The following is a 72,089-nucleotide window of genomic DNA, read 5'->3' as shown; positions in this document are numbered from 1 at the left end:
TATGCAATAGTATGGAGGGACCTTGAGGACATTATTCTAAATGAATTAAGCTTCTCTCGGACAGAAAAATATTACATGATTCCACTTACATAAGGTATCTAAAATAGTCAAATTCGTAGAAGCAAGAGTGGAATATTAATTGTTTGGGGCTTGGGGATAGGGAAATGGGAGTTACTAATCAATAGGCATAAAGTTTATGTAATACAAGATGAGTAGGTTCTAGAGATCTACTGCATGACATCACACCTGTGACTTCAGTACTGCATTCTGCATTTACAAATCTGTTAAAAGGATTGATCTCATGTTTATTCTTACCATAAAATTTTAAAAATTAAAAATTAAAAAAATAGAATGAAAGCATATATGAATGAAGCATTCAAAGTTTAATATGTATCCACTGAGATTTAAAAGGCTAAAAGGCAAAGTAGTGGACGATAGCTTAGACTAAGACTTATAGTTGTATGGAGAGTTGTATTGTATATGTCGGTGGTCTTAAAACTTGGGATGAAAACATTCTCACATAAGTGTAGACACACATACTTTTAAAGGAACCGATATTTAGACCTTTTCATTCACATGTACTTTTATAATATTGATTTGTATGTGAAATCATGACTCCCAGAAGAAAATAACCAGTGCTTTACCAGAGTGCAAATAACTGATGTCAGTAAGACTTATTTTAATAGAAGTACAAAGTCCCCACATCCATTATACTAAGATTTACAGTAATATAGTTTCACATTTACTAATTATTTGCCAATATTTATAATGTTAATTTTTTTTTAATTTATTTATTTTGAAAGAGAGAGAGGAGGGGCAGAGAAAGAGGGAGAGAGAAAAATCCCAAGTGGCTCTGCGCTGTTGTGCAAAGCCCAACACAGGGCTCAAACTCATAAACTGTGAGGCCAGACCTGAGCCGAAAACAAGAGTATAGACACTTAACCGACTGACCCACCCAGACGTCCCTATAATGTTAAACATTTTTTTAATTAATTATGTACTATTCATAATAGTAATGAAAATTTAATGAATAAACATTTTAAATACTTAAATATTTCTAGAAATAAAAATACGAAACTCGAAACTAAGATCTCAGTGGAATAAATAGAGATAAGAGAGGATTAGTGAACTGGAAAGAAATGAGAAGGAAATAATGGACAGGAACTATATAAGAGAGGACAAAAACCATAGGGGATATAATGAAAAATTTAAGATTTCTAATGAAAACTGAAGGATGAAAGATAATGAGGGAGAATCAATGTTTAAGAATTTTCTAAAATTGACAAAAGATATCATAATACAGATACAAGACCTATCATGAACCCCAGACAGGGTTAAATGAAAGAAACCACAGCAGTTCAAAACCAGAATCCAGAAGGCAGAAGATTACAATAAAACAACAACAACAACAACAACAACAACAACAACAAAAAACATACTTAATCCTATTTTAAGAACTTTAGTTTTATTTCACTAATTCTAGCCTCGTATCTCTTTATTTTTATTTATGTAAGAGGTAATCTGAATCAGAGAAAGCACAATCTGGAGATTGTCTAAAGTCCACAGAAAAACACTTACAGTTCAAGAATTAGGGAACAAGATATAGTTCTTAGATGCATGTTATCGACTTAATATCTCAAACATTTTTTCTTTCATGTGATAGATTTTTTAAAAAAATATTTCTTGATGGGCGCCTGGGTGGCTTGGTCGGTTGAGCGATGGACTTTGGCTCAGGTCATGATCTCGCGGTTTGTGGGTTCGAGCCCCGTGTCCGGCCGTGTGCTGACAGCTCAGAGCCTGGAGCCTGCTTCAGATTCTGTTCCCCTCTCTCTCCACCCCACCCCTGCTTGTGCTCTCTCTGTCTTTCAAAAATGAATAAACATAAAAAAAAATTTTAAATATTTCTTGAAAAGAGTTTCAATTATTGATTTTGAGGTAAAATTAGAATGTTTAAATTTATTTTTTAACACTGCAGTTATAATAGTCTCAATCCTCTTCAATGTAGTAGAAGTCTGAAAAAAGGAAAAGTTCTGTGAAAGTGGGAAGAAAAATATTAATATAGTACCAAATAAATCTTATTGTATTCAAAATTCAATGGTATGAAATTTCATTTCATTTTGTATACAGTTTCTTTGACTTCAAATGTCTAATTTTTATCTACATAGAAGCAATCTGTTTTATATGCACAGACACAACACCACTCATTTTCTGAAGAAATATGGCAATTCACTATTTTAAATTTCTATCTTTCTACCTATTTTTCTCCTTTGTGATCTATATCTTTCTTTTTATATTACTAATGATAGGTTTAGTGACAGTAGAAGTCACACACATATCTAAGATCCCTATCCCCTACTATAAGAAAAATAACTAGGAGGATCCCAGGTTCCTATATGGTTTTCAGCTGGTACCAAAGACTGAAGAAGTCAATTAGAAGTGAACTTCTACAGGGACACCGGGGTGACTCAGTCGGTTAAGTGTCAGACTCTTGATCTTGGCTCAGGTCATGGTGTCATGGATGTGAGATGGAGCCCCGTATCTGGCTCTGCACTGGGAGAGTCTGCTTGGGATTCTCTCTCTCCTTCTCTCTCTGTCCCTTCTCCCCCTCCCCCTTTCTCTCTCAGAATAAATAAGTTATGTATATATATATATAAAACATCTACAGTTATGTGTATAAACATTATATGACTACCATGTAAGTGTTATACTTTATTTATATATTACCTATTATGAATATCAAAAAGTGAAGCACATTTATAACCTGGTATTATAATACCTAGGGTGGAGTGAATATTAATGCCATCACATATAAAATTGACAGCAATCTCCTTGGCACTCTATAAGTCTTCAAGATGTCAGCTACAATTCCATGTTTGTGTCAATTTAATGGAACTGACCGGGCTTTGGAGTGTTGGAAGTATGGAGCTGATGACCTGGAAAGAATTCTTGAGACATCTTTGGTGCAAAAAGGTGATTTTATTAAAGCAGGGAGACAGGACCTGTGGGCAGAAAGAGCTGTACTGGGATTGTGAAGAGTGACTGGTTATATACTATGGAGTTGGGGGAGTTAAGGGAAAAGGGAAGCCTCCAGAAGGACTTTCATATGCTAAAGAGGACTCAAAAGATATAGGAGTCCTTGCTATTGTTAAGCTAAGGTTGGTTTCCCTCTAGTAAGGCACTACAATTAAGACAGTAGGGAGTTCTAGGAGAAATGTTATACTCTGCCTATCGCAAGTATTTGTCAATGGGCTACAGGTTATAAGGAAATTTAATTTTACCTACCATTTCCTTCTTGCCTTTGTTCCCCATATCACTATGGAGGGAAGGGTGATGTTGGGGCTCCAGGGAATTCAGTCTATAGGTTTTTGGAGTTCAGTCTATTGATATGATTGCCTTTTTCTTATAGTTTACTGAGACATTTGTGAACTGACAGGGACTCATGTCCTGAGGGGCTGTGATCTTATCAGTTAACCAGGTGTTTTATCCTTCTCTTGTCTTTAGGGCAGGCAAGAGTGCCTGAGGATTGTCACACATACCCCACCTGGGCAGGGGAGGTGTCTGCTAACTTGTGCTTTGCCTTCATTGTGCCTTAGGCTCCCTCATTAGAACTATAATGGAGAAGATCCTCTTACTGTTTTTGAACATTTTATTCTTTCTATTTTGGACAGGAAACAAGAAAATTTGATATCAGAGGGACAACAGGTAAATTTCAATCATACTTATTCAGAAAAATGGAATTTTTAAATATAATAAGATGTTGATCATCAGCTGACACCAAAACAATGCCACATTGTTTTAATATAGAGACTGTCTGTTGGAGTAGTGAATAACTCAAAGACCATTCATCCTACGGGAGAAAATGATTGCAAAGTAAGAAAGGATAGAATTTGTCTGGAATCCTATGGACCAATAACCAGGGTTGAGTTTTGTGGCTGTTTGTAGCTCAATCTGTCTGTCCATAGTGTCTAGATTCAAATATCATCTGTTATGAACTCAATTGTGTCCCTCCATAAATTCACATATTAAAACCCTATCTCCCAATCTGACTGACTATATTTGGAGATAGGGCTTTTATGAAGAAGGTAATTAAGGTTAAGTGAGGTCGTAAGGGTCGGGGCCTAATCCCATAATATTGAGTCCTTATTGGAAGAACAGAAAGCATCTCTTAGACATTCACAAAGAAAAGGTCAGGTGAGAACACAGAGAGAAAGCAGCTCTATTTTTCAGGAGGGGTCTCCCTAGACATCAACCCCAACTATACCTTGATCTTGTATTTCTAGCTTCCAAAACTATAAGAAAATAAAATTTTATTGCTTAAACCATCCAAGTTGTGATATTTTGTTACAGTTGTGGTGATGTTTTGATATAATAAATACATATTCAAATATATGTTAATACATATCAATATATATGTCTTTAACCCCAGGTCCTGGCACAGAGCTCCTGCAACCATTGTGATACAGGTGGTAGGAGCATCTTATATTATTATATTTAAATTTTTATCATTTCGTGACAAAGGATTTCTAAAACCTTGGAACTTCCCAGGTGATAGAGGTGATGGGAGTGTTTTATTATTCATAATGTGCCTTTTTTGATCCTACCTAAATGTATGGTAATGAGGCAACTTGAGGGTGAGGCCCCTAAATAGCCTCAGATATATTTAAGCTTTTAAAACTATTGTCATTTGAAATATTTATGCCTTTCTTGGATGCATGTTGTATACTCTCTTGCATAGTGCATATGACACTTGACAAAATTAAAATTTGTGTATGAAGCACACTGATTTAACTTTTGAGAAATGGTTTCATATTTACTGCCTCATTTTTCTTACCAGCTTTCCTCTGTAAGAAACCACCACCCCAAATTTCTTAGGCCATTGAAATTGTAGTCCCAGAGTAATACACATCAGAATTCCCATGGGTATATCTTAAAACAAATCCAATTTCTGGCTTGTTATCCTCCTCAGATATATTGAATCAATTTTTCAGAAGGATGGTATAATTTATCACATTTTAAATAAGCATGGCCCTAAAACAATAATCAATCAATCAAATCAATCAATCAACATTGCCTGTGATACTTTTGCTCAATGAAATTTGAGAACCACTTATATAGACGTCTCCCTGGAGCAGGAGGAATAATTTTTTTAATAGCTCAAAAGTGTCTTATTGAAAGGAACAATCCAAATGACAGCACTGCCTTAGTTTAAAGCTAGGTTCTCTTTTCTGCTTATTATGGATCTTTGATAAGAAATACAATTGCTGAGAAGTCTGTTTTGCTTGCTGTTTGCTACGAGCATTGTGAGGCCTTTCCTGAATGTAACCCGCTGTGTAGTAGAATGGGTTGTAAACCTTCCTAAATGTAGTCTGATATGTAATGGAATGAGTGATTGTACATAAACTAACCGGCATTTCTCGCTTCTGTAAACCTGCTTGCTTAGCACATTCCCCACCTACCCTGCCCTCTTCCCCCTTCCCCTTTTTCCTCCCGCCACAAGTAACGGACAAAGCCTTCCCGCCAAAGGACAAAGGACGCCCAATCAGAGAACAACAAATGTCCTTACTTTAAAATCAACTAATCAGGCCCCTCATAATTTGAAACCTCCCCTGTGCTATTTGTCTCTGTCTATAAAAACGCTGTACCAACCCTGATCAAGGCCTCTTGCGTCACCGGCGACGAGTGCGCAGAGGACCAGGTTCGAACCTGCAATAAACGACCCTTGCTGCTTGGCTTTGACTTACGACTCTGGTGGACTTTTGTGGGAGGTTTCGGAACTTCGGGCATTACATTATTCCATTCAGGCTCCTGTGACAACAGACATGCATTCCTCAGTTCTAACAGCTGTAAGTATAAGATCCATGTACCAACATGGTTGCATCTGCCAAGGGCCCTCTTCCTGGTTCATAGCTGGCACTTTCCTCACATGGTGAAAGGGGCAATGGATCTCTCTGGAGCTTCTTCATGAGGGCATTAATCCCATTCATGAGGCATTTATGACCTAGTCACCTCCCAAAAGGCCCCACTTCCTAAAACCATCAACTCTGGAGGTTAGGATTTCAACATATGCATTTGGGGAGGACAGAAACATTCAGACTATATAGCAAAATTAAACCTTTGCAATATAGTATTGAACTCATAATTTTTGTCCTACTTACTGCTTTTCCGGAACATTTAAAAACTGTATAATCACTGGCATTAAGGTTGCAATTAATGACACATTTAAACTTTTTTTTAATATGGGAGATTTCAAATACAGTGAGTTGAGTTAACAAAAATATTAAATTGAAAATAAACTTAGTAGCTTTTTTTATATAATATTCACATACTGAGCTTATTCACATTTCCCTCAGAGTTCACCTGACATCAAGCGTCCCAGCACTTTTAATCAGGGTTCGATTGTGCTTGGGAAAGGTATGTGGCTGAGATACTTCTGCCTTTACCAAAGAAGGCTTAATATTTTAAACAAAAGAGTATCATAAGAGTTAGGGTCAAGAGCAGGAAGCACAGAAGCCAAGCAGAAAGCAGAAACATAAGCAGTATTTTTCACAGTTCTCTGTTTGTGTTGCTGGGGAAGCAAACATATGGTCCAATTCTATAAAAGAGAAGTGGTCCTGGTAGATAAACTAAATAGACTCTGAAAGAAATGATTCAAGTTTGATTATATATCCTAATGGGAGAACAAATAAATAATTAATAACTAAATACTGATCTCTCCTTAAAGCCAAAAAAAAAAAAAAAAGGCAGATTTTAGACCTAAGTGCAAAAGCTAAACCAATAAAGCTTCTATCATATAACATAGACTATTTTTATAAACTTGGAGCAGAGTAGACAAAGACTTATTATAAAATGGCACATAATATGCATAGAGGAATAAAGAATAGATTAATAAATTAGACTTATTATATACAGAATGTACATAGATCTCCTTCAAACATGTAAGAAAAAGGTAGATGATGCCATTGGAAATAAGCCAAAGAATTGAACATACCTTTCATCAAATAAGAGATGCAAATATCCAGGGCCTTTCAGTGGCTCAGTTGATTGAGGAAAGTACATGACTTTGCCTCAGGTCATGATCCCAGGGTCATGGGATTGAGCCCTGAGTTGGGCTCTGTGCCTCTGAGCATGGAGCCTGCTTAAGATTCTTTCTCTTCCTCTCTCCCTCTATACCTCTTCCCCACTCACACACGCTCTCTCTCCAAAATAAAAATAAATAAATAATATTTTTAAAAAGAAAAGTCCAAATAGCCAATGTGAATTGCTCAAAAGCATTAGGCATCAGGGAAATGCAAATTCAAACTCAAACAAAATATGACTGCACAACCACTAGAATGATAAAAATTGAAAAAAATAGCAAGTGAGGAGAAATCTGAACTCTCATAGATTGCTGGTGGAAGTAAATATTGTTACAATTTTGTAAAATATGTTGGCAGTATTTTGTGCACTTCTTAGTATCCATTTCATGTTTTGATGATAAACAAATACTTTGAGAAAAAGGAATAAGTAATATTTCCTAACTTTTAAAGCAATCTTGTCTCAACTAACCAGTTCTTAAACCACTGAGGAATTTCATTTTCCTCCTAATGATACTTGTTCCCAGATTTTTCAGGTTGGAATTATGTGATATCACTCCCCCAGTTCTGCTTGACTTTTCTAAGATCTTTTTATTTCTAACTCTCATCACAGATATCTAGTAAGTGTGCTCCTCTAACTAGATAAAATTAGACTCTGAACATTCTTGATCTTTGAATTACATCTTATTACTTTACCTCATGTATCGAGTGTACTATGATCTGGACTTTTCCACACTGTCTACATTCAAACCTCAAACCAGTCAAGAACAGTCTTCTCTCTTTGTCATGGTGAAGGGACTCTGAGTTTTTCCGTTTAAACTTCCCCCAAAGTGATAGCATGGTATATTAGAAGGAATATCAGCAGACCAGCATATAGTGATATGAAATTCCTCTGATAAATTTAATAGAATATAATCCTAAAGTCAAGTGTAACCAGTCTAATGAAAAGGGCCAGGCAAAAATATTTCATGTCTGTGAACAAATTATAAAGTATGTAGATCCAAAGATCTCTTGGATATGAGCAGGTATGTTAACATTTAAAGCTTCAAGACAACCAACTAGCTTAATCTCTTCTTCATTCAAATGGAAAGATAACTTGCTCTTTCTGCCTTGAGTATGTTTATGGAGGGTAAATTCTTTTTCAATTACATCATTATCAAGACAGGTTTCTATTGGAGAAAGAGGGGTGGGGAGAGAGTATCATTGTGTCATGGTAGAAACTGAGAAAGTGAAGGGCCTTTATCAAAAAGGGTGGGAAATTGGGTGTATCTCGCATCCATGAAATAGAGCCAGACCAACACTAAACCTTCCTACACACCTAGAAAACCGATTGGAAGATTAACACCACAATCTGCACAACCTGAACCACAGAATTCAGCAGGTACGCGACGGAAAGAGCTGAACATGGGGAGCAAGAAGCTCCTAAAGGTAGGGAACCCCTTTTGTGGGTGGAGAGAGGACAGAAACTGGGGGGGGGGGGAGCATACAGGAAAAGCACCTCTCTCCAAAAGCAGCTGGAGAGAGTGGAAAATTGGAAACAGCCACAGAGACTAAACTAAAAAGGGAGAAAGGAGAATGGAGAGGGTTTAAATTCCATTAAGACTGTAAACAAGGGGAGCACAAAGGCTGCATCTCCGCAGCTCCATACCTGGCGGTGCTCTGGTGGGAAGGGCGAATCCCCAGGAACAGAGTGGGGTCCGGGAGGTTCTTGGGCCACACGGGGAAAAGCAGTTCCACTGCTGGAAGGACATGTGGTAGAGACTGTTGAAGCCACCTGGTCCCAGCAGACCCCAGAAAACGGCCACATTCACTGGAGCTGCAACAAGGTCCTTAAGGTTGAAGGCTGGTGCCAGATTTGTGTTGTGATTTTCCATACTCACTGAAAAGCTGCTTCTACGAACTGCTGCTATCTCGCAAACTTTTTCTGGGGCAGGCTGGCACCTGGCCGCAGTCTCGGGGCACCGGCAACAGCAGGGTCCAGCTGCTGTTGGGGGGCACTTCTGGGTGCAGCTGACATTCGGCCACTGCTCATTCGGTCTTTGCTCAGTGAGACCCTCCCGCAGAGGGGTGGAACGGGTCAAAGCCGCAGTCCTTCGGAAGTAAGGGGCCGGGGAAAACAGCGCATCTGAGACAAAACTTGGGAGAGAGGTACTGCCTGGGGCCTGCTCACGGAGAGAGGAAAGGCGGGCAGTGGATGAGAGCTGAAGACAGAGGACCAGTGTGCGATTGCCAATCCAGGAGAACAGATTGAGTGGCTGGATGGCGCCATTTTTCACTGCTCCCGCGCATGCGCACCCGAACACCACAACAATCCACCTCAGTAGGCTAGCAGCGCCATCTAGTGGAGAGAGGAGCTGTTACACCGAGGCCTGCCCAACTGGGCCAACTATCCTCTTCAAGAGCACAAACCTCACTGACGGCTTAATTTATGGACTATAAAGCAAGTGCTACATGGACTGACCTCTAGGGGAAAACGAAGCAATTTCAGTCCTACTTCAATCTGTTAGCAGGTTCATCTATTCAATTTTTTTTCTCTCTCTTTTTCTTTTTTCCCTTTTATAATTCTTTTCTTTTTCTTGAAAACAGAAAGAGAAAAAACTCATTTTTATTTTCAATTTCTATTAAAAATATGTCTTTAATTTTATTACTATATTTTTTACTTTTGTGTAATTTTTTTCAAATTCTACTTTACTTCCATCATTTTATTTTAGTCTGCTTCAGTGTACTCACCTTGTCAAATTTGCAAACAATTATCTTTTTTTTCTTTCTTTTTCTTTTTTTCTCTTTTTCATTTCTTTTCTTTTTCTTGAATTCAGAAAGAGAAAAACTTCATTTTTACTTTCAATTTCTTTAAAAAATATTTTTATTTAATTTTTATTACTATATTTTTTGCTTTTATGTAATTTTTTTATAAATTCTTTCTCCCATCATTTTATTTCAGTCTACTATAGTGTATTCACTTTTTCAAATTTTCAAATGATTTCTTTTTTTGTCTTTTCTTTTTTCTTTTTTAATCTTTTTTCTCTTTTTCATTTTTCTTTTTTTTAAGTACAGAAAATGAAAATCCATATTTCTTTTTAATTTTTATTAAAAATATTTTTCTATAATTTTTTCTACTATATTCTCTAATTTTGTGTATTTTAGTCTACTTTAGTGTATTCATTTTTTCAGATTCTAAAAAATGATTTGCTTTTTTTTCTCTCCCCCCCTTTTTTTTGTTTTTTTTGGGGGGCCTTTTTTGTTTGTTTCCCTAATCTGTCAAACCACTTTCTACACCCAGACCAAAACACACCTAGGATCTAGCATCATCTATTTGATTTGTGTGTGTGTGTGTGTGTGTGTTTAATTTTTAATATTTTTTTAATTTTAATGTTTTTAATTTCAAATTTTCTACCTCATTAATTCCTTTTCTCCCTTCAAAACGACAAAACAAAGGAATTCACCCCAAAAGAAAGAGCACGACGAAACAACAGCCAGCGATTTAACCAACCCAGACACAAGCAAGATGTCTGAACCAGAATTTAGAATCACGATAATAAGAATACTAGCTGGAGTCGAAAATAGATTAGAATTCCTTTCTGCAGAGATAAAAGTGTTAAAAAATAGTCAAAATGAAATTAAAAATGCTATAACTGAGCTGCAATCATGGATGGATGCAGCGGCGGCAAGGATGGATGAGGCAGAACAGAGATTCCATGATATAGAAGACAAACTTAGAATAAGGAAGCAGAAAAGAAGAGGGAGATTAAGGCAAAAGAGCACAATTTAACAATTAGAGAAATCAGTGACTCATTAAAAAGGAACAACATCAGAATCATAGGGTCCCTGAGAAGAAAGAGAGAGAAATAGGGGTAGAAGTGTTATGTGAGCAAATCATAGTGGAAAACTTTCCTAACCTGGGGAAAGACACAGACATCAAAATCCAGGAAGCACAGAGGACCCCCCACCAGATTCAACAAAAACCGACCATCAACAAGGCATATCCTAGTCAAATTCACAAAATACTCAGGCAAGGAGGGAATCATGAAAGCAGCAAGGGAAAAAAAGTCCCTAACCTACAAGGGAAGACAGATCAGGTTTGCAGCAGACCTATCCACAGAAACTTGGCAGGCCATAAAAGAGTGGTGGGATATATTCAGTGTGCTGAATCAGAAAAATATGCAGCCAAGAATTCTTTAACCAGCAAGGCTGTCATTCAAAATAGTGATGCACTTCCATACATCACTCTCTGTAGCTTCTAAGATTCCCTAAAATCACCTTTTAATTCTTGAATTATCTTTGCATGATGCACATGAACTCTTAGAAATTATTAAAATGGATTCACATGAACTCATAAATTACTGAAATGATTTTCTAACAATTTTCTTTAATTCCACTTCCATCCCTATAGTTTATTATTCATAAAGCAACTAAAGTGAACTTTGAAAAAATATAGCATAGATGATGATGCTTTCTAGTCTAAGTCCTATAATGACCTCCATTATACATCAAATAAAGTGCAAGTCCTTGGTCTTGGCCTACAAATCCCTTCTTTTCTTTTTTTTTTTTTTTTTTTTTTATTCAAAGGGTTATATGTACCCTTGTGTTTCTAGCAGCATTATTTACAATAGTCAAGATATGGAAGCAGCCCAAGTGTCCATCAATAGATGAATGGATAAAGGAGATGTGTTATATATACATATATATGTATATATAAATAATGGAATATTACTCAACCATAAAAAGAATGAAATCTTGCCATTTGTAATGACATGGATGTAACTAGAGAGTATAATCCTAAGTGAAATAGGTCAGCCAGAAACAGACAAACACCATATGATTTCACTTATATGTAGCATTTAAGAAACAAAACAAACAAGCAAAGAGGAAAAAATAGCGAGGAGAGCGAGAGAGAGAGAGGGAGAGAGGGAAGTCAAGAAACAGACTCTAAGCTATAGAGAACAAACTGATGGTTACCAGAGGGGAGATGCGTGAAGGGGGATGGGTGAAACAGGTGATGGGATTAAGGAGGGCACTTGTGATGAACACAGAGTGATGTATGGAAGTGTTGTTGTATATATCTGAAACTAAGATAACACTATATGTTACTAAGTGGAATTCAAATTCAAACTTAAAAAAAAAAATCCCTTCTTGATGTTACCCGTGCCCACAGCACAACATCATCAGCACTACACTCAGTCCCTATTTCAAAACCTGTGGTTCCATCCCTCCTCCTCCAAAAGCTGTCAGCTCAGTCTCCCCCTGGTCTTTGTGTTTACAGCTTCTCCATGTGGAATACTCTTCCTCTGGCATCTTCATCTATCTCACTTCATTCAAACTTTCCTTCAAATATGCCCTCATCATAGAGGGTTTTTATTATGACTCTACATAAGATGTTTGCCCTCACATTTTGTCCACCCCATTCCATGCTTTATTTTGTTTCATCAAAACTAATATTATTGTTACAAATTGTGTTTCCCCCAAATTTGTATGTTGAAGCCCTAATGTAACTATATTGGGTAATAGGGTCTTTAAGGGGTACTAAAGGTTAAATGAGGTTGTAAGGCTGGGACTCCAATCCAAGAGGACCGGTGCTCTCACAAGAGGAAAAGGAGACACTAGGGTTGTGCACGCAGAGGCAGGCCATGAGAGGACACAATGAGAAGGCAGCCATCTGCAAGCCAAGAAAAAGGCACTGGAAAACAACTGTGCCAGCAACTTGATCTTCATATTCTAGCCTTCGGAGCTCTGAGATCATAAATTTCTGTTGTTTAAGCTCCACTGTATTCTGTTATGGCAGCCTTAGCAGATTAATACAATTATACTTTTTTTACAGCATTTTCCTATTCATATAATCATTAATATGCAGTTACTTTCCCCTTTGATTCACTACTTTATAGCCAATGTATGCTATAATGATGGAGGAACAAATTAATCAATAAGTGAATGAAATAAAAAAAAAAAGCTTAGGATACTTTTATAATTCAGAAATTTGCCAAGCTTTCTCAAGATGCAGTATTTTGTCTCCCTTTCTATATCATTTTCTGGTATCTCCTGTTAGGCAGTAGGTGAGCGCTTACAATTTCCAGTCATGTGTCTCACCTCTGGGAAACGTGCTTTTATCATTTTGTTGATAAGTTTCTCCTTTCCATTTCCTCCATTGTCCTTTTCAGCAATTCTTTTTAGATGAATGCTAAGCCTTTTAAATTAATGATTCATGTCTCTCAACGTTCCCTTCATATTGCTTATCTCTGTTTCTTTTTTTGCTCTACATCTGGGAGCTTTCCCCAATTTTTTTCTTCTAGCCTTTCTATTAAATATTTTATTTAAGCAATCATATTTTTAATATCTAAGAACTCACTCACCAGCTGTCATTTCTCCTTTTTATAAGCCTATTCCAATTTTATGTATCCAATATCTTCCTGAGCCTCTCTGAAGCTACTAATTAGAATTCCTTTAAATTATTTTCTATTTGCTAATTTTGTTCTGCATCATGGAAGTTATTTTGTGTGTTTCATTGGAGTTGTTTTGTTTCTGAATTTGTGCTTTTATTATCCTGAAATGTCTTATAATTATTGCTTGCCCATCCGTATTTATGAATTAAGATTTAAAGCGTTTAACATCAAGTGGAACTTGGGTGGCTTAGTTGGCTGGGATGAGCTTCTGACTCTAGATTTCAGCTCAGGTCATGGTCTCAGGGTCGTGGGATCAAGCCCTGTGTCAGGCTCTGTGCTGAGCATAGAGCCTGCTTAAGATTCTCTCTCTCTTTCTCTCTCTCTCTGTCTCTCACTCTCTCTCTCCCCAATGCCTCTCTCCCTCGCTTGCGCCCTCTCTCTCTAAAATAAATAAATAAATAAATTGATAAATAAATAATAAAGTGTTTAACATCAGGCACCATGTGGATTTCTTCACCGGTTGTGCTAATATATTTAGCAGAAGGTCTCTGCCCAGTGGGGAGTTTTTTTGTTTTGTTTAATGTTTTTACTTAGTTTTGTGAGAGAGAGACAGAGAGAGGCAGAAAGAGAGACAGAGAGAGAGATAATATGGGCGGGGGAGGGGCAGAGAGAGATGAGACAGAGAATCCAAAGCAGGCTGTCAGCACAGAACCTGATGCAGGGCTGGAACACAAAAACCATGAGATCGTGACCTGAGCCAAAGTTGGATGCTTAACTGACTGAACAACCCAGGCTCCCTAGTCGGGGAATTTGACAAAGGTTTATGTGTTTGCAAGCAAGGTGTGGAGATTGGCAGGGTTTATGTATGGCATAGGGACAAAGCAAAAAGGCTGGGAACCTCAGTTCAAGTTTTTTCTTTCCCTATTCCTATATGTTTTACAAACATCTCCTATGAATGTTCTGGGCTGAAGCATCTTTGACTGCCTCTGCTTTGAGTGCCAGTTACTTCATCTCCTCAAATTCCTAAAACATATCAAAATATCTGGTCTGATAATGTTCCTCCTGTTTTTGATATTTAACTTATCTTCAGGAAAGATTGAAGCTTATTTTGATTGCAATGTGACCAAATGTGTTCCTCTTGAAAAAAAAAAAAAAGGTGCTAATTTCTGAGGTGAAATTCATGTACAAACCTACCTTCAAGAAAATGATGCATGATGGCTTTCTCTCTGGCTTCACCTCTCCTAACTAAGCAACTTCACTGAAATCAGAAACATGGATGCTCTTTACATTTGGGAACCCAAACACCTTTCTCTATTCCTTTGAGAAATAAAAGAGCATCAGTAAAGGGGCAGAAATTAGGGAAGGCAGAAGAATGAACATCATTTGTGCTACGTGATTCGTTGTTTATCCTTTTCTTTCTCTAGCCTACATATTATTTGAGAGCAGTGCCTGAACAGTGTGAAATTCACCAACAACACAGTCTTGGGTAAAAGCAAACCCAGTGTGTCCTTTTCTTGCTCTGTCATTTATGGGTGAATCAACTTGGGTGAATGTTACATGTCTCTTGTAGAAAAAATAAATAATATCAACTCCAAAAGTGGGATATGATGATTAAATACTTATGAGTAAATTGCCTTACTTAGTGCCATCTACAAATAAGTGGTAAATAAATACTAATATTGCAAGTCATCAGATATAGTGCTGTGCTATAAGCAGACCAGTTAGTTCATAAATGTCTACTGAATGGGGAAAGAAACCACACTCTACATTCTACATAACTAATCGGGAAGTGGCTCAAAATCCCTGATGAATGAGCAAAAAAATATAATGCCATGTTAAATTGATGACAATGCCAATATGGCAGTTGTACTAAACAATTAAATCCTTAAGCTGTAACAGGTTCTGTAATACATTGAAAATTAAGAGATTGCATTGACTTCCATTTCTGTACAGCGAATATCCATGATGCTTTTATTTTCTCTTCCTTCTAAGAACTTATTTAAATGAACTTATTTAAATGAAAAAAATAACTAACTGGATTAATATCACAGAAATAAAAGAAAACAAGAGCAGGCAAAAGATAACATCAAACTTATGGAAGATATCCTGAGAATGGAGGGTGATAACCACTGAGTCAGAGGGAATGAATTCAGGGTCTAAAGTAAACGAAGCCAAGGAAGAAAACTCATTGGCCATATAGAATGCTGGGGAAACTTTGAACACAACGTAAGTAGCGAGGGCAGGAAGAAAAAGGAAGACTAGAAATAGTGGGTTTGCTAAATGCTGGTTATGCAAAAACTGGGCCAACTCTACCCCTAAACATGTATTTACAGCTTGAGCATTTTTCATGGATCATAGTAGCCCCAGGTAAACCCTGTCCATAAGTTTCTCTCTCCCTTTTACCAACCCTGTAGTGCAAAATACTAACTGGCATTACCAATATACAATAAAGAGTTTTCAATTATTTTATTTTCCTACTTGAGGGTAACAATTAGTGGGTAATAATATATATAAAGAATATATAAAGAAAATATAATAGCAAATACATAACAAAGAAAATTCAATCATCTATTCAGGAACAATTAAGCAAGTCATTTTAAAGATACATGGACAATCAAAATCACAATACTCTGGGGAAAGAAAACAAAAACTTAGTATAAAATATCAAGAAATATTTAACAAAATATTTTATAGGATAAGTCAGAGAGCAAAACATAATAATTTCCTTAAAATGCATTATAGCATCCTCAAATTCAATAATACTTTATCTACAAAGCAAAGCAAGATCCTAGGGAAAAATGAACATTTAGAAAAATTGAACAATAGAAAAAGCTCATAAAAAATTAGGAAAAATATGGTAATACAGCAGCTTTTGGAAAAATATCAAGACTATTGCTCTGGGCGTCCGACAAAAAGCCAAGTAAATAAAAATATTGAGGAACAAATGAATATATAGAACAAAATTGAAGAGGTAAACATTAGATGAAGGGGGATCATTATAGCATAATACAATTGTTTCTGAAAAGAAAAATATAAATATCAATGTAAGTGTTAAAACAAATGAACAAACAGATTTTTAAAAAGACAAGATAAGGAGAAGAAAACTTGCACCGAATGCATCTTGGTAATATTTGAAAACTACAAGTTTCCGAAAATGGCCTAAGGACTTCAAGAGAATCAATCAGTTCATCTACACAAGGAAAAGAATAATAACATTAGACTTTTCATCAGAAACTTGGAAGTTGAAAGATCTTTCATCTTTGAAAGATCACTTTGAATTCAAAGGAAAAAAATATACAAAGCAATATCATATATGAATCCAAATTATCACATAAGAATGAAAACAAAATAAAAATGCATTTATATTTTTAAGGACTACCCTGAGTTTATCTAAAAAATGATGGTACAGGGGCGCCTGGGTGGCTCAGTCGGTTGAGCATCTGACTTTGGCTCAGGTCATGATCTCAGGGTCTGTGAGTTCGAGCCCCGCGTCAGGCTCTGTGCTGATGGCTCGGAGCCTGGAGCCTGCTTCAGATTCTATGTCTCCTTCTCTCTCTCTGCCCCTCCCCCGCTCATGCTCTGTCTCTCTCTGTCTCTCAAAAATAAATAAATGTTAAAACCCTTCTTTAAAAAAAATTAAAATAAAGTAGAAAAATTAAAAAATGACGGTGCAAAACAAGAGAAACGGACATGGAGGATACAAGATAGTGTGAAACTGGTCCATGAGTTCTTTCATGACAGCACACCTAGAAAATAATAAGTCCAAATTACATGAAATATCAGCAGACTCTAAAGTCAGTGTTATCAAGAAGAATAGAGTGGATTAGGTGATAGATTGCAATCATGACATCATTTCCTTACCCTTTCCTGGATTCATTGTCTTTATAATACAACATTGCTGTGCCCTTCCTCCCTGGGAAGGCTATCCTGCCCAGCATTAGACTCTGGGCTCAGCCATGAACATCGTTTTGACAAATGGGATGTAAGTAAATGTGACACAAACAGAGACTTGAAAAACAACTTCACATAGAGACTTGATCTCTCCAAGAATTATAGGTCAATTTCAAAACCTTTACATCAGCGTAATTGGTGTTCCAGAAGGGGAAGAGACAACAGAGGAAGAATTTAGAAGTAATATTTGAAGTATAATGGCCAAAAATGTCTCAAAATTAATGATTTTGATTCAGTGGAATGAAATATTTGAAGTTCTGGGGAGAAAAGCTTAGCATTCCACATCCAGAAAAAGATAGCCTTCAAAACAGGAGAACTGGTAAGTTCCTAGAGAAACAGAAACAGAGAAAATGATTGCTTATGGATCACACCTGCCCCACAAGAAATATTAAAAAATCAAAACAAAACAAAACAAAACACCATTTCTTTAGGAGAAGGAAAATGATATAGATGAGAAATTCGCATCTGTATAAAGAAAGGTAGAGCATTAGAGAAGGAATAAATGAAGGTAAAATAAAATCTTCTATTTTTCTTATTTTTAAATGAGTAAAGGATAACTTTTGCTTAAAATAACAGTAACAATATGTTGGATGATTATATCATACGGAGTAATGGAAAGAATGACAACAATGTCGTAAAGGGTAGGAAGGAAGAATTAAGACTAATCTGGTGTCAGTTACCTGCACTACACATGAAGCACATAGTATTATTTGGAAAGGCTTAGATTAGTTAAGAATATGTATTAGGAGGGCGCCTGGGTGGCTCAGTCAGTTAAGTGTCCGACTCTTGATTTCAGCCCAGGTCATGATCTGTTGGTTGTGAGATTGAGCCCCACATTAGGCTCTGCTCTGGGTGTGGAGTCAGCTTGGGAGTCTCTCTCTCTCTCCCTCTGCCTCTTCCTGTCTCTAAAAAAAAAACCCCAAAAACAAAAAAAAAAACAAAACAAAAACAAAAAAACATAAAACCAAGGAAAAAAAACAAAACAAAAATGCATTGAGAACTGAATGGCAACCACTAAAAGCAATTTAAAAGAGGTATTACTGACATGCTAAGAGAGAGGATAAAATGGAATCAAATCACTGCATGAAAAAGTAAAAGCAACATTTCTTTGTCTTGAACATTGCTGTTACCCTACAATCTGTATAAATCCTATCTTATAGAATACAGTAATATATATGCATGTAGTGAATAAATCTGTGAGTAACAGACAAGGGTTATGTAAAATTTTGTCAGCTTGAACTTACGAATACAGTTGTCAGATTTATAGAAAGTTTAAAATGACTAAAAATTATTTAAAAGAAATATTACTTACGGGTGTTTCAGAAGAAGAAACTTATTTTTTTTTAATAAAGAAATTACTCCAATGCCCTGTACACACGCACACACACATACACTAACCAAAGTGATTTGCTTAAAGCAAGAAACACAAGAATTTTTTTCAGCTATTTTTTTCTCATTTTATGAGGTCAATATTTGTAGAGAAAACAACTGTCTCTGTTTCATAAATATTCATCAAATTAAATTTCTCAAAATAACATTGTAGTTTTAATCATAAAACTACAGCCAGGACGCCTGGGTGGCTTAGTTGGTTGAGCGACTGACTTCGGCTCAGGTCATGATCACACGGCTTGTGAGTTCGAGCCCCATGTCTGGCTCTGTGCTGACAGCTCAGAGCCTGAAGCCTGCTTCTGATTCTGTGTCTTCCCTCTCTCTCTGCCCCTCCCCACTCGCATTCTGTCTCCCTCTGTCTCACAAATAAACATTAAACAAAAAACTTTTTTAAATAATAAAACCGCAGTCATATTTCACACTTTATCTTGAATTTTATCAAAACACTTAACAGCAGGAAACTGTTTTCCTTTGACAGCATCTTTTAAATCTTCTCATTTACATGTCTACTATTGTTATTCTTAAATGATGAAATCAGTTTTCAAAGCTGGAATGAGATAGTTATATTGTTTGTGCTGGACTCCTTTTGTAAAATGTAAATCTCTAAAATTATCCTAATAAAAATTTGAAAATAATAGGAGATTAGTTCATTACAAATATTTTCTATGACATGCTAAATAGTTTCACTTTGATTTAATTTTAGTAAAATATGTATCCCTCTTTAAAACAATACAGTTATGGTTCTATATACAAAGTAAATTGTTAAAGAGTTTCTTTTGTCTTCTGATCCTAAATTTTTTTTCTGTACCCCATTGTCTATTAAAAGCACCTTACATGTCCAATTTTTCCAAGACAGAAACAAGGCTTATTTCCTTTCCTTAAACTCTAGCCACTTTGCCTCAGTGGCCAAAATCCATAACAAGTTCCACCATTCCACCATCGAGTTCCATAAGACCCAGCTTCCTCAGCACATAGAGACTCCTGTAATTTGACATCTGCTTTCTCTCTAGACTTATCTTGTGCATTGTATCAACTCATGCCCTGCTTTCCAAACATATATTGTATTTGTCCTCTACTGTTAGGTCTGTCCTGCCATCATTTGAAATAGCAACTTTGTGTTCTGAAAGTTCCTTCTTCCCACTCCAAGTGTTTGGTTGTAATACAGCAGCAAAACTCTTTGTCCTGCCTGGTAACTTTTGGGGTAAGCCAGATTCAAACTAGGCTGATTAAATTTCTTCCCTTGGGGGAACATATAGATATTTAAATATTTAAAAACTGATTATACAAGCATGTATAAACACATTTTATATACAATTACACACACACACACCAACATAGAATAGAGAGAAAAAAGGAAATTCCTCTTTAGTAGAGAGAAATGCATATGAGTGTCAGAAGTTTAAAGCTTATTTGATATGGGGGGCTCGATTTAAGAAAATCACACAATTTTAATAACAAGATTCTATAAGGGTCCAATGTCCATGTGGATTACTGAAGACGAAGCTTTTTAGCTGGACTTCAGAGATTCTAAGTTAAGTCATTCCTATTTTAAAATTCTAAAAGTCCACGATGTTATATCTGAAATGGATATGTAATGAAAGAATTGGCCTCAATTTACAAAATTAATACCAAATTGTGAAGATCTTTCCATCATATACATAAAAAGTTAAATTTAATCAGTTGACAATAAGTTATGTTCATGACTAAACAGTTTCAAATACATCTGATAGTATTTGGTTACAAATTTTAACTTATTTTATAGAAGTATTTTGTGAATTAATGTACAAATGATTAGAAGACATCCTTTACAATTAATAGCATTTAATATTAAATTTAAATATATAATATTTATTAATAGTGCACAGCTTAAGAACCAACTTAGTTATCATATTTAAATTTTCAATATTAACCCATTTAATATTTGATTTATTCCAGGTCAAATCACTAATAATTTGGTAAGAATGTGCAGAAGAAATGGTTTCTGATTCATTGCCTAGTATTATTCTTTTACTGTACTTCACAGAGAATCTTAAATGTATTTGTCAGCACTGCAATGCAATTGTTTTTTAACGCCTTTCTTAAAAGATCTAAACTTATTAATATTTTAAAAACATATAACATTATAAGCAAGATATGCATTGGTAAAGATCAATTTTGGAATAACATGATTGCCATTAACACATGTTTATTACTGGTGGCTGTCTAAATTCTAAATATCATCATATTTATTGATTAAGAAGTTAAAACTCTCCAAGAAACAACCAAGTTTTAATAATATGTTAATAAAAGATATTTCCATATTTGAACCATTTCACTCTATTGGGTTGATAGGCTTTTCTCAAGAGTCTTCCGTTTTTTCAATATGCATCAAGCTTCCCAATTTCAAAATTTAGGAGGGCTTTTTTTTCATTGTTGTTGTCGTTGTTTAATTTTTTAATGTTTATTTATTTTGAGAGAGAGACAAAGCCTAAGCAGAGAAGGGGCAGAGAAAGAGGGAGACACAAAATCTGAAGTGGGCCGCAGGCTCTGAGCTGTCAGCACAGAGCCTAACGCGGGGCTCAAACCTGCAAACTGTTACATCATGACCTGAGCCAAAGTCGGATGCTCAACTGGGTGTTATTACACCCTGGGTGTTATTAAATCAGAAAATTTTGATAGTGGAAACGTGATAAATGAATACTTCCATAAATACATTCAAGAATTGGATGTTTCAAAAGTTACTTGACTTATACCATGAAAAAATGCAAATATCAAGCCTTTTATTATATAATAATTTTGGTAATAAAGTCATATTTCTTCATGGTACTCTTAGTCCCATGATACTGCTAAAAATTAACTCATATCATATCATTTTGCAAAATACATTGAAATGTTCAGAGCTTTGTTCTGTATAAGGGAAAAAAGAGGATAGATGAGCTAGTAAGAAAACAATATGTACTTTAACCACATTTTTTTTTAATTTTATTTTTTATTTTTTAAAAGTTGCATTCCCTCTCTCTCTCTGCACCTCCCCCGCTCATGCTCTGTCTCTCTCTGTGTCAAAAATTAATAAACATTAAAAAAAATTAAAAAAAAAATAAAAAAGGGGAACGCCTGGGTGGCTCAGTCGGTTGAGCGTCCGACTTCGGCTCAGGTCATGATCTCACGGTCTGTGACCTCGAGCCCTGTGTCGGGCTCTGTGCTGACAGCTCAGAGCCTGGAGCCTGCTTTGGATTCTGTGTCTCCCTCTCTCTCTGCCCCTCCCCCGCTCATGCTCTGTCTCTCTCTCTCTGTGTCAAAAATAAATAAACATTTAAAAAATTTTTTAAAAATTACATCCTAATTAGTAAGCATATAGTGCAACACTGACTTCAGGAGTAGATTCCTTAGATTCCTTAGTGCCCCTTACCCATGTAGCCCATCCCCCCTCTCACAACCCCTCCAGTAACCCTCAGTTTGTTCTCCATATTTATGAATGTCTTCTGTTTTGTCCCCCTCCCAGTTTTTATATTATTTTTGTTTCCTTTCCCTTATGTTCATCTGTTTTGTCTCTTAACATCCTCATATGAGTGAAATCATATGATTTTTGTCTTTCTCCGACTAATTTCACTTAGCATAATACCCTCCAGTTCCATCCACGTAGTTGCAAATGGCAAGATTTCATTATTTTTGATTGCTGAGTAATACTCCATTGAATATATATACCATATTTTCTTTATCCATTCACCATCGATGGACATTTGGGCTCTTTCCACACTTTGGCTATTGTTGATAGTGCTGCTATAAACATGGGGGTGCATGTGTCCCTTCAAAACAGCACACCTGTATCCTATGGATAAATGTTTAGTAGTGCAATTGCTGGGTTGGAGGGTAGTTCTATTTTTAGTTTTTTGAGGAACATCCATACTGTTTTCCAGAGTGCCTGCACCAGCTTGCATTCCCACCAAAATGCAAAAAAAGATCCTCTTTCTCCACATCCTCGCCTTGCCAACATCTGTTGTTGCCTGAGTTGTTAATGTTAGCCATTCTGACAGATGTAAGGTGGTATCTCATTGTGGTTTTGATTTGTATTTCCCTGATGATGAATGATGTTGAGCAGTTTTTCATGTGTCGGTTGGCCATCTGGATGTCTTCTTTGGAGAAGTGTCTATTCATGTCTTTTGCCCATTTCTTCACTGGACTATTTGTTTTTTGGGTGTTGAGTTTGATAAGTTCTTTATTGATTTTGGATACTAAGCCTTTATCTGATATGTCATTTGCAAATATCTTCTCCCATTCTGTCGGGTGCCTTTTAGTTTTGCTGATTGTTTCCTTCGCTGTGAGGAAGATTTTTATTTTGATGAGGTGCCAGAAGTTCATTTTTGCTTTTGTTTCCCTTGCCTCTGGAGATGTGTTGAGTAAGAAGTTGCTGCGGCTAAGATCAAAGAGATTTTTGCCTGCTTTATCTTCAAAGATTTTGATGGCTTTCTGTGTTACATTTAGGTCTTCCATCCATTTTGAGTTTATTTTTGTGTATGGTATAAGGAAGTGGTCCAGGTTCATTCTTCTGTATGTCGCTGTCCAGTTTTCCCAATACCACTTGCTGAAGAGACTGTCTTTATTCCATTGGATATTCTTTCCTGCTTTGTCAAAGATTAGTTGGCCATACGTTTGTGGGTCCATTTCTGCATTCTTCATTCTGTTCCATTGATCTGAGTGTCTCTTCTTGTGCCAGTACCATACTGTCTTGATGATTACAGCTTTGTAGTATAGCTTGAAGTATGGGATTTTGATGCCTCCTGCTTTGGTTTTCTTTTTCAAGATTGCTTTGGCTATTCGGGGTCTTTTCTGGTTCCATAAAAATTTTAGGATTATTTGTTCTAGCTCTGTGAAGAATGCTGGTGTTAATTTGATAGAGATTGCATTGAATATGTAGATTACTTTGGGTAGTATCGACATTTTAACAATATTTGTTCTTCCTATCAGGAGCATGGAATCTTTTTCCATTTCTTTATGTCTTCTTCAATTTATTTCATAAGCTTTGTATAGTTTTCAGTTCATAGATTTTTCACCTCTTTGGTTAGATTTGTTCCTAGGTATTTTATGGGTTTTGGTGCAGTTGTAAATGGGATCGATTCCTTGATTTCTTTTTCTGTTACTTCATTTTTGTTGTATAGAAATGCAACTGATTTCTGTACATTGATTTTATATCCTGAAACTTTGCTGAATTCATGAATCAATTCTGGCAGTTTTTTGGTTGAATCTTTTGGGTTTTCCATGTAGAGTATCATGTCGTCTGTAAAGAGTGAAAGTTTGACCTCCTCCTGGCCAATTTGGATGCCTTTTATTTCTTTGTGTTGTCTGATTGCAGAGGCTAAGACTTCCAATACTATGTTGAATAACAGTGGTGAGAATGGACATCCCTGTCTTGTTCCTGACCTTAGGGGGAAGCTCTCAGTTTTTCCCCATTGAGGATGATATTAACATTGGGTCGTTCATATATGGCTTTTATGATCTTGTGGTATTATCCTTCTATCCCTACTTTCTTGAGGGTTTTTATCAAGAAAGGATACTGTATTTTGTCAAATGCTTTCTCTGCATCTATTTAGAGGATCATATGGTTCTTGTCCTTTCTTTTATTGATGTGATGAATCACATTAATTGTTTTGTGGATATTGGACCAGCCCTGCATCCCATGTATAAATCCCACTTGGTCCTGGCAAATAATTTTTTTAATGTATTGTTGGATCTGGTTGGTTAATATCTTGTTGAGGATTTTTGCATCCATGTTCATCAGGGAAATTGGTTTATAGTTCTCCTTTTTAGTGGGGTCTCTGTCTGGTTTTGGAATCAGCATAATGTTGACTTCATAGAAAGAGTTTGGAAGTTTTCTTTCCATTTCTATTTTTTGGAACAGTTTCAAGAGAATAGGTGTTAACTCTTCCTTAAATGTTTGGTAGAATTCCCCTGGAAAGCCATCTGGCCCTGGACTCTTGTTGTTTTGGTAGATTTTTGATTACTAATTCAATTTCTTTACTGGTTATGGATCTGTTCAAATTTTCTATTTTCTTCCTGTTTCAGTTTTGGTACTGTAGATGTTTCTAGGAATTTGTCCATTTCTTCCGGACTGCCCATTTTGTTGGCATATAATTGCTCATAATATTCTTTTATTATTGTTTCTATTTCTGTTGTGTTGGTTGTGATCTCTCCTCTTTCATTCTTGATTTTATTTATTTGGAACCTTTCCTTTTTCTTTTTGATCAAACTGGCTACTGGTTTATCAATTTGTTAATTCTGTCAAAGAACCAGCTTCTGGTTTCATTGATCTGTTCTACTGTTTTTTTTTTGGTTTCAATAGCATTAATTTCTGCTCTAATCTTATTATTTCCTGTCTTCCTCTGGTTTGGGGTTTTATTTGCTGTTCTTTTTCCAGCTCCTTAAGGGGTAAGGTTAGGTTGTGTACCTGAGATCTTTCTTCCTTCTTTTTTTTTTTTAATGTTTTATTTATTTTTGAGACAGAGAGAGATAGAGCATGAGCAGGGAAGGGGAAGAGAGAGAGGGAGACACAGAATACGAAGCAGGCTCCAGGCTATAAGCTGTCAGCACAGAGCCCAACGCAGGGCTCGAACTCACAAACCGCAAGATCATGACCTGAGCCGAAGTCAGATGCTCAACCAACTGAGCCACCCAGGTGCCCCTAAGATCTTTCCTCCTTCTTTAGGAAGGTCTGGATTGCTATATACTTTCCTCTTATGACCTCCTTGCTGTGCCCCAGAAGTTTGGGGTTGTGGTGTTATCATTTTCATTGACTTCTGTATACTTTTTAATTTCCTCTTTAACTTCTTCGTTAGCCCATTCATTCTTTAGTAGGATGTTCTTCAGTCTCCAAGTGTTTGCTACCTTTCCAAATATTTTCTTGTGGTTGATTTCGAGTTTCATAGCATTGTGGTCTGAAAATATGCATGGTATGATCTCAATCTTTTTGTACTTACTTAGGGTTGATTTGTGTCCCAGTATGTGATCTATTCTTGATAACGTTCCATGTGCACTGGAGAAGAATGTATATTCTGCTGCTTTAGGATGAAATGTTCTGAATATATCTGTTAAGTCCATTTGGTCCAGTGTGTCATTCAAAGCCATTGTTTCCTTGTTGATTTTTTGATTAGATGATCTGTCCATTGCTGTGAGTAGGGTGTTGAAGTCTCCTACTATTATGGTATTACTATTGATGAATTTCTTTATGTTTGTGATTAGTTGATTGATATATTTGGTTGCCTCCACATTTGGCACACAAGTGTTTACAATTGTTAGGTCTTCTTGGTGGATGGACCCCTTGATTACGATATAATGCCTTCTGCATCTCTTGATATTGTCTTTATTTTAAAGTCCAGATTGTCTGATATAAGTATGGCTACTCTGGTTTTCTTTTGTTGACCATTAGCATGATAGATGGTTCTCCATTCCCTTATTTTCAATCTGAAGGTGCCTTTAGGTCTAAAGTTGGTCTCTTGTAAACAGCATATAGATGGATCTTGTTTTCTTATGCATTCTGTTACCCTATGTCTTTTGATTGGAGCATTGAGTCCATTGACATTTAGAGTGAGTACTGAAAGACATGAATTTATTGCCATTATGATTCTTGTACAGTTGGAGTTTCTGGTGGTGTTCTCTGGTCCTTTTTATGTTGCTTTTGGTATATATATATATATATATATATATATATATATATATATATTCATCTTTTCTCCCCTCAGAGAGTCCCCCTTAAAATTTCTTGCAGGGCTGGTTTAATGGCCACAAATTCCTTTAATTTTTGTTTTTCTGGGAAACTTTTTATCTCTCCTTCTATTTTGAATGACAGCCTTGCCGGATAAAGAATTCTTGGCTGCATGTTTTTTTTTTCTGATTTATCGCATTGAATATATCCTGCCACTCTTTTCTGGCCTGCCAAATTTCTGTAGATAGGTCTGCTGCAAACCTGATCTGTCTTCCCTTGTAGGTTAGGGACTTTTTTTTCCCTTGCTGCTTTCATGATTCTCTCCTTGCTTGAGTATTTTGTGAATTTGACTGATATGCCTTGTTGATGGTCGGTTTTTGTTGAATCTAATGGGGGTCCTCTGTGCTTCCTGGATTTTGATGTTTGTGTCTTCCCCCAGGTTAGGATAGTTTTCTGCTATGATTTGCTCATATAACCCTTCTACCACTTTTTCTCTCTCTTTCCTCTCTTTCCCTCTTTCTCTCTCTTCCTCTTCTAAATTCTTAAATCGTGCTCTTTTGCCTTCATCTCCCTCTTTTTTCCTGCTTCATTACTCTCTATAAGTTTGTCCTCTATATCGCTGATTCTCTGTTTTGCCTCATCCATCTTTGCTGCCGCTGCATCCATCCGTGATTGCAGCTCAGTTATATGATTTTTAATTTCATTCTGACTATTTTTTACTTATTTTGCCTCTGCAGAAAGGGATTATAATCTATTTTCAACTCCATCTAGTATTATTGTCATGATTCTAAATTCTGGTTCAGACATCTTGCTTGTATGTGTGTTGGTTGTATCCCTGGCTGTCGTTTCTTCATGCTCTTTCTTTTGGGGTGAATTCCTTTGTTTTGTCATTTTTAAAATTTTTTTAGTGTTTATTTATTTCTGAGACAGAGAGAGACAGAGCATGAGCAGGGGAGGGGCAGGGAGAGAGAAGGGAGGGAGACACAGAATCGGAAGTAGGCTCCAGGCTCTGAGCTGTCAGCACAGAGCCTGACGCGGGGCTCAAACTCACGAACCGTGAGATCATGACCTGAGCCGAAGTCAGTCGCTCAACCGACTGAGCCACCCAGGTGCCCCTGTTTTGTCATTTTTAATGGAGAAAAGGAATTAATGAAGTAGGAAATTTAAAATTAAAAAATGAAAATTAAAAATATATAAAAATTAAAAACACACACACACAAAACTCAAATAAATGATTCTAGATCCTAGGTGTGTTTTGGTCAGGGTTTGAAAGTGGTTTGACAGATTAGAGAAAAAAAGGGGGAAAAAAGAAAAATTATTTGAGAATTTGAAAAAATGAATACACTGAAGTAGACTAAAATGAGATTATGGGAGTAAAACAGAATTTGAAAAAATTTACACAAAAGTAAAGAATATAGTAGAAAAATTTAAAGCGAAATATTTTTAATAAAAATTAAAAATAAAAATGAATTTTTTTCTCTTTCTGTATTCAACTAAAAGAAAATTGAAAAAGAGAAAAAAGAATTAGGGAAAAAAGGCAATCGTTTGAAAATTTGAAATAGTGAACACACTGAAGTAGACTAAAATAAAATGAAGGAAGTAAAGTAGAATTTGAAAAAAATTACACAAAAGTAAAAAATATAGTAAAAAAATTAAAAATATTTTTAATAAAAATTGAAAATAAAAATGATTTTTTTCTCTTTCTGTATTTAAGAGAAAGAAAAGAAGTAAAAAAGAAAGAAGAAAAAAAAGAAGGAAAATTGAATAGATGGACCTGGTAACAGATTGAAATAGGACTGAAATTACTTTGTTTTCCCCTAGAAGTCAGACTATGAAGTGCTTTATAGTCCATAAACTAAGTAGGTGGTGAGACTTGTGTTCTTGAAGAGCGAGGTTGGCACAGTTGGGCGGAGCTCAGAGTAATGGCTCCGTTCTCCACTAGATGGCCCTGATAGCCTATTGGGGTGGAGTTTTGTGCCACTTGTAGGTGCACATTTTCATACCCAGAAGTGGTGAAAACGGGGTCACCCAGCTACCCAGTCTCTAGTATTGGAACTCTGTTCTGCCTGACCAGCAATCATCCACCCATCCTCTGTCTTCAGCTTTCATCCACTCCCCATGTTTTCACTGTCCATGACCAGGCCCCAGGCAGTACCTCTCTCCTGAGCTTGGCTCAGATGCGGCTGTTTTCCCCAGCCCTTTACTTCTGAAGGACTGCAGCTTTGACCTGTTCTGCCCCTCAGCAGGATGGTCTCAATGAGCAATGGCTGAATGAGCAATGGCCGAATGTCAGCTGCACCCAGGAACACTTGCTGGACCCTGTTGCTGCTGGTGCCCTGAGACTGTGGCCACGTGCCAGCCCGCCTCAGAAAAAGTTCGGGAGATAGTGTAGAAGCAGCTTTTCAGTGAATATGGAAAATCACAACACACATCTGGTGCCAGGCTTCACTCTTAAGGACCTTGTTCCAGCACCAGCGAATGTGGAGTCTGCTGGGACCAGGTGGCTTCAACAGTCTCTACCAAATGTCCTTCCAGCAGTGGAACTGCTTTTCCCGTTGTGACCCAAGAACCTCCCAGACCCCACTCTGCTCCTGGGGATTTGCCCTTCCCACCAGAGCACTGCCAGGTATTGAGCTGTGGAGTTTCAGACTCTGCACTTCCCCTGTTTACAGTCTTAATGGAATTTAAGACTTAGTGGAATTCCTCCTTTCTCCTTTCTCTTTTCTCCCTTTTTAGTTTAGTCCCTGTGGCTGTTTCCAATTTTCCACTTTCTCTCCACCTGCTTTTGGGGAGTGGTGCTTTTCCTGTATTCTCCACCCCCTACCCCATCTCTGTCCTCTCTCCACCCACAAAACACCTCCCTTCTTGCGGCTTCTCTCTCCCCAAGTTCACCGCTCTGTACAACGTACCTGCTGAATTCTGTGGTTCAGGTTGCACAGATTTTTGTGTTAATCCTCAGATCAGTTTTAGATGTGTGCAGGATGGTTTAGGGTTGGTCTGGCTCTATTGGTCATGGATGTGAGACACACAAAAACTTCGATGCTGTTGTGCCATCTTGGCTCCTCCTCCAATCTAACCACATGTTTTAAAGGAAAGTTAGTGTTCAATATTTTAGCACTGAAATAAATATATCACTATTTTATTAAAAATCAATTTACACTATCATATAAACTACTATAAACCATTTCTACTTTTGTACAAGAAACAGCATTCTCAAGCTTTCTCAATTCTAGGAATTGTAATTGTTTTTTCACTACCAAGTATAATGTAAATATATGCTCATTAAAAGTTCATTAGACTAGGGGCGCCTGGGTGGCGCAGTCGGTTAAGCATCCGACTTCAGCCAGGTCACGATCTCACGGTCCGTGAGTTCGAGCCCCGCATCAGGCTCTGGGCTGATGGCTCAGAGCCTGGAGCCTGTTTCTGATTCTGTGTCTCCCTGTCTCTCTGCCCCTCCCCCATTCATGCTCTGTCTCTCTCTGTCCCAAAAAATAAACGTTGAAAAAAAAATTAAAAAAAAAAAAGTTCATTAGACTATTTTCTATAAAAATGTATTATTGACTTTGGCATAATAATGCATGCTAAAAATTTCTTGATTACTGATTTTTCACTAAATAACTATTATCAGGGTTTAAGGATGAATAGTTTTAAAGATCATATGTCATTTTACTAATAAAAATTTGACAGGTCCTTTCAACAAGGACCAAGACATAAATATCAAAATTCTTTTTATAAACCTGAGTTCTAATTAACAGAAATAGAATCAGGGTTTCTTTTTGAAATTATGGAAACATAATTAACAATCTGACACTATGTTCACAGTTAATTTAAAAAAAAGATTGTTTTCTGCATTTTAACATTTCAAAAAGCAAGTGAATCAAGAGTATTATTTTTAACACATAATACATAAAATAAAATTATGAAATTTCAGTTCTACATGACAGGTCAATGATCCTTTTAATTGTTGGCATATATGCCTTACTCTGATACTTTCAATTCTATAATTTAATTGTCTTCTGACTTTAAACAATGTATATGAACTCAGTGTTGTCACCTACTTTTGATTTTCTAATTTGCACAGTGAAGCAACCGCTTTATGTGAAAACAGATTTTTTTTAATGTAAAAAGAAAGCCATGCTTTTCCAGAAATTGTTGTCAAACTTTTGTGTGACTGAACATCACCTGAGGAGTCTGTATAATATGCATATTCTGAAGACCCACTCTGAGAAATCTGAAACCGTTGTATCTGAGTTAGGGTCCATAAATCTGCAGTTTTAAATGAGTTCCTCAGGTGATTGTGATGTCAAACACTGCACATCACAATGCCTCTTGTAATAGAAGAACCAAAATATTTTATTTAACTTATACCAAAGCAAATTTACAGTAGTGATTTGAAATTTTTGTAATTCACCATCCTGATATAGAATGAAGACAAGTGTAGCTACCATGGTTCATTCTTATTTTACAAACAAAATCTAATATGGATCATAATTTGTTCATTACTTCATTGGGTTGACCAATCAGTCATGGTCATTCTCCAACTATACATTAGGTGTCTTGTGTATTCTGGTATTGGAGATGTCAGAGAAGAAACTCCTTCATGGGGTCAGCAGTTTAGTGTGAAAAAAAGAGATATAAGATAAAAAAAGTAAGTGACACAGAGAAAGATAAATACTATGTGATCTCACTTATATGTAGAACCTAAAAAAATAAAAAACAAACTCATAAAACAGAGGTCACATTTATGGTTGCCAGTGATGAGGGTGGAGGATGAAGACATTAGATGAGGGTTGTCAAAAAGTACAATCTTTTGGGGCGCCTGGGTGGCTCACTCGGTTAAGCGTCCAACTTTGGCTCAAGTCATGATCTCACAGTTCGTGGGTTCGAGCCCCGTGTCAGGTTCTGTACTGACAGCTCAGAGCCTGGAGCCTGTATCAGATTCTGTGTCTCCCTCTCTCTCTGCCCCTCCCCTGTTCACACTGTCTCTGTCTCAAGAATAAATAAACATTAATTTTTTTTTTTACAAGTACAATCTTCTATTTAGAAGATAAATAAGTTCTGGTGTTGTGATGTAACAACATCATGACAGTAGTTAACAATACTGGTTTGTAAATTCAAAAGTTGCTAAGGACGCCTGAGTGGCTTAGTTGGATAAACGTCTGACTCTAGATTTCAGCTTAGGTCATGCTCTCACAGTTCATGAGTTTGAGCCCCGTACCAGACTCTGCACTGACAGTAAGGAGCCTGCTTGGGATTCTCTCTCTTTCTCTCTCTCTGCCCTTCCCCACTCTCTCTAAAAATAAATACACTTTTAAAAAAAGTTGCCAAGAAGACATATCTTAACGTTCTTATCCCAAGAAAATAAAACGTAACTCTGTGAGGAGACATATGTCAGCTAATCTTCTGTGGTAACATTTTGCTATATATATATATATATATATATATATAGCCAAATATATATCAAATCATTATGCTGTGCACTATACACTGTATGTTTTATGTCAATTATATCTAAATAAAAATTAGGGAAGATACTAAAAAAGTCCAGTTGTAGTATGTACTATGAAGTGTGACTCAATCGTGCTTCAGTTAGGAACACAGAATCATTATGAGTATTATGGGGTACATTAGTTTCTAGTCGTATAATAACAAATTGCCACAGAATCATCAGTTTATAACAACACATATTCATTATCTCATAGTTTCTGTGAGTGAAGAGTCTCCATACTGTTTAGCTGGTTTCTCTGTGCAGGGTCTCACAAAGCTGTAGTCAAGGTGTCAGCCAGCCGGCGTTCATTTCTAGAACGTGTGTTTTCTTCCAAGCGCATGTGGTTATTGGCAGGATTCAATCCCTTGCAGCTGTAAAAATGAGTCCTCAGCTTCTAGAGGCTGTCCAAAGTTTGCTTCCAAGTTGTTCCCTCCTTAGGCAATTCATGTCATAACATCTTGCTTCTTCAATACCAGAGGGAGAGGGTCTCTCTACACTATGGTAAGAGAGCCTTATACAATGTAATATAGCCAAGAGAATGATAGCACAGTTACTTTGCCACATTCTATTGATTAGAAGCAAATCACAGTTCCACCCACACTCAAGGAGAGGGAATGACACTAAGGTATGATGATCAGGGGGCAGATTATTTACAGTCAACCGAGTGTCTGTCTGCCAAATGGGCTAAGGATTTTTTAGAGGAGTTACAGGTTATAAAATTTTGGGAGAAGCTTGGGAAGTGACGATTTGGATGGAAGAGTAGAAGATACAGAGAAAATATTTATAATAAATTCTTCAAAGCACAAGGGCAGAAGAAGAAGTTGGGGCAGAAAATTCTGAAAAACTAAACACATCAGTTTCTGTAGTGGAAACAATAGGTTTCCCTATGGACCAACTCTATCCCTCAGCCATACAGGGAATACGTTTTGAATACCATAATACCCAGTTTAGCCAAGATGATGGTAATACATTTTGGCATTCATAACACCTATCATAACTATATTCACTTCAAAATACAGAAAATAGCAATTATCTGCTTCCACACAATATGAGGCAACCATACCTCATATAGCTGAAAATTCACTAATCATTCTAAAAGACCCTTAAGGTATCCTATAAATATGATGTCCTATAAATCAAATACTGAGATATAGGTTGACTATGATCATTATATCTTATGTTAGGTATTAGGTCTATGGTAGTGGAAAAGAAAAATAATTGCTTAGTAAAGATAATAATTGACTCACACTAAAGCAAGGAACAAATATCCCTAATTAGTAAAATCCCCAATTCTACAACAGGTCATGTGGCCATCACTGGTATTTATCACTTTCTTATATTTCCAATTCCTTATTCCCTTTGACCTCAGAAACCATCTCAGCTAGCCAATGGTTCTTTGCCTAGTGGAGTGAAATCCTTCTTCTTATAGTGTCTGAGCAACTCACAGTCATGCATGTACTGAGTTGTTAAAGTTTTCCTTTAGTTTTTATTTTAGCACAAAGGATTTCTAAGAGGGGTGCTAGAGGACTCATGAATCAGACATTATCTGCGCTTCTTCCATTACAAACCCATATTCCTCCAGAATTTTAGAATAAGTTACTCCAAACAGTATGCTCTCTTCTTTGTTAGTTGAATGTCATGAAAATCCCAATATGGTCAATGTCGTCTTGACCGCCAGTTTAAGGAAGACTTTACTTTTCCATTAATCTTTCCTCCATTGGGAAATAGTATCTCTAAAACAGAAGCCAACATTTCATGATAGGAAACAAACCTTTTACTGATGGATTGCTAAGGGTAATAGCAATCACTTATTCCTCACTAAGGGTGAGGAATCACTCCCATTTCATTCCCTTGACTTTAATATTCATGAAAATTGATTATGAAAGAAATAGGATCATATCCTGTTTACTGATTCAAAGTATATTCCGCGCCCTGGAAAGCATTACCCAAAAGTTACAAGGTATTATCTAGTGCCTTCCGTCATTTCTTCAGGCCAGAGATAGTTGAATACAGATGGTTAAGACCAAAGGTTAGGAACAGTAAATTCCACAAGCATAAGGCAATTTCTACCCTTCTTTTACTGTAAACTAAATATCCTAATCAGTAGTAATGCTGTAGAGAGTACCATGCTGCTGAATAAGGCATATTGTATGTCCCTAGATGATGGGTTTGACAAACTTTCTAGAGAATTTGGAAAAAGATGAACATTTGGAAATATCATAAGCAAAATTTTCTTAAAGGGAAATAATGATTCCTCTAAACTGTAAGTAGATTCAAGTCTTGGCAGGCTTGCTTAGTTTCAAAATGTGACCCATAAGGAGGTGGCATACACACTAAACAAATTGCAACATTTACCAAATTACATTGAAAGGAACTAGCCAGATAAGATCGTTGGTACTTTCATTGTCCGTAATTATCTGAATTTAGTCAGAGATAAAGAACCACGATGAGTACTGTGAAAGTCATAGATATTATAGGAATTAGGTCTTCCATAATTGAGGAGCTTGGAAGTTATGATCGGTTGGATGAGCAGACACAAAGATAGACTAACAAACCTTGGTGGAGTGTAACACAGATGGGCAAATTGGGGCTTTTGCAGGGAGAGCTGAGAATCTAAGCATGCCAGTTCCTGGAGAGGTTGATGGAGGCTCTTGTCACAATCAAGCCCCTGGAGCCACTATTGTTCATGCAAGACCAGCAGTCAAGAGGCAGTTAGGAAGCTGAACTGAGGAAAATAAAACTCAGCTGAAACCCAACAGACACTGTCAATTACCATCTCTGACCACAAAGACCTACAGAGTAATGGTGGACACTTCATTTTCATCATTTAAATGAGATTCAAAGTCCAACTCTTTTTAGATCAATTCTACACACAGTGAAAAAGACTCTGGGAAACTTTGGTTCAAGCTTAACCAAAATAGCAAAGGCTAAGGTTACTGGGTGTAACAAATAAAAGTATAGGACACCTAACTAAATTTGAATTTTCAATAAACAATTGATTATTTTTGGTATAAACATAGCCCAAGCATTGCATGGGATTAATATCATAGTATCTTCTACTTCACTCCATTCAACTCTATTCTACTTATTATGCATATATTTTATATGTAATATATATTAACGTTTATTTATTTTTGTGACAGAGACAGAGCACGAACCAGGAGGGGGTGTGTGGAACAGAGAGACAGAGAGGCAGACACACAACCCGAAGGAGGCTTCAGGCTCTGAGCTGTTAGTGCAGAGCCCAATGGGAGGCTCAGACTCACAAACTGAGATCATGACCTGAGCCGAAGTCAGACGCTTAACCGACTGAGCCACCCAGTGCCCCTACTCTACTTAATATATTAAAAAACATTTTTTTTAATGTTTATTTTTGAGAGACAGAGAGTGAGCGGGAGATCTGAAGCAGGCTCCAGGCTCTGAGCTGTCAGCACAAAGCCCGACATGGGATTCTAACTCACGAACCATGAGATCACAACCTGAGCTGAAGTCAGACACTTAACTGATTGAGGTGCCCCATTAACATCTTTAATATAGGCATGACCCATGCAATATTTGGGATTACTTTATACTGAAAGAAGTATTCATCGTTTATTTGAAATTCAAATGTAACAGAGTTTCCTATATTTAATGGGACAACATTAAGGACACAACCTAGAACAAATTACCTTAAGGAGAATGGTAAATATAACTGCAGGGATAGATAGGTTGAGATCAGGCTATAAGGGTCTGAAAAGCCAGTATTCAAGATTCCCTCATTTATGTGTACTCATTTGTCCTTCATAACAACCTCACAATTTTTGTATAAATAATTTAAATATATTTAGAGATAATGAATTAGATGACAAAGAAGTTAGGACATAGAGTCCTCATGCCAAATGATTTCCTTTACATTAGACTGACTAAAATATTTAATACCATCTAGAAGAAGCATTCACAGGAAACCTTCAATATTTTCATACCATAAGTCCTGTATCTGCCACTGAAATTAAAAAAAAATTGTCAGTTTTTACATCGCATCAAGGAAAAAATAACAGGTAACATTTAATTATCTCTTAACAAGATATGTATTTACCATATATGTATTGTAAAACACATAAAAATAAAAATTAAAAAATGTATATGTCCAAAGAAAACCACAATGAAGGTTTGTACTGTTTCCTTCCTCATGATTGAGAATGTACTGAATAATCCATCTTAATCCTATTATTTTATTTTTAGATTATAAAATGTTATATAATATAGATTTTATAGGGTGCCTGGGTGGCTCAGTTGGTTAAGTGTTCAACTTCGGCTCAGGTCATGATCTCACGGTTGTGAGTTTGAGTCTGCGTCGGTCTCTGGGCTGACAGCTCAGAGCCTAGAGCCTGCTTCAGATTCCGTGTCTCCCCCTCTCTCTGTCCCTCCTCTGCTCATGCTCTGTTTCTCTCTGTCTCTCAATAATTATAAACGTTAAAAAAATTGTAGATTTTATAACATTTATAAGACATTTTAAATAATTGTCTAACTCTTGAAAGTGTAGTGATTTTTTCCTTACTGTCTTCCAAACTTCATATTTAAAATTTTTCCCCAAAATCATGATTTATCACATTATTTGTAAAAGTTTAATAGTGATACAGTATCTTCTTTTTCTATGGTATAAATATATTAGTTCAAAATTTATAGATTTTTATGTACTTATAAATCATATTTAAGTTTTGTTTTATATGAAAAACCTATGGAATACCATAGAATAAAATATCCTTGTACTTTCTGTTTATTTTTATGCCATATTTCTAAAAATACAGACTATGTGCAATTAAATTTATTCTTTAAAATAATAGATTTTGCAATCTCTCTGTTTATAGTTCTACTACGCTCAAACATAAAATTCTTGCAGAAAATCAGATTTGCATACCAGAACCATTGGAGGCAGCCTTTTGATTTGAGTGGCTGGTGGCATGCAATTTAACCACAGTCAGATAACTTCTTTTAGCCCTCTTACTTCTGAAAACAATCCACTTACTTCTGAAAACATGTCCTTTTGTTCTGTTGAAAAAAAGATATCTAATGCATGTATTATTTGAAACTAATAGCTTGAACCTGCCGTCATAAAAGGAGAAGCAGTGGATGTCCTTTCAATATTTGGCCCTAGATGTCTATCACAGTACGCCATTAATTTAGTTGCATTGTTACTATATTCAATTCTTGCTCTTTCTGCAGACGCAGCTAGACAAAGATTTTAATTAATGCCAGTCAAAATGGTGATTTTGTGGTATGAACATTTTGAGGACTAAAACATATTTAAATATAAGTTTATACTGCATCAGTTTCAAAAATATCTAGCAGATGGCAACTTGAATTGAATATCCAATTGACCTAGACTTGGGCCTCATGCCAAAGACAAAAATTTTCAACATGTATTAACAGTTTAGACAAATTCAGCCCTTTTTCCCAATAGTTTTTAAGATTCTCTGTATTTCCAGGTTATACTGATGTTATTTTGAAGGAGTTTACTTTACAACTTATCTTCCTTTTATAAATAATATTAGATTGTTTATTGAGACTTTGTTTCTATATAGGAATCACTGAAACTAACTGGGGCTACTTGAAATGTTGATGCTACATCCATAACGGACTGGTGCATCTGAAATGTTTATATACGTGGACCCATTGAAGTAGTGATAAAACGTTTCCTTAAAAAAATCCATTGTTTATTTCTATTATCTTCACATCTCTATAATGTTCATAATAATAGTTTATAGGTCTTCAATATTACATGAGTTTGTTTTCAATTTCACAGAGCAGTGGCTTCAAGGGGGAATCAATTTGTAGAATATTAAGCATAGCCTTCAGGTAAGTATGCACTATATGAATTTTGATGCTAAGTGCTAGGTATAATTTTGAGGCACTTTTCATCAAGGATCATCTTAGGCAGAGAGACTAAATTCCAAACCGAAACCATATTTGTATAGTTTCAGTAGGAATGGTGTCCTATGCAAGAGAAAATGCTACCCAAATTAGAGAAATAATTGCAAAGTTGATGGTTTTGAGACAGAGAGGGAGGCTGGGAAGGAAAGATGGAGAAAAAGAAAGGGGAAGAGGGAGAAGGAAGAGGAAGAGAGAGGCAGAGAGTGAGAAAGAGAGACGGAGAGAGAGAGAGACAGAGAGACAGAGAGGGAGAGAGAAGATTTTTAGTGAGTTTAAATGGTGCTTAAAGAGATGGCCTAGAATGAAGGGAACCTATGTGATAGCCTTCTCTGACCTATGAGCTTGGAGCCTGTGGTAGACAGAAAAATGCCTCCCTCAAGATGTTAATAAGCTTTTCCCAGAGAAAGACTCCACCAACCATTTGCTAGTTTTGAAGGAACGGGAGTCTGTACTTCCAGTTTCTGGCTTGACCTCTAAATAGGGTGAAAGTTCTCACTCCCTTCTCAAAACAAAGAAAAAGCTGAAGAAACAGCAAACCAGCAAGCTTTTCTTAGATATATAAGGAAACTGAGGTCAAGGATAAACCACTGTCCTGGACGTTATAGAGAGAGAAGTGGATATCAAAAATGACACTTTCAGAAACCAGAACCAGGAGTACAAACCCAGTGCCAGATCCAGAGCCCATATGAACACTTAAACTGCTATTAGCAAACTGTGGACGGTCCAATGCAGACCAACTTGAGATTTAAAAACACCAGGGGCCAAGTTTCGGAGACAGGGCACACAGTCATGAGTTATAACACAAGAAGTCCCACCAGGTTCTCAAGGTGAAGAACAGGGAAAGAGCTCTTTGTGCTTATTTCAGGGAGAGAGGAAAAGTAATCATTTGGAAACACTCCAGAACATTCTCTTCTCTTTATAAAGGACTACTCTCAAAAGAAACTATCTTACCAGAATTTACCAACTTCAGGAAAGGGAAATTTCCCTCTGTCTAGCCTTCCTGTCTCACCTACAGGTGAAAAAAATGCTGAGCACCACTGGTGAATGTCGCAGCCCTGAAACACTGGGTCACTAGAAGACTGACAGCTAATCGTAGGATTATGAAATGCACCCCCTCCCTATATCTGATCTATAGGCTAGAAATGGCTAAGGATCAATGGTCTAGAAAGAGTGAGCTAGATGATATGTCAAAAGAAACTTATTAAACTGAAAGGCAAGAAAAAAATGAATGAAAATAACCACAGTACATCCAAGAACTGTAGGACAATAATTAACAGTGTAACATATGTGTAATGGGAATAACAAAAAAGAGGAATGAATAGAAAGAATATTGAGATAATTAATGGCTGAGATTTTTCCAAAATTAATGAGTGACAAGAAGCCACAGATTCAGGAAGTGCAGAGAGCATCAAGCAGAATAAATAACACTATATCCAGACCAAGACATACGTTTTCAAAATGCAAATAAAACAAAGACAAAGGAAAATCTTGGAAGAAGCCAGAAGGGAAAACACACACCTTACCTATGTATGAACAAGGAATAGAATTACACTGGAGTTGTTTTCAGAAAACATGCAAGCGAGATATCAAATTATTGAAAGAAAAAAAAAGCACACACACTGATTTATATTTCTGTTGTCAGTGAAGTAATGTTCAGAGAAAAGAAAAAGAAATAAAAAAATTCTCTGACAAATACTGAGGAAATTTGTTGCCACTAGATCTATCTTGCAAACAATATTAAAGAAACTTCTTCAGACTTAAAGAGAAGATTACAGGTGAGAAAACTGGGTCTCGATAAAGGAAAACAAAAATGGTAGATACAATTTTAAAAACTAAACTCTAAATATTTTTAATCTAACAGACAATTTATTTGAAAAATAATAGCAAAATGTATTTGGTTATTATAGATTAAATTAGGTTAGATAGATAGATAGAGTAAAAGGAATGACAATATTATAAGGGACTGAAGGGAAAAATTGGGAATACTCTATTACTTGGCACATGCACTGCTTGTGAAGTGCAATGGTGTTATTTTGGACTTCAGTTAGTTATAAATGTATGTTGCAAACTCCAGGGCAACCACAACAAATAAATAAATAAATCAACCAACCAACCAACCAACCAACCAACCAACAAACCAACTAACCAACCGACAAATAAATAGGATGGAAGTTGTCTAACAACCGGTAGATTCTAGAAAGTTCAATGAAACGGATTCTGCCCTAAGAGTCAAAAGGAAATTGCCAAAACCTTGATTTTAGCCCATCAGGACCCATGTCGGGCTTCTGACCTGTAGAGCTATAAGACAATAGATTTGTGTTATTTTAAATCTCTAAGATTGAGGTAATTTGTTGTAGAAGTAATAAGAAACTAATATATGACCTTTGCCAAAGTACTTAGCATCTTTAATACAGATCTCTTCTTTTGCAAAATAGGTAGTTATACACATTCATATTGAAATTTCTATAATTTCAAAGACTTTTTCTTAAAAAAAAAGTTGTTTTTTATTTGTTTCCCTCTCATTGTCTTTTCCTTTCTGTTCTCCCTCATGTATTTCCTTCCAAAACTAATTTACCATTCCTAAGTAAGATATTGTGTTTGAGATATAAAAAGAATCATGCTTGAGAATATTAAGTTATAATAAAACTCAGACAAAAATAAGTACATATAACATTATAGTTACATTATAAAAGTGCTGTCAAAAGATATGGTAGGAACAGAGGGGAAAAAAAACCTAAGTCAGCACTCCAAAATTATATCATATCCCAAAAAAAGCATTTCTGAATTAAAAAACAAAACAGGGTTAGAATAATATGACAGGTTAGAATGAATAGACCATCTTTCCAATCTGCTTTAGCTTTTACCAAGCAAAACTGGGAATAAAGATTTTATTATTTTTAAACCTTAATGGCAAAGGGGGGAAAATTGACAGAAGAAATGTCATAATTATTAGTCAACTCAGAAGATGAATAGAAAAGAGACAAGACTCTGTACAAGTGCCGTGCAATAGAACTTTCTGCAGTAATGGGAATATTTCACGTTTGTGCCACTGAATATAGTATCTACCAGTCACATGAGGCTATATAGCCCTTGAAATGTGGCTTGTATAACTGAGGAACTAAATTCTTAAATTTGTCCATCTTTATTTAAAACTTAAATAGCTACATATGACAAGTGGCTACAGCAATAGTTCAATTCAAAACTAAAAATAATGGTTAACTTGATCAAAAATAAAATCTCAAACTATGACTCTTCAGATGAATATAATCTCAATGAATTTTCTAAAACTGAATTAAATATTGATTTAACTATATACTTCTAAGTAGAAAATGACATATGATATTCTTAGTTAGTCACTCAGTAGGAGAACCTGAAACACCCAATTTTGCTAAGAGACCCTGACAGTATTCTTTCAACTTTTGTGATGTGTCAATGCCAGGATTTACCTGATGTAAAGTTTTCCCCATTTCTTTATGAAAATTTTTAATCGTTTTCATTATGTTTATCATTATATTTTTCATTATGTTTCATTACACTTATCATTATTTCTAAAAATGTATTCACAATATGACTTAGATATTCAAAAAATTATAAGGGTCCATTGGCCGAGGATGGAAAATGGTAATGGCCACTTTTATTGGTATATTGTGGGTTAATACTCTGTTTTTTCAGGTATTTCAGCAGACTATCTAATGAGGAGGTAGCAATTTATACTTTTATTATAGTTTATAATTTTCATACAAGCATTAAATATCCACTAAAGTATAAAATGACACATTATTCTCTACAATAAATATTTAAAATTCATGATATTGCTTCCATAAATGTCCTTTCTTATGTGTTATCAGGTTCTCTCATTATAGTATCGAAGGAATATTTCTTTAGGCTCTTAGCCATAAATACTTAATGAGAAATAATGGCATATAATTTATGCTAAAAGAAAAAAATACCTACCAAATTTCCCCACATTTATGCTAATTTATGATTGTCAACCAAATGAGTGAAAATAATTTCAAATGATCAACCAAAAGTCTACTGAGTGATGAAATTGGAATTCGTTATTGGGATACTATGCGTGACAAAGGAGAGGACATTTAATCTAGCAATTCCCAAGTTTGACCTTAAAGTTTATTCTACAAAAAAAGTGAAATTGTGTTCAATGAACTAAATTTTAGGAAGTGTGATTATAATTTTTATACACTTGCAAGAAGTCAATATTTAATTTTTTTTAAAGTTTATTCATTTATTTTGAGAGAGAGAGCAGGGGAGGAGCACAGAGAGAGGAGAGAGAGAATCCAAGCAGGTTCCACACTGCCAGTGCAGAGACTGATGTGAGACTCAAACCGATGAACTGTGAGATCATGACCTGAGCCAAAATCAGAGTCAGAGGCTTAACCAACTGAGCCACCCAGGGCGCCCTGAGAAGTTAATATTTAAAGCAGCACCCAGAATATGTCTCCACCACACTAAAACAACCAATCTCGTCAAACTGAAGCGATGGAGTAATAATGTTCTCCTAATTATCGGTTTATTCATCTATATGTTCATTTATTATGCACCCAGTATGTGCATGTGGTAAGTAGAGACGCACAGATAAAGTTGGGTGAGTTCTCTTGATACACTTTGAGAAGTGAAGACTCTACGTCTTTTAAATAACTAAAAAAAATAATTATGACAAATTAAAAATGATTCCTTGGGCCACTTTTGAAATGCTTGTGTGTCACGTGTCTGGCGTTCCTTTTGTATCCAGACTTATAATATATGGAAAGATAATCATTTTCCTTCTTCTAAACATCATATAAGCCAGTGAATATCCTTCTGCCAGTCTATTATTCTGTGTACTTTATAAGGGAGGATTATTAATCTCCATGGGTGGGATACTTTGGTTAAAAATGATGGTATGACAGATAGCGTGTAGGTAACCAGTGGATATGTCCCTTATGACAGTCATCATTATATGCGCTACCGAAATGATGAATTTTGTAGATTTTTCTTTGAAGAGGATATTAAAATAGAGAAGAATAAAAATAAATAAATAAAAATGGAGACAAACTTCCCTAATTAAATTAGTAGAAGCCACACCTCCAAAACATTAACAATCTTCCAAATGCATTAAAGTCAGATAGCAAAAGGTAAGGGATGTGAGAGAGTCATAAGTGGAAAAAATTGCTCTGTCAGTATCCCTTTCTTAGGCACAGAGGAGATAGCACAAAGATGTCATCCTTATTATCTGAATCTTAGGAGAGACATAGAAATAAACATATATATATACAAAGAGAGAGAGAGAGAGAGAGTTGAGGGGGAGAGGTAGAATGTGCCTTGGGATCAACATCCAGGACAAGGACAAAAGAGGGAAAAGAAAAAGAAATAGTGTGCCTCCCCATGGCCGCACACAGAGGGGGCTCAGAGGAGACAAATATATATTAAAGCACCATAAAATCTTTGAGAAAATATACAAACCAGTCTGTTCTCCTCCCCCTGTAGGGGCAAAAAAGAAGAGGAGAGAAGGGATGACTACCCAAGGCACAGACTTCAACACATTTAGACAGAAATTCATTCACAGTTAATGTATTATCATTTAACTAATTCACAGTTGCTGAGAAAACAAGTATATATTATCTTCTTTCAATGCATGCTGGGCATTTTAAGTTATATTTTTATTAAATCGATTCAGTTTTCTTATTTCTGAATGTATGTAGGTATAGATATATAGTTTTATTTTATAAATGTGGAAGACTTAAAACAGTTTTGTATACTCATAATTACATATTTAATATATATATATATTCTCTATGGATTTTGAATGAGATGATTATATAATCATCTAATATAAAGATAAATCTCTGTACAATCATATAGAGAGATAAATCTCTGTACAGTTGTATAGAGAGATAAATCTATATATAATCATATATATAAAATCTTGATCTACCAACTTTGGATAACAACAGAAGATAAATAAATAAATTAAGGTAATAAAGAAATGTTGGAAGTTAAGTGATGAACAATGGCAAAGTGGGCCAATTTAAAAAGAGTGAGCTACTTTTGAAATGAATAGCTGATAAAAGCAACCCAAGGTTGAAACCAGTAAGTAGGGAAAGACATGGTCTTATGCTACAAAGAAAATGCACAAGGAAAATCTGCAAAGGACCACAATGCTACTAATAATATTATATTGGTAGTGTATCAAATTTATCAAACTATGTGAAGCAAAGTCTCACAAAATGTAATAATGTATTAAAATAAACACAATATAGTAGTATATATAAGTGTATATATCTTTTTAAGTTTTTTAAAAAATGTTTATTTATTTTTGAGAGAGAGAGAGGGAGCATGAGCAGGGAGGGGCAGAGAGAGGGAGACACAGAATCAGAAGCAGGCTCCAGGCTCTGAACTGTCAGCACAGAGCCCGACCCGGGGCTCAAATTTAGAAAGTTGAGGTCATGACCTGAGCTGAAGTCAGACAATTAGCCAATGGAGCCACCCAGGTGCCCCGTAAGTGTATCTATCTTAACTTAGAAAGGATTTAGTTTTGTTTTTTTAAAGAACAAGTTATAAAAGACAATGACATAAACCTCAATATGCATACACTCGTGTTCTCACACACACTCCACAGTTACGTGTTATTTTTAAGTAGAACAACTCACAAGGGCCCTAATGTAGTAATAGTACAAACCAAATTCCTTGATCAGGAAGAAATAAATAAAATAAGAGGTATTAAAAACAAGATGCATCATTTAAATCTTTACATTCTAAAAGAAGAAAGGAAGGAAGGAAGAAGGAAGGAAGGAAGGAAGAAGGAAGGAAGGGGAATCAGATAATGAACAGAAGAAGAAGAAAGAAAAAATGAGAGAGAAGGAAGGAAGGAAAGAAAGGGAAAAAAGTGGAATGACATTATCGATGCAGCAATTAAAAAATAAACAGAATTAGGGGCACCTGGGTGGCCCAGTGAGTTAAGCGGCTGACTCTTGATTTCGGCTCAGGTCATGATCTCACCGTTAGTGTGATCGAGCCCAGTGTCAGACTCTGTGCTGACAGCTCAGAACCTGGAGCCTGCTTCGGGGTCTGTGTCTCCCTCTCTCTCTATGCCCCTCCGCTGCTCGCTCTCTCTCTCCAAATTAATACATAAACTTAAAAAAATAAAACAAAAACAGAATAGCATAAAGAAAATAAAAAGAAAAACAAAAAGAAAAGAAAAACCAAAATAAAAATTTGGTTAATAAAGCCAAATTTGAATTAAAATATTAGAAAATAATATTAAAAATCATGATCTTCTGACAAATAGGAGCACCGATGAATAAATAGGAGCTGATTCTTTGTAAAACATACCAGAAGCCAATATATTCAAGAAACATGAGGCAAGTGAAAAAACCAATTATACAAATTTATAAATGCAAAATACATCCAAAAATAGAGAGAAAATATAACTAATTATAAATCACTTTACTGAATTACATGTACATAATATTGACCTAAGGATTATACTACTGTATCAAGTTTTTAAAATAAACTAAAAAAAAACAAAAAAAACCAAAAAACTAAACCTAATTTAAATTATTATGTGGTGGAAAAAAGTGAAGTTGTCAAAGAACTTACACTGCAGAAACACCAATATCTCAAGCATGAAACAATAATGTTAAGGCTGTTTAAACCATGGATATGTACTTCCTGCACAGTAGAAATAATTCTACACCTTTGGTGATCACTCTTACCATGAGCCAGACTATAAACCACAGCCACCAAAGCAACACTGACACTTTCCGAATTTCTCTTAAGGGGTTCCTGGGTGGCTTAGTCAGGTAAGTGTTCAGCTCAGGCTCAGGTCATGATCTCATGGTTCGTGAGTTCAAGCCTGGAGTCAGGCTCTGTGCTGACAGCTCAGATCCTGGAGCCTACTTCAGATTCTGTGTCTCCCTCTCTCTCTGTCCCTTTCCCTGCTCGTTCTCTCTCTCTCCTCTCTCTCTCTCAAAAATAAATAAACAAGAAAAAGAAAAATAATTTCTTCTTAATTTCCTGTTCTCACATCACAGGTTATAAAACATAGCCAAATTATTATTTCTTCAGGATGGCAAAAATGCAAAGTAGCCATTTTTTTCCCAGTATCACAGAAAGTAATGTGAAACTAATTGTTAGGAGATTGTTGACAATACAATCAATCACTTACAGGGAAGATTATGCCCTCTGCAGGCTGTGAGTCTGCCCCCACCCTATAGTTGAAAAGAGGCAGAGGAGAGATTCACACTGTGGTCTCTTCAACCCCACAAAGTCTGTTCCATGCTAGTGTTGGTGCCACACTGAAGAAAATGGGTTTGGAGGGGCCTGGCTGGCTCAGTCAGCAGAGCGCGTGACTCTTGCCATGCTGGGTGTGGAGCCTACTTAAAAATTTAAAAATATAAAGAAAATAATTAACGATAATGTGTTTATTATTTAAATAAGTCGTAGAACAATATTTTCTCCTCTCCCTCCATTCCCATTGCCCCAAGGTAATAAATGAGTTTGCTGGAAAAATTCTGTAGGCTTGATTTGTCTTCTTTTCGTGTATTTCATAAAAATAAGTGCATGGCATCTGTGGGGGAAAAGAAGGGAGGCCTGCTAGAACATTTCACTAATGCTAATGTGTCAAAAAAAGAGTCGGTTATTCTTTTCTGAGTACCTAAAGTATACATGTATACATCAAAAGACAGTGGGACAGGAGGATATGGAGAGAAAAACACTCATATTTCCGGGGTGCCTGGGTGGCGCAGTCGGTTAAGCGTCCGACTTCAGCCAGGTCACGATCAGCGGTCCGTGAGTTCGAGCCCCGCATCAGGCTCTGGGCTGATGGCTCAGAGCCTGGAGCCTGTTTCCGATTCTGTGTCTCCCTCTCTCTCTGCCCCTCCCCCGTTCATGCTCTGTCTCTCTCTGTCCCAAAAATAAATAAAAAACGTTGAGAAAAAAAAATTAAAAAAAAAAAAAAAAGAAAAACACTCATATTTCCAAAATGCATTTTTTAAAACTAAGTTTTAATTACTTTCATGATGTGGAGGGTTATGATTGTGCATATCAAATGACAAATGCTCTGATTTCTTTTTTTTTTAAGAAAGGATTGGAAAACAACACTCCTCATTTAATCATCAATGTAAGTGATGATAATGTCAATAATCCCATGGGGCGCCTGGGTGGCGCAGTCGGTTAAGCGTCCGACTTCAGCCAGGTCATGATCTCGCGGTCCGTGAGTTCGAGCCCCGCGTCAGGCTCTGGGCTGATGGCTCAGAGCCTGGAGCCTGTTTCCGATTCTGTGTCTCCCTCTCTCTCTGCCCCTCCCCCGCTCATGCTCTGCCTCTCTCTGTCCCAAAAATAAATAAACGTTGAAAAAAAAAATTTAAAAAAAAATAATCCCATAATAATTACAATTGTTTTCCTTTACTTGATGTGAAAACCCTTTATAATGGCATATACCTACTCAATATTTACGTATTTGAAAATCTAAAAAGCGTTAGGGCTTCATTCATCAATATTTTTATCCTATTCACTCCTTTTTTTTTTTTTTATGTTTGACTGATTGACTATGAATATGAATGCCCTTTTCCACCAAAATTATTGTTATTAGCCTCGGGGATAAGTTGTTTCTTTCCTCGAATTAGACACACAGTGCAGTCTAGATATTCCAACAATTGTGGTGTCTTAACTTCATATTTACTGCAGTATTCAAGGTTGTTTTTTCCATTCTTCTACTGTCGGTGTTTATAGAGAGTTTGTTCCAAACGTGAAGACATTCCTTGTATTTTAAATGTGTTACATTGCACGAAGCAGTATCATTTAAATGCCATTTCCTTTCCTTGTTGATTATATTTCCTTTTAAATGACTTTTCTATGATGAGGTTCACATACTGAAGCGATTTTGCTTGTTTTTGTTGACAATTTGCATGAAAAAACCTATGCAACATTGATGTTAATTGGCCAACTCTAGTGACTGTAACTGGCTCACTCCCATCCTGTAGTTTATTACACAGCAAGTACTCTCTCCTTTTATGAAGCAGTGTGGGGTTATTTGTCTTAAGATGAAAAACGCAAACTTATAAGTAGGCTTAGATGGTTCTGTGGTAATATTGATATCAATGTTACCTATATGCTACCTATACTTTTAATTTCATGGAATGATCCAAAGTATTTCCAGGAACAATGAACCCAGCCAGTGCTGGTCACATTCATTTGACAACTAAAAGCGAGTTACTCTTTAGGTACTTCTAAAACTGCCAAGTTTATCATTTATTAATTTCATGACCCAGTTAATTAATTTTCATATCTCATTGAGATGCAACCTCAGGCCATGTATTCAAGACATTTTTCTCTTGATAACTGTTGGTTAATATCTCAGCTGCCCAGTCATTTCAGTCACGTTGGAGTTAATATGAGTTTAGCTCAGACTTGCTACATTGGTTACCCATGTACATTAGTCAGGTTGGATTAAAATTCAGTAAAAATCTTTGCTTGACTAGACAGTAGCAACCTTGTGAGGACGAAGACATGAATCGATGTGTATGGAATATTTCAAGTCATTCCATTAGTTCTACAGAATTTGCTATGTAAAGTTTATGGTTTAAACTTCTTTCTTTTTTTGTAAGTAAAGCTTGTTTTTTTATGTTTATTTCTTTATTTTGAGTGAGAGAGAGAGCATATGTGCATGCAAGCAAGGGAGGGGCAGAAAGAGAGAGAGAGAAAGAATCCCAAGCAGGCTCCCATTTCAGCACACAGAGCCCAGTGCAGGGCTTGATCTCACAAAGTGAGATCATGACCTGAGCTGAAATCAAGAGTTGTATACTCAACCAACTGCGCCACCCACATGTTCCTCAACTTATTTCAAATAAAATTTTCTATTCAACATAATATGTTTTGAATTTGTAATATTAGCATATGAATTCCATTTGTTACTGTCCCTAATATATAAGATATTAATTGATGAAAAAAAATACCTCAAACAATTTGAAATAGTACTCCTTGAAGGTTCCCTGAAGGTTCACCGGAAATAGCCTACAGCAAGTCTCTAAAGACTTTCCTGGGGAAATAAATGATAGTTATCTCTCACAGGTTTGTAATCAGAATGTTTCCAAAGTAAGTATAATCAATAATCATGTAGTCCTCCTAGGAACAAAATGCATTGTTAAATACCCTCTGATTCCAGAAAGTCTCCTTCTATTATTTCTATAATGCCACATTCTTGCATGGCTAAGTAATGTTATTTTACTTCAAATGTATGACTTTTTTCCTGACCATATGTGATTGCTATGGGCAATAGTCAGTGTTGAATGTTGAAAAGAGAATGACAATTGGAATCAGATAAACCTAGGATGAAATCCTAGCTCCACTAATGTCTCATTGTATAAATCATCATTGAGTTCTGTAGTTTTTGAATTACCTAATATGCGTGGATTATTTCAAGGATTAAATAATCGAAGTTTTAAGGCTTATAAAACCAATGCAGTACATATTTAAACTTGGTATATTTTTTCACTTTTATTTATTTATTTTTGTTTATTTATTTATTTTGAGAGAGAGAGAGAGTAAGAGAGAGTGAGTGCTAGTGGGGGGAGGGGCAGAGGGCGACAGAGAGAGAGAATCTCAACCAGGCTTCACACTGTCATCACGGATCCCAACACAGGTTTGAACCCATGAGCCATGAGATCGTGACCTGAGCAGAAAACAGGAGTCAGATGTTTAACTGACTGAGCCACCCAGGCATCTCAGAACTCAATATGTTTTTTTTAATCCTATGATAGTTCCCTTGTTCTCCTATAATTGGTATGACTCGACCTCCCCAAAAATTTCATATGGTCCAGTTCTTGAATTATATGCTTTCAATGTCCACTTTCTGAGATCTTGCTGCCTCTATTCTTACTGTATGGGTCAATCTTTCTAAGTGACCAGATGATTATCATAGGCAAGTTGGCCTAAGTGGCTCAATACAAAAAGTAAACATTATATCAAGTCCTCAAGAGAAAAAAAAATAAAAAAAAAAAACAGCATTAAAATAAGCAAATACATTCCATGGAGGTATGGATGGGACAATACTCCAGGAAATCTCAAATATTGTCATCTCTCCAGAGACTATTTTACGTTCCAGAAAATGGCTACCATACCTTAACATCATCACTTTAATAATACTGTCTAATTTGGCCATCATCCCTATTTCTGCAATTCTGATCCTTGGCCAGAGAGGCTAGGTGTTATTTTTCTCTTAGGGGATTCCTTTTCCAACATTGCCAAAAAAGCTTGCCACTAACTTTAGGCCTCAGATACACTCACTAATTTTTCTACTGACACAAAAGTTAGCTTTCTCTTAGCATGCATATACGGCCTCTCTTATAGGTATTTTCTATGTAAGTTCACATTCCACGATAAGGTTTTGTCTATGTTTAAATATTAACTGTGTTTATGGCCACATCATTAAGTAAGTAAACGAAAATCTTGCACCCCATTCTTCAAATTAGTCTAAAGTTATGGAAATGCTCAATTATGCAAGTTTTTAAAAGTGTATTTCGTAACAATCTTGTGAACTACACTGGGTGGGAATCAGGCTGTAAAAACTGCGATTTTTTTCTCCTATGAATTCAAATTACTTTCAGAGCAGGTGATGAACAGACATAAAGAGGAAAGTCCTTCTCCATCAGCAAATGTCTTTAGATAGTCAAACATAATGAGAAATCATGTAAGTACAGCAATTAAGGCAAGTGAGTGGTTTTAATGCTTAATGACTGGTTTTATTTCTAATTGAAGCCAAGGCAGAGTTATTGCTGTAGTATATGCTCCTGGATGACTTTTGACAGATAGATTGTGCTATCTTCTTTTTCTGATAAAATCTGTAGAACATCTTAAATATTTGTTAGATATAAAGATAAGAGAAACAATTTGGTTGGTGATATAGGTAAGAACAAAGCATTCACTTTCCATGACCTCAATTATCATCATCATCATTGAACTATTCCATTAAAATTTTTTTAATGGTTTATTTATTTTTGAGACAGAGAGAGACAGAGCATGAGCGGGGGAGGGGAAGAGAGAGAGGGAGATACAGAATCCGAAGCAGCCCCAGGCTCTAAGCTATCAGCACATAGCCCAATGCGCGGGGGTTCGACCTTACAGACGGTGAGATCATGACCTGAGCTGAAGTCGGACGCTCAACCTACTGAGCCACCCAGGCGCCCCTTTTAAAAAATTTTTGATACAGAAAATCACATAACTCTGTAGGGTCAGATAGTTTAACATCCTTTTGGTTGTGGCAAGTGCTCATTTCTATCTGTCTAAAATGCATGTTCAAGGGAAAGTTTATGTTTCTTCATTGAGAGTGGCAAAGTGACCTCCCATTAGATCATTGGTCTTCGTGCTTTGCTAGAGTTCTCTCTGGTTTCTTCATTAGTATCTTTGGTTTGCCTGAAGCCATGGTACACATTGTTTACTTTATACCTTCTTTTAGAGGATCATTTTTATCCTTACAATGGAAATCATTTGGCGATAGCCAGAGACTCTCAACGTTCAGCTGCCAGCCATGTTTGCTCTCTGTGAATAAAGACATTTTGAAATTTACCACACCATATAGTTGTTTTTGGAAATATATTATTTCTGTATCTCTTCTTTCTCTAGCATAGGCTATTCAATTGTTTCACAAATATTTATGGAATGCCTCCTGTGGGTCAGCAATTGTTATAGACATTTGGCCAATATAAACGAAGACTATGCTATAATATCTTTCTCTGAAGCTTATGCCTCAAGTTTGACTGGGGCAGCACTGATGCTCTGGTTTTCGTATAAAATATACATTTTTATTCTACAATGAATTTTGTGGTTCCTTGGTGCTGGGGATATAGCAGTGAAATAATACAGACATGAGTTTTATTGTAATAGGGTTAACTTTCTAGTTTTTCTTAAATGAAGTATTGGTGGAAGATAATTGGCAAATAAAAATATAGTAGAAAAGGACAATTTCAGTTAATTATAAATAATACGTTGAAGATAAAACAATGGGCAAATTATTGGTAAAACAGAGAATGACCATGTACAAAAAAGAAAAAAATAACTGACAGAACATTTTCGGCCTTACTCAAGAAGTAAGCAAACACCTCATTCACGAGAAAGAGATATTCAGGAAAATGACTTAGGCAAAGAATTAGAGCCCAAGAAACAGCCAGGGACATGGTATGGCCTGTCCACATTAAATAAGAGAGAATGTGGTATAAGAAAAGCAACACATTTTTATTTCTTTTTATTTTTTTAGTTTTTAAATGCTTATTCTATTTTTTTTTTTTTTGAGAGAGAGAGACAGACAGACAGACAGTGCAAGTAGGGGAGGGGCAGAGAGAGAGGGAGACACAGAAGCTGAAGAAGGCTCCAGGTTCTGAACTGTCAGCGCAGAGCCCGACATAGGGCTTGAACTCATGAACCACAAGATCATGACCTGATCTCAATGTCCAAAGGTGGACATTAATCGACTGAGCCACCCAGGCACCCCTGCAACACATTTCTAAAAGGTCCCTTTTGGCTTTGGTGTGAAGAACTGATTAGAGGAAACGAAGTGTGAAAGCAGGGAGGCCAGTGAAAAGGCTCTTCCACTTCTCCAGAAGACAGGGTGGTCATGGGGATAAGTGTGTAAGAGTGGAAATAAAGTAGAGAAGAGATCATGATGATTTTAATGGTGAAATAGGACCTGTTGGTAGACTGGAAGGTGTATAAGGTGTTGGAGAAAGAAAGCAACTGGAGACAGTTCCTTTGAGTGTGTGTGTGTGTGTGTGTGTGTGTGTGTGTGTGCATGTTTGTGTGTTGGTGGTGGTAGTTTCTTGAAATGGGGAATATCAGTGATAAAATATTTTAGGGATAAAGTCAATGAGTTAGTTTTGAACATATTTATTTTAAGATTCCTCTTAGACTTCTCTGGAAGTCTACATGATATGTATCGTGTCTATCTATCTTTCAGGAAAAAAATATTGCAGTGGTAATGTAAATTTCACAGTTACCCACACATAGACAGTCACTATGTAATCATCACCCCAGGAGAATTTTAGATCAGAAAAGGAAACAAAGAAATGTCCTGAGAACTTCTTGAGAAATCTAAAAGTGAGACGTTAAGTATAGAAAGAGATGTCTGTCCATAATTTGCAGATGGCTTCTTCATTAATTACCCAGTGAACTTCAAATATGTAATTGTAAAATACAATAGCCATGACAACACAACCCAATTGATATTTCTAGGTTTTTCACACCATATTTCACCATACTGGATAATGCCTTAATTATGGTATTCTTTTTTCCTGTTGCATATATTCTGTCCATGATATTATGTTACCTGGAATTCTCTTCTCAAAAACCTTCACTTAAAACTGCCTTCTTATTTTTCAAGATCCAGGTCAAATTCAATCTTATCATGAAATTTGCATGATCATCACCAGTTATTATAATGTTATAGTTTTGTTTTAATATATGTGTAATACAGAAATTATAAAATGTATTTATAACTATTTATTTTTATTTATTTCCCTAATAGATTATGACCTGCTAAAATTAAGTGATTCTATGTTATTCATCTTTCATCTGCAGAATGCAGATTAGTACTGGTACAGTCCAGGTACCTTGTGTGAGAAATTATTGCGCAGATAGAAGTAACATTTTTGGAGGTTTGTGTTCTTTACAATAGTCTTTAATATTGAATATATGTTCTTATTATACACCAAATAATTTTATGTGTGTCAAAACTTGATTTATCACAAAGCTATTACTCTCATGTGGTTTTGCATCTCTTAAATCATAGGATTCAATTGAAATTATTAAGCTTTGATGATTTAAAATAATTATAGCACAGCTCTGTGCAAACAGTTTTCCTTATTGAACAGAATTGAATTTAAATATAACTTGCATTGATAATATGCTTTAAAACAATGAGAATGAATATGAAGGTCACTATATACTGAGCAAATGAAACATAAGAATTCTGGGGAAGACTGATCTGAGTTAATAAGCATTTCAAGTTATATCATACTTTATACCCTATAATTGTATTATCTTCTGGAATAAATTTTTAATTGATATCAACTAATTCTGGATATTTGATGAGTAGAAAAACATGATCAGACCAACTAGTTTCATAAAGATATGGTTTTCCAATGTGCTTTAATATCTTTGCGATTGTTTTGAAAATTGCTTTGAATTTCCATACTTGAAAAAATACTTTTGGTATCAACCATTTGATATGATTCATCATTATAGTAAGCTTAAATTAAGGAAAGAAAAATATCATAATATTTCACCAAGTCATTATAAAATCTACATGATGTAAATGCTGATCAATGTTATTCAATTAAATGGCATGTAAACAACCACAGAAGCACTATACATCCCTCACAATTATTTTATTTGCTTATTTTGCATTCCAAAGTGTCAAATAAATGTATCGGTCATGGAAATCTTTATTCATTGGAAAGAATTAATATTTTCTTACCATAATGTGGGAAACATGGAAATAAACGCCAAATAATCCTGATTAGAATGAGGATGGTGACAATGATGATGACAATGAAGATGATGACTACCATGATAATAAGATACAACTCTCTAGTTTGAGTCTACTGGGACCTCGAACAAGTATTGGATACAGGTAGATGAGTCAAGAAAAAGTAAGAGTAAGGAAGCAGAAATAGGGTATAAAGAGAAATGATGAGATAAAGAAGGAGGAAAGATGAGAGCCGATGTTATTACTGACCTGTGGCCAGCTGAGGCTCAATCCCACTGTAGGCCCTGTGAGGAATTGTGTAGAATATGCCACACAACTGGACTTCCAAAGTAGGAAAGATGGAGTTGCACCGGGGCTAATCTCTCTACTCTTATGTTCACCCCATCCCCATTCTTTGGGTCTTCCCTGAGGGTAGTACACCTGAGCAAGCTTCCTTTCATAGGGAACACAGAGATAGGAAAGTTGAAAGTCTCAGCAGGCCTATGATGTGAGACACTAGTGGAAAGATTAGGAACTCTCGACTACAAATGGAGCTGAAATATGTTGTAGGTCAAAGGTACAAGCATTATGTGCTATAATTACCTATTAAGATGATGGTGATGATGATGATGATGATGATGACAATGACATATAAGATTTGTGGAAACTAAATTTATGGAAAGCTTAGTAACTTGGTTAAGTTTACAGAACTAGAAAACAGTGGAACAGGGATTCAAACTCTGGCCTCAGTTTCTAAAGCCAGTGTTTCTAGCTACGACACTATACTTTTGCTTTGTCTTGATTGTTTTGTTTTGTTCTGTTTTGTTTTGTTTTAATGTCTAATGAGGACAAAGGTGGATGAAAATGGCAATGGCTGAATCAACATGGCACTAACTTCTGCAGTCTTAAGACTATGTAATTAATCACTTAAAACTACAGGGGATATATCTCAGTGATTATTCACCATGTTATTGGCTATGTATTTTCTGGATTCTAGTATTTCCCAAGTTTAGAAAATTACATGTGATCATCATTATTTCCCCCAGGAATATTACCTGCAGAGGATTTATTTGATGTCCTAAATTAAAGCGCAAGCCATAGAGAGATAATTTATAAGATAGACTTTACAGAGTAGTATATTACCATTTCTCCATTGCAAATCATAATTCCAGTATGTGGGCTAATGAGCCATTCAGAGGTTAAGTATGTCTTGGTTAAATTGACAAAACTTTTTTGCAATCATATGCCTTGATACTGCCTCATTAAATGCTGAAATTCTAATTCCTCCATGTATTCTAATCTTTGTTTATATAAAACTAGTTTCAATAAAATATGGTATTAATAAAGGCACAAATAACTATAAGAATTGAAATTAGATACAGAATTATATTGCAGTAGTGGGAAAGAAATATGTTTTAAGAAGCTTTATTACAACTAAGTTGATTTATTAAACCCTTGAAATTAGGATGGTTAACCTAAAAGGAAGCATAAAATTCCTCTTTTGCACCTTCAAGTTAAAGCCAGTGCAAATCCCTTGACAATTTTAACATTCAACTCTTTTCTTTCTCTGAAGGCAATAAGGTTCCTTCCTTCCTTCCTTCCTTCCTCTCTCCCTCCCTACTTCCCTCACTCTCTCCCTTTCTTCCTTTCTCCTTTCTTTCTTTTTATTTCTCTTCCTTTTTTTTTTATCATTCTTAAACACATAGTCAAGTGTTAGAAACACATAGTCAAGATATAGAAAGTCTGGCATGAAAAAAGTTAAAATAAATAAATGAAAGTGGATATACTCTTCACCATCACCAAAACGCTCACTGGTTAAAACAAAACTAGAAATAGAAACAAAAACAATTTTTTTGCTCCAAAAGCTCTAACATTTTATTTTTTATTCTCCTCGTCACAGGCTTATGATTGCAAAATTGAGAGAAGAGTGGAAGAGGAAAGGGGATGTCTGTTTTTGTTTCTTAGGATAAATTCTAATATTGTGCACCTCTAATCCTTTCCCACTTCTTTGAGGCTACAGCATTCATTGTTAAATTTTATATATTTTTTTTAACCAACTGGTTGTTTCTTTCTTCATCTTTCTCCATTATTATTACCTTATCCATTCATGGGTTCACATGAGTGATTAAAAGCCCCACTTTTATGCTGAGAAAGTACTTTAGGCAAACTGAACATGAAATGTCAGAATTTGTGATTGAGCTGGCAGCTGCTATACCCCAAGCAGCATGCTATTTATCTTTTTAAAAATTTTTTTAAATGAGTCAAATTTAGATACTGTGATACATGGAAAGAGTAAGAATGTGTCTAACACACACACACACACACACACACACACACATACATACATACACAATCTAACTTACCTTCTAATAATTATTTGTTTTCTGTGTGTGTTAGACCAGCATAAAAAATGAATAACTGAGCAGAAGAAAACATTTATTTGATCTTACTCATTAAGATGCTCCCTGGAGTTTCATCAAAGGCAGTGAAGACAATCTCTGCCAGTGTGATAGAATTAAGGCAGGGGAATCAAATGTATCTTTTCTTGATCTTGTGATGTCCAATAAGGGCAAGACAGAGTGCTTTGCTCGTGGTGAGTGCTGAGTACCAACTGGATTTTAATCTATTTAAATCATTTCAGATTATATGATATTCATTCACTGACTACTTGTCTTATCCCTTTACATGCCAGGGTGAAAATATTTCAACAAATATTGAACAGAGTTTAGTAATATCTTCTTCACATCGAATGACATGGATAGGCTAAGAATTTTCTTCTGATAATTAATGAAAAAATGTTACTATACTCTTGAATCATATTAAAGGCAAATGGAAAAGTCAAATTGCCTTTGACGAGATATTTCTCAGAAAGTTTTTTGTATATACCTTAGACCAAAAGTTTTTTTTTCCCTATTTTTAGAATGAAAATTCTGTTATCTCCATATTACTTATTTTCTATATGGCAATCACTACATACAGAAATAATACAATACATACAGAAATAAGACAGTGCCTATATCCAATGGGCAGCAAGTCTTTTGGGGAGATATCCGCAATATTGTGCCACAAAGTTTATGCAACAAACAGATCATTATGAGGACACAGGAGGGGGCTTATGTTGTTTTGCCTCCTTGTTGTTGTCACAAGAATTTCATCAGTCTTTTAGTAAACATTTACTGAAAACCCACAGTATTTTCAGGCATTTTACTAAATATTTTGTGTAAACTTTGTAAGAACACCTTTCATTACAGAAACATACATTCTAGCTAGGAAAACAAGTAAACATCATAATAGTGATCTGTTCTGTAGGATAATAAGTGACATATAACATGGTCCTGAGGAAATACAGATTACTTTCATATTTTGGGTAAGGTCTTGGAGAATAATACTGAAGTCAGATACTGAGGGAAAAATTGTATTCAATAGAAGGAGAAATTAAGTGCCAGATTGAAGGAATGTGAACTAAAACAAAGATCCTTATCATCTTGGTTGGAGATGGATCCCAAAATAGTTTTTTTATGAACTTTAACCAGGTAGTGATGAATCTACAAAGTTGGGTTTTTTTTCCTCATGGAAATAAGCTAACCAGCCAATTTCTTTTTTAAAAAAAATATTTATTTTTGAGAGAGAGTGAGAGACAGAGTGTGAGCAGGGTAGGGGCAAAGAGAGAGGGAGACACAGAATCTGAAGCAGGCTCCAGGCTCTGAGCTGTCAGCACAGAGTCCGACGCAGGGCTTGAACTCATGAGCCATGAGATCATGACCTGAGCTGAAGTCGGCTACTCAACTGGCTGAGCCACCCAGGCGCCCCCTAATTTGGGTGAAATACAGGACTTGCATCTTAGGACTATTTGTCACAGGAAACACTGACAATTCTTCATCCCAAACGCTGACAAGGTGGAATCACAGCAACATCCCAAGTAGGAGTCCAGGGAGAATACCATGAATGGGATCATGGACTGAGTCAAACAGGAAGGAGCGAGTCCTCAACAGGGACTAACAGGTTTTGGGCACTGGAATTAAGGCTCTAGCAAAAATGTCTCCGTTTTAAACATCAGAACCAGAATAAAAATGGCTCCAGGATAATAATAAAAAAAAAACATAAGAATTGAGGACTCTTTAGCCAAGAGCTTTTGAAATAACAAAAACTCAATAAAGCAAAACACTACAGTAAATCGTCTATTAATAAAAGCCCAGCTGAACCAAAGACAATGGGTGTGCATCTAGATATAAAGACATATTTATATGACAGCATAAGTCATAAATTGATACAGTAAATTTGTCAATATCACCCCCTTGCATTTCTTTATACGTTATAGATTTAGATATAGATCTGCTGCCATGGATTGAGTATTTGTGTTTCCTCAAATTTCATATGTTGAAACCTTAATCCCCAGTGTGATGGTGCTGGGAGGTAGGCCCTTTGGGTGACAATTATGTTAAGATGAGGTCATGAGGATGGGATCCCTCTGTGGGATTAATATCCTTACAAGAAGAAGAGACCAGAGCTCTCTGTTTCTCCCACGCACTCCCCGAGGAAAGGTCGGATGAGGACAGAAAACAAATGTCGTCACACCAAGAATCTACTTGGATCTTGGACTTTCCAGCCTTCAAAACTGTGAGAAATGAATGTTTGTTGTTTATGCCACCCAGTCTATGGTATTTTGAAACAACAGCCCAAACTGACAAATATAGAAGTTGGCACTGAGAAGTGGGGTGCTGTAACAAATACCTAAAAATGTGAAAATGGCTTCAAAGCTGAATAATGAGCAGAGGCTTAAAGAGTCTCGTGGTGCATGCTAGAAAAAACTGAGGTTGCCATGAACATGGGACTGCCAGTTCCGGTCAGAGTTCAGAAAGAAAAGAGGAGAGCTATAGAGAAAATGTCTATCTTCCTGTAGAGAACCTGTAAATAGCCATGTACAGAACATTGGTAGAAATAGAGACCTTATGGGTAATTCTGCTGAGATCTCGATGGACCTGAGGAACATGTTATTAGACAATGAATGAAAGTCAATCCTCACCATAGAGTGGCAAAGAGTTTGACTTAATTGTGTTTTAGTGTTTTATGGAAGAGAGAACTTGCAAGTGATAGAGAAGTGAATCTTTCACTGAGAAGAATTCTAAAAAATGGTTTGAAGGAGGTGCTAGGCCCCCTGATTGATTGCTTAGTATAAAATGCCAGAAGAGAGAAATGAGTTGAAGAAGGACTTTTTCAGCAAAAAGGAATCAGAACTTAAAGATTTGGAAAAATTTCAGTCTATCCTACCACACACACACACACACACACACACACACACACACACGCGCGCACAGAGAGAGAGAGACAGAGAGACAGAGAGAAAGTGTGCTCTTAGGAGAACACATAGGTGTGGCCTAGTAACCATCTGATAAGCAGGTTATTATGGGTGTGTACCAGGGACTGAGTCAGACACTTCATCAGGAGCCTGCCAGTTTTTGAATTGAAGGGGGCAGACATTCTATGGACCGAAAGAAGGCTATGGGACTCAGACTCAGCAGGACCTGAAGCTAAACTATTCTATTCTGCTGTAACTTGTACCGTTCTTCAAGAAAAGGGAGCAATGGGCCCCCAAGGTGGCTCCAAGGTGATCAGGGCCACTGCCTCTGTTAAAAGGCCAAGTGGACTTTGACCAAAGACTTGGGGGTTGGGCTAACCTCACTATGAATCACCCAGATTTGGTTTAGATGACATTCAGCTGAGATTTGGAATTGAGACTTTAGAGTTCATGCTGGAACAAGTTAAGATGTGTGGGGGCTATTGGGGTGGAATGAATGTATATTGCAGGCAAAAAGTTTGTGCCTTGTTGGGGGGAGAGGCAGGGGTAGAATGCTATAGACTGAATGTGAACCCCCATAGGGCTTCATATGCTGAAGCTCTAATCTCTATTGTGATGTATTTGGAGGGAGAGCCTTTGGGAAATAATTTGGTTTAGATGCCATGAGAAATTGGCCCCCCCCCCCAATGAGATAGTGTCCTTCTAAGAAGAGGAAGAGACCAGAGTCCCCCCCTTCCTCTCTGCCACATGAGAATACAGCAAAAAGGCATCCATAACCTGGAAGAGGGTTTTCATCAGAATCTACAGATGTCTTGATCTTAGACTTCAGAAGTGAGAAATAAATGTCATTTAAGCCACTGGGTTTATGGTATTTTGTTACAATAGCCCAGCCTAAGCTAAGGAATATACCTAAAATATACAGTTTGATTTGCATGTCTCAAATTTTATGTAAGTGGTATAACACTCTATCTCAGTACTGCTCAATAGAAATTTCTGTAATAATAAAAATGTTCTATATTTGTGCTGTCTCATACAGTAGCTACTAGTCACATGTGCTTATTGAGAATTTTGAAATGTGGCTAGGGAAACTGATGGGCTGAATTTTAAATTGTATTTTCTTCAGGTTAATTATATATATTTAAATAACCAAATGCAGCTAGTGGCCAACCACAGTGAACAATACAGTTTGCATAATCTTATGTAACTTTTTAAAAAATTTTTAATCTTGGGAGAAGACATGTGTCTTATTTCTCATTACTGCAATGTCTTCCAGCTTGTTATTGGTTCCATGCATTGAATAACATCAATATTATTATACCTCTTAGTAGTATGCTTATTTCATATACTAATTTGGACCAAGTTCTTCATTTTTGGACCATACCTGTTTTTATCTTACTACGTCCTAGAGACAACTTAATATTCCTATATTCTATGCATAGTAGTTCATAGCCTCAAGTGAGCAAAGTCTCAGGAACACTCTTTTTTTTTTAATTTTTTAACGTTTATTTATTTTTGAGACAGAGAGAGACAGAGCATGAACGTGGGAGGGTCAGAGAGAGGGAGACACAGAATCTGAAACAGGCTCCAGGCTCTGAGCTGTCAGCACAGAGCCTGACGCGGGGCTCGAACTCATGGACCGCGAGATCATGACCTGAGCCGAAGTCGGCCGCTTAACCGACTGAGCCACCCAGGCGCCCCTCAGGAACACTCTTTAAGAACCTCATTGACATCTGGCAATCTGCTTACTTAAATATATACCCTCCTGCTCAAGGCCTTCAGGGGAGTTGCTATTCTGGGCTGTTCTTTAACTGGCTTGCTGGGTTTTTTATACTGTTATACTGATTGTTATACTGGTTATTATACTGATACTAGGTCATCTTCCTGGTTTACTTACTTTATTTATTGATTGATTTATTGATTTATTACATGTGTCTTAGTACTTTACTCTCTTAGTAAACTGTGGGTAAATTTTCTGAATCTGTCAAGTGAAAAAAAAAAGTCTCTTTTCCTTTCCCATGTTTGGTTAATATTTTGACTAATTGTGAGTCATGTCCTTCATTCCGTGGAAGGTGTTGCTTCATTGTTTTCGCCCATCAAGCAGGGTTAATCTCTCTGATGTCAGTCTGATGCATATTGGTTTGCTAGTAAACTTGTTTACTTTCTAGAAGCGTTTTGGATTTTTATGTATCTCATTTTCTGAAATTTCACCTGGGGTTTACCTATCTATACACTTTCTCATTGCATCTAACCAGGTAGATGCAGGTACTTACCTTACCAGTTACTTTCAATTTGAAGCTTTGTGTTTTTCTTCAACTCAGGAAATTTTCTTATACTAACATGTAACATCTGCTTTTTAAAAAGTATTTGTATGTACTCTTTTGCAGATTGCTTCAAAGACATTTCTCCTTTTTTTATCTTGTATTTTATTTTAATTTTATATTTCAGAATTTCTCAAATATTCGGCAATTATCATAAATTCATTTACTTTTAAGAACAAAGAGAGATGACTATATTCCATATATGTCATCATATTTTGTCAACTTTCAGATTTCCTTTAGGATGATAGTCTAAGATGCTGACCACTATGCTTGGATACAGAATGACAGTCAGGTTGTTTATAGGTAAGCCCAAATTAGTTTTCCAGTCTCTCGCAGAAAATTATTTGAATTTTTTTTTTAGATAAGCAACCTGAACTTTCCTTCAGAGTTAAGTGTTAAATTGTCGAACTGTTCTGTTTGGGGACCTCTATTGGAAGTAGGGACAGAGGTGGTCACAACTCAGTATGTAGTCTTTCTACTAAATCTCCCTGTGTCTTACCATGTGTTGTGTGAAGCACCAAAAGAATGAGAACAGGCATGGGGTTTTAGGCTTCAGCAAAGGAACAGAGATACATGACTCTCTATACTGAGAGATCCTTCTTTAATTGAAGAGGGTACCAACATAGGTCAAGTTCAACATCCAGAGCAATGTAATTTATGGTAAACAAGAGAGTAAGCAAAAGCTAATCAGATTATCCCATTTGAAGATTATCCCATTTCCAGAGTGGTAGAGGTTGTGGGGGTAATTATTTTGAACAGGGAAGTCATTTCTTATTCACCACTCTGGCGAGAATTCAAATAGAATCAGACCCTCAAAGGCAGTATAAAACTAGAGTGAGGCATCGTAGAGTGCTGTGGATAGAGTGCATATGACCAAGAGTTAAGTAGAGAATATTACTCTAAGAAAAATGACAGAGTGAGCACACACATTTTCTTTCCTCCCTTCCTCAAAAGCAAAGACTTACACAAGGCACTGACTGCAGGAAGGAGGTTCGATATCGGCAGAGGAAGATTTAGATGGATTACTGAAGGTCGAATGGCAGATACAGCAACTCAGAGTTTACAGAAGAAAACGTTGAAGTGGTTATATGAGTTGTTCATTTTTCATATGGAAGCATTATTTTTATGTTATGTATCCCTCAATTCCTCCCTTCTTCATATTGACCTAGTCAGTATAAACTAAGAGCAAGTGTGAGGAAAGTGTTACTACTCAGGCTGATAGACTAGATGATTAATCTTGCAGCAGTTGAGTGGGTTGGCCAGCTTTACTCAATTTTCCCATAATTCTATGTTCAGTAGAGGATTTGATCGAAAATAAAGTTTTAAAAAATGTATATTTAATTTGTCCAACTCTGGGGCCCCCAAAATATGAGTTATATTCCCAAAGTAAAATTGTTATCATTTTGGCAGGGAAAGGGTTATTAGCCTTCTCACTTATGCTCTTCTGATACATCCTAATGTGAATTCCACTCGGCACGTTCTGACCGAAGTTAGACAGTAGTAAGGTCAGAGAATAATTGTAAGAACAAAATTGGTATGCCTTGTATATACTTATAAACATAAATAATACAAAGCAAAATATCGAGTCTACAAATAGGACAAATAACACAGAGGAAAAACAACTTATCCAGGACTCCCAGGAAAGTAGAAAATCAATGATTATTTTCAATGAGATTCTATTTGCTTTTATAATATAATCTGGGCTAAAAATAAATAGGGGAAAAGCAGAAATTAAATGATAATTGATGAAAGAAAATATTCCATACAAAGGATAAAAGAAACATTCCAGAAGAGGGCAAAGGGGGGGAGGAGAAGAAAAAATTCCAAAAAAATAAAACTAAATGGATATTGCAGAATTGCAAATTGATCCAGTAGAGCCAAAACAAACAAAATAAAGAAAATTTTCATATGCTTTCTAGTAGTACAAAATACTTTTTAATGGAGAGAAAAACACATTATTTGTTTTTAAAAATGAGGAGAAAGTAAACTTATTTAGAGGGCAAAAGCTTACCCAAGAGCAACTTCAATGAAAAATAATAATGATAAAAAAAATACAAACCCAAACAAATACTCATGGTATTCCCTGACATCTAAGATAAAGAGAAGATTACAAAAAGCCCCTAGAAATCATAAATATAGCTAAATTAAGTCAATTGATGGCCAGAATTACCTTAAACTATTTATTTAAAAAAAGAATATTAAAACATGAGATATCAAGGCATTATCTTAACACTTATCAGAACATTATTTAAAATATAGAATTATATATTCATCCAACATAGCAATATAGTATGATGATAAAAAGAAGACTTTATTTTATCATGGGAAAACTCAGTAAATCTTTCTTATAATTTTGTGAAAAACTGCCTGAGAATGCACTCAGTAAAAAAACAAAACAAAACAAAAAAAACAAAAAACAAAAAACAATTCAAGAAGGAAGAAGCTTGGACTTCAAGAAGAGTGGAACTAACCCTAATGTGCAATGAAAATAAACTCTAGAATGAAATTAGAACTTAAAAACATTTAGAAATGTTCTAAAATGTCATGATTATAAAGAAATGTAATGAAAATAATAGAGAAAGATATTGAACATAGAGGAGTTATTGAATTTAGAGATGATTCTTCATAAGAAGCAACCACCCAAACCTCAGTGTTATCACACACAAATATTTATTTTTACTCACAAACCTAGAGTCCACTGGATCATTTTTCTGGTAATGACTAGGCTCCTTTGGACAACTGTGGCTCAAGTAGTCATTTTTTCTGATCTTGGTTCAGCCCACTTAAATATTGGGGGTTGACCATAAGCTGGTCAGATACAGTGCCAGCTGGGCAACTGAGCTTTTCTCCACAAGGTCCTTCCTATCTAGCCTGTTTGCCAGACTTATTCTCATGATGAATTTCTTGTCCAAAAGAAAGATCAGGGGTGCACAAGAACTTGAGATCTAGATTCCCACCTGGCACACCACAAATTCTACCACATTCTATTGACCATAGCAAGTCCAGACCAGATTCAAGATTTGGCCGGGGGGGGGGGGGGGCGTGTATATACCATCTCCTGACAAGAGTAACCACAAATTCACATTACTAAGGGCACTGATACAGGTTGGGGTGAAGAACTGGGAACATCTCCTATATGTATCAAGCCAAAAAAAATTGGTAAATCTGAAAATACATATATATCAATTGAGAATAATATGGAAACATTTATGTATAGATGCAGACATGTGCGTATGAGTATCTTATGTAAGAAACTGTATCTTGGGTACTAAAAATTGGGGTAAGTTATGGGTAATGGAAGTATGCTAAATTTCCTACCTTTCATAATAAGTCAATATGTTCTGTGCAAATTTGCCATATTAAGGAATAGGGTTATAAGGAGATTATTTAGAACTACCTAGACAAATATATAATAAATTTTAAACTGGAGAAAGTTTCCTCTGAGTTTAAAGGGAGGGAAAGTGGGAAGCTTAGATTTTGTGCTTGATACAGTACTATGTTATTTGAATAATTATTCTTTGTGTATGGACCTGCACAATAAAGACTTTTGTAAAATGACTTTTTAAACATAGATAGTGAGGGTATACCACGTATTTGCAAATATGAAATTCTATCACATATGTAGAGAAGAAATAGAACCAGGGCTTGAGGGGAAGCAGGATCAAGCCAAAGCTGTTTCCAGCCGAGTAACCCTTTCCACCTTCCCAAATGGCATATTCATGAGATTACATACGTATTGTCTGTTCCTACTCATTATATTTCACTTAAGTGTGCTACAAGACATGGCATTTTTTTTTAATTTTTTTTTCAACGTTTATTTTTTATTTATTTTTGGGACAGAGAGTGACAGAGCATGAACGGGGGAGGGGCAGAGAGAGAGGGAGACACAGAATCGGAAACAGGCTCCAGGCTCTGAGCCATCAGCCCAGAGCCCGACGCGGGGCTCGAACTCACGGACCGCGAGATCGTGACCTGGCTGAAGTCGGACGCTCAACCGACTGCGCCACCCAGGCGCCCCAAGACATGGCATTTTTATAGATATTCGTAGGTGGCATATTGTGTCATTTCCCTTCTCCTTGCTTTTGGCATTCTGTTTATCTATTCCTAGTATGAGACGAACGTGAGATTAATGCTTTGTTCTCGACTTTGGTGTATTCCTATCATATTCAAAGGAGAATACAACAGCTGGCAACTGGGATAGAGTATATTAGATTCTAAAATATAAAACCTTCTACTTATCTTCTAACAGTCTTAGGTTTTATCTTTTTTGGAACACACCCTTGTGACTTTCTTACCTGATTGGAATTCCTGATATAAACATTGTAGGCTTGATTTAATAATGACATCTCAGCCTTTCTAATAATACTTTCAAAGTAATTGATTTTCATTTCTTAGATGATTTATGTGTGCTGTTTGCCTTAAAAGCCTGGGGACATTAGAAGTATTGGGCATTGTGTACCTTACTCTCTTATTAGATGTCTAATTACATTGTTTGAAAAAAGTTTTAATCATTGAAAACACCATATAACAAAATTAAGTCAAGGAGACAGTATAAAATATCTCAAAATGTCATGTGACACAAATCCCATTCTTTCTAATATACGTCACCTGATTCATGATATCTAAAATGATAAAGATACTAGGGGCGCCTGGGTGGCGCAGTCAGTTAAGCGTCCGACTTCAGCCAGGTCACGATCTCGCGGTCCGTGAGTTCGAGCCCCGCGTCAGGCTCTGGGCTGATGGCTTGGAGCCTGGAGCCTGTTTCCGATTCTGTGTCTCCCTCTCTCTCTGCCCCTCCCCCGTCCATGCTCTGTCTCTCTCTGTCCCAAAAATAAATAAACATTGAAAAAAAAAATTTTTTTTAATGATAAAGATACTCTTTCTCCTCCACTTACCAGTTTTAGGGTGTTCTCCAAATTGTTATTTTAGTTTTCTTACTTTGGTCTTCATAATCCTGGAGACTGTCTGTAGCTCATGGCCCAAAGCGTACAATTTTCTGTTTATAAAAAGATATTACATGTAATGATTAACCAGGTATCTCTTGCTTAAATATGGTAGCTCACTGTCACAGGCTGAACTGTGTCCCTATAAAATTCTATGTTTTGAAGCCCTAACCCCCCACTATCTCAGAATGTGACTTCATTGGAGATAGAGCCTTTAAAGAGATGATTAAATTAAAATGAAATCTTTGGCGTGGGCCCTAATCCAACCGACTGGTGTCCCAGAGACCAGTGGGACTGATGTGGATCCCCAGGCACGGAAAAGAGATGAGTATACAGAGGAAAGACCATGTGAGACACAGTGGGAATGTGGGCATCTGCCTGCAAGGGAGAGAGACCTCAGCAAGAGATCAAACTTGTTGACATCTTGATCTTAGAATTTAGTCTTCAGACTTGTTAGAAAAAAAAATCTGTTGTTTAACATACCCAGTCTGTGGTATTTTGTTATGGCAGCCCTAGGAAATAATATACTTACCAATGGGAAATCTACCTGCTTCGATTTCCTTAAGGGCCCTGTGCAGGAATATGTACAGTCCAACCTGGCCAGCATTTGACTACTAGAGATTTGCTTAGCTAAAAAGTGAGAAGGAATGTGGAAAGAGAAAAATGCCAAAAACAATATTTCTCATTTGCGTAGGAAATAGGTGTTAAGAATACAAAAATGAGCTTAGTTACTTTTTGCAACTTTATCTTGGTTTCTGGAATAGGAGGTTTTACTTGCATTTTTGTACTGACTCTAAATAAATTCCCACATCTCATCGGGAGTTTAAGAACATTGAGTAATGATCAAATATTTATTTTAAGCTACATTTCACATGAGAGGTTTATTTTGCTCTCTCCTAATATAGCTTTATGCTTCAATTATAATGTAAGCTGTTTTGTTTTGAATTTTTAACTTTAAAAAATGAAGCAATGAAAAAAAAGGACAATGTTCATGATCACTGAAATATTTTATTTTGCTAAAAATATACCTGTGGTGCTTCAGCCAAATACATTGTCCTGAGGGTGCTAAATATTCAGCAAATGTCCAAGCTCAAAATTCTATTGTGATGGTAACTGAATATTATGGAAAACTTCCTGCATTCAGCAACAGCTCAGCAGGAAGGACAGCTAAATTATTTGACGGTTTATGAAAGCAGGAAAAAAATGACTACTAATAATAATCAGGAGGTGTTAGCAATGCACACACACACACACATCATCAGAAGCACAATGCAGCCAAATAAAAAGTAGCAAAGAATAAGTAATAAGCACTATCCTGCTTTCAGATATTTGTTCTGTAATTCCATACATCCACTGTTGGCTTGGTTTTGAGTTAAATTCCCTCCTTTCTTGATAATCTTTGAAATTTCCCTCATTGTTTTTCAGAGTAAATTAATTTCTGTAGCCTGCAGCTCTTTTCAGTACCTGAAGAATTAATGATGGTATTGGCATAGGTCAGCCTAAATTTTACCAGTTGTATGACACAAAATACTTTTGCTATTCAAGTATGCACTGTTTGTAGGTCTGACTCTATTTCCTTATGTTTGTTAATAATATTGATATAACAAATTATATCTGTTAAAGAGACAGCACAGATTATGTATCAATTCAGCTCAATTCAAGTGACATTTCTTGAACATTGATTAAGAGCATGGGTACCAAAAATACAAAAAAAAAAAAAAAAAATAGAGATATGTTCCTGTTTTTAAAGATTCTCTACTAAAAGGGATAACTAAATATATTAATGCAATGCCAAATTATTCAGTGTTTCTATAGTTTTAGAGGAGGGCTGAACTAGTTTTTATCTTTGCTTACTGTATTTTTCTGCAGAAAAATTATAAATCTCAATTAAATCAAATTGACCATGTGAATTTTGGAATACATAAAGATGAAGCACTATTTTCAAGCTTCAAGGTGGTTGCAAACATTTCTTTATATGTAACGTATTAATCAAAGACATGAAAATAATCTTTTATAGTCTACCATATACTCCCTGTACTTCTTAGAACACAGTCTTCAATGAATGATTAGATTAATTAGTTCCCTCTGGCCATTTTCATGCAACATGTTAACCTTTGAGTCACTGTGAGTAGTCAGAATAAACAGAAATGAATCTCAAAGACCATTAGCTAAAACTCCAATCCACCATGAGTTTCTTCTAAATTTCCCTATCAAATTGTCATCTAGCCTATGCTTGAGAATCTCCCACATCAGGACTCTTCAAGCATATCATTAAATTAATGAACAACTCTAACATTGGAAAGGTCCTCCCTAATTGACTTGACAACGGCCTGCTCTTCATTTCCAACCTCTGTTCCCAATGCTGCCTTATGAAGATACCATATGGTTTCACTCTTATGTGGATCCCGAGAAACTTAACAGAAACCCATGGGGGAGGGGAAGGGAAAAAAAAGAGGTTAGAGTGGAAGAGAGCCAAAGCATAAGAGACTCTTTAAAACTGAGAACAAACTGAGGGTTGATGGGGGGTGGGAGGGAGGAGAGGGTGGGGGATGGGTATTGAGGAAGGCACCTTTTGGGATGAGCACTGGGTGTTGTATGGAAACCAATTTGACAATAAACTTCATATACTGAAAAAAAAAAAAAAAATAAGGCAGTTGTTTCCTGCAAATGCCAGCCTTTTCCTTCAAAAGCTATCATTCCCCTATTTTGCCTCCTCTAATTCACATTAGACAATCCATGCATCCTTTTCATTTTCTTTCCTTAGTCATTCCACCACACTCCTTCCTAGTCTGGATACAGTCTCGATTTTCCCTACTTGACATGCAAAAAGCATGATGACGTACCGGTAGCAATAAGGTTTACTGTGAATACCTCAGTAGTGGGGAAACATTGAAAAGCACATCATCACCCAAGCTCTCAATGACCCACAAAAATGAAACCCTGGGTCAAGCACATAATAGAAAGTGCTCCAACAGAGCACAGTTTTATGTGGAAGTTGGCATTAATTCAGAGGATCACCCATCAACTCTGTAAAAAGGGGCTTAGATATTAGCTAAAGAGCTTCACATTAGCAGTGTTGCTGGACTCAGCTGAGAGACCTTGCACCCTCTGTGGGGCTGGCTCAGTCTTATGACCCAGCTTTTCTACTAAATGCCACCCAGCCACCAATATCATTTAAGAGACCAAGGCTTGCAGTTCTAGGTTCCCCTAGACTTGAACAAATATTCCAAATTAAGTCCAAATAAGTAGATCAATTTCTGTGATCTGGAAGTCATTTTTTACCACTAATTCTGCGTTGACTAATTTTTAGCCTCTGTGTCATTCTGCTCTCTCAAATTGAGGTTTGCATACCCTTAAGTACCCTTAAGTTTACACCACTTCCATTTTACATATATTATTTTAGTATAACTGCAATTACCTAAAGTTAAATGTTTTTTAAATATTCATGACCTGGATTTCAGAAATTTACTAATTTAACTGTTTCACAAGCTAAGTACCTATTTGTGGGTTTTACTCTTCCTGATATCTGTTCCATTCCTTCCACCAGCTTTTATCAGGAACCTGTTATTTTCCTGGCATTGAGAAATATTGCAGCCCTTGACCTACAGTGGAACTTCTATCTATACTATTACCTATTATCTATTCTATTCTACTATGAGCCGAATTATGTGCCCCCCCCAATACTCACATGTTGAAGCTTAACCACCATGTGACTGTAAGCAGAGATAAGGCCTCCCAGGAGGTGATCACAGTTAAGTGAGTTCATAAGGGTAGGTCTCTAATGCAATAGCACTAGTGTCTTTAAAAGAAGAGAAAAGGATATCAGAGCTCCCTCTTCCCCCACACTCCCTCTGAGAGGGTACAGAAACGAGGCCATGTGAAGACACTGTGAAAAGGAGTCTATTGCAAGCTAGGAAGAGAGGCCTCAAAAGAAACCAACCTGGCTGCTACCTTGATCTTGGACTTCCAGCTTTCAGAACTGTGAGAAGATAAATTTATATCATTTAAGCCACCCATCCAGTCAGTGCTATGCTGTTATGTCAGCCCGAACAGACGAACATACCTACTGACCCACACATAGTATTTCTTATGGAAATTCTTGGAGAGATAACCTTACAAGGAAACAATGAGATAAAGAAAGAAGAATGTAGGGGAAATGTTGCACGCCCTAAGAAAAGAGCAGATTTTCATAAAGATATCAAATAATGCACCAAACTTAGCAAGCTGATTGCATTTCACTGGCGCTCCAAGTGAGCTCAAGTGACTCTCTTTTAGAGAGATCATGATCAGATAACACTCCTTGTGTTGCTTAGATCTTATGTTTGCCTCATTTGGAAGAGGATTATGGAATCCAAATTAGAATTAGCAAATAATTAAAATTAGAATTAGCAAATACATTTAAATATACTTAAATAATTTTTTTGATGAAAACTGAAGAGATATTACATGTCAAACCTTCTTTTTCTCACCACATTCAGCTAGAATCGCCAAAGTTTTCTACCTGCAAGCTTATTCACCCAATTGCTCCATAGGTACTGGCTTGGACTTAGATTATACTTAAAGTCTTAGGTTGGGTTAACTGCATCTACCAAAGACTAGGATTCAATGTGCCTGAAATCATGGAGACCAGATGAACTTTTTCCCATGAACTTTTGCACAGGAATACGAGAGAGAGAGAGAGAGAGGGAGAGAGAGAGAGAGAGATGGAAGGAAGGAAGGAAGGAAGGTTGGAAGGAAAAATGGAAGGAAGAAAAAAATTTTAAGAAAAAAAAAAGAAATAGATCTGCTTTCAAAGTCTAATGCAACTTCTCTGCAACCATTCTGCACCCTCCCTTCCCCCATACCAACAGCCTTGTTAATTTTGGGTATATTAGTTTACAGCCAGACCTATGGTTTCCTTATGGAAATGGCTATATTACTCCAGGGAATCCAGGAGCCTGGGCTCAATACAGTACATGTGTAAAGTAAGAAGGCTATGGATTTAGTAATATTGGTGGTCTAGAATGAACTTCTTCTGGATGATGAGTTATCATAATAGTACATACCAGCATTTACTATTTTGATAGGGAATATCATGCGCTTGTAATTAAATTTTAAAGTAATGGCATACAATTATCCAGGGGTTATTGATATTTAGTACCCAAGGTCCAGAACATCCAATATGATCCCTAATTCATATGAATACACCAAATTGCTACGCCAAAAGACAAGGAAATCAA

Source organism: Herpailurus yagouaroundi, unplaced genomic scaffold (genome assembly GCF_014898765.1).
Source record: "Herpailurus yagouaroundi ecotype Mexico unplaced genomic scaffold, PumYag 29, whole genome shotgun sequence".
Lineage (NCBI taxonomy): Eukaryota > Metazoa > Chordata > Mammalia > Carnivora > Felidae > Herpailurus > Herpailurus yagouaroundi.
Note: the sequence above shows the minus strand (reverse complement) of the source record.